Source organism: Zea mays, chromosome 1 (assembly GCF_902167145.1).
Source record: "Zea mays cultivar B73 chromosome 1, Zm-B73-REFERENCE-NAM-5.0, whole genome shotgun sequence".
NCBI lineage: Eukaryota > Viridiplantae > Streptophyta > Magnoliopsida > Poales > Poaceae > Zea > Zea mays.
Genome location: NC_050096.1, coordinates 22,665,804 through 22,737,282, shown reverse-complemented (window position 1 = coordinate 22,737,282; position 71,479 = coordinate 22,665,804). Strand labels below are relative to the sequence as shown.

Sequence of the window (71,479 nt, the reverse complement as noted above, 5' to 3'; positions counted from 1 at the left end):
GGACCTCGTCGGCCCCTTGCAGAAGGCGCCCAGGGGCCACACGCACCTGCTGGTCGCCATCGACAAATTCTCCAAGTGGATCGAGGTCCGACCTCTGAACAGCATCAGGTCCGAGCAGGCGGTGGCGTTCTTCACCAACATCATCCATCGCTTCGGGGTCCCGAACTCCATCATCACCGACAACGGCACCCAGTTCACCGGCAGAAAGTTCTTGGACTTCTGCGAGGATCACCACATCCGGGTGGACTGGGCCGCCGTGGCTCATCCCATGTCAAATGGGCAAGTAGAGCGTGCCAACGGCATGATTCTACAAGGGCTCAAGCCTCGGATCTACAACGACCTCAACAAGTTCGGCAAGCGATGGATGAAGGAACTCCCCTCGGTGGTCTGGAGCCTGAGTGTAACACCCCTGGTGTTACTATAACTAAAACTTGAGCATGGCATCATGAGCATTGACATTGCATATGTTTGACACACCTAGAGTGCATTCACTAGGCAAAAATTTCAAACAAGTTGTATTGTTTTAATGTTTTTGCAAATGGAACCCTGGTTAATGGACTTAACCCTAAATAGTGGTTAAAGGGGTAAAACTTAACCCAAGTTAAGAAAACCTAAAGCTTTAGGGTAAAAGTCATGAAATGACCTTAAGAATAAACTTGAATCACTTTTATACCCCTGGGATACCAGAAACCCTAATTGAAACCCTGGAAAACCCTGAAACCAAACCCTAGGGACCTAAGTGTAAAATTAGTCCACTTTTGGGCTAAAGTGCAAAAACCAAGTCAAATAAGTATTTTAAGTTATTTGGGTCACTTATATGAGAATTTGCAATCCAAAACTTGAGATTTGGACTTAAGTGCAAAAGTGCCCCACTTAACCTTTTTGGGGTTAAGTCTGGATTTTAGTGACATTGGCTCAACTTTGGGGCTTTGTAACTTACAAAGTATAGGGTTTTTACCCTAGGTCACCACATCAAAGTTGAAGACCCATTATAGGAGAACAACTTTGCTTAAGGTTGTGAGCTTAGTTGTTAAGAAGAATTTAGAGAAAACCAAGCCTAAAGTTGGGCTGTCAGGCTGTTATGTCTGAATTTTCAGACTAGCAGTGAACTGACCTCGACTTCAAGCTAGGTTTTGAGCATGATCCAGTGCTCAACTCAGCCTAATCCCTATAATCGAATTGTAGCTGGTTTGTAGCTTTAAAACTTTGCTACAGAGAGTGGAATGAGTTACTAGAGAAATTTTAGAGAGATTTGGTCCTAAACTATGGCTGTCAGGTGCATTGATGAGCGTATGGCCATGGTACAGTGACCGGTAAACTGAAGAAGATCGGGTTCGTGCTCATCGCCGATAGCCGTCGCCGTCGATCGTCGTTCGCCGAGATTCGTGCTCTGTGGTCCTTGGATAAGCGTAGCTTGGTAAAGATCTTTACCGCCGGTGAGCTGGCCACCACTCCGACGACCCCCCTGTCTTCCTTCTGCTTTGCGGCTGGCGATAAGTTCGCCGTCGACCGCTGCTGCCCGACCGTGCGCCGCGTGGCCTAGCCGGTTCACAGCACCGCCGTAACGCCCTATGACTGTCCCATCATCGCCGAGAGAGTTGCCACGGCGGTGGACACGTATTCACCGCGGCCAACACTTCTTCCTCACCTCCGACCGCCGCGCGTCCTCCTCAAATTCACCGGCCACCGCTCCCGGCGCCTATAAGTTGAGGGCGGGGATAGTTGCGCCATATAATCGTGAAGCTGTAGCACCCGCTCCCACACTCGATCGTCCACCAGCTCGCCTGAATTGCTCGTTGCCCCCAAACTGGTTTTCCGCCGCCGTGAATCAAGCTCACCGTCGCCAGCCCAACTCCGGTCAGTTCCCACCCTTTGCTTCCTCGTTTGAGCATTCTCATGCCTCAGTGATGCTCCCCGACCCCTTTAATTGAACTAGACCAACGCCCATCGCCGGGAACACGGCTGTCTTGCCGCTTTGCTTACGGCCACCGTGGCCGGAGCTCTATAGTTCATCAATCATGCGATTAAGTTAGGGGAAATGGTCAGGCTGACCCCAATTTCATGTCCACCGCTCGGAGAACCCAGCCGTTGCCCCGTTCGGCCGGTCTGCTGGCTCGCCGGAGCGCGGCCGTGCGTGAACGGCGTCGAGGACTTTTAGTCGTGAATTGATAGAAACCGGAGGGTCTGGTTGTAAAGTGTCAGCGACTTAGAGAAACAGTAAACGAACCTATCTCCAAATAAATACAACCCCGAGGCCCTTTCTGCAAAGCCGCCAGGGCGCGGCCGCGCGCGGGCGCTTTCCTCTCTGGCCTGGGCCGCCTGGGCTCAGAATCGGCCCAGTCCTGTTTATCCCTTTTCTTTTTCTTTTTCAGGAAAACTTTAGAAATGTGTAAAACAATGTAGAAAAATGCTAAAATTGTGAAACTAATTTTCCTAGGTTTGTTATTTTCCATAGTATTTAATAAAAATAAGTTGGTGATTTTTGGTGAAAATAAGAAATTTTAGGGTATTTAAAGTAGTTAAAAGTCTTGGTTATAGATTTTTAGAAAATAATTGATAAGTCCTAAAATGCCCAAAATTTTTATGTGAATGTTATACAATATTTAGAGACCTTGGGTAGAGTTTGGATTGATTTGAACCTTGTTTGATCACCAAACCCCAAAACACCCCCCCCTGCCCTATGAACTCCTTTACCGACTCCGGAAACCCTAAGTTCCCGGAACTCCGTGAAGGCAAGTTGTATTCAAGACGTAACTAATAAGTTTATGTTATCTTTGCATCCTCATGAGCATCCCATAGCATCCATTCTTATACCTATGCATGGTTATGATTAGAACGTGAAGAAGAGGTAGAAGTCCCCGAAGAGCAAGTGCAACCACCTTTGGACACTCAGGCCGGGAATAGTTTCTACTTCGACATTTGTGGATCCGAGCCTGAATCACCTGTTAACGAAGGCAAGCCCCGGTGCATTTGCCACCTCCCTTGATGTTTTTAAATCTTTCTCACTTGCTTGCTGCATTAAGTTATAGGAGTTGATTGTTAAACAATTCCTGCATTACCTTCCTTGATTTTGATTACCCTCCTTGAAATCCTGTTTTTACAAAAAGGTTTTACTATGCTTAGTATTGCTTTAGAAAAACAAAAGGATTTGTTTTACAAAAGATGTTTGGCAAAGTGGGAGGGATGTTTTCGAAAACAAAACTTGATGGTGGATCCATCATGGCCATGATGGGTCCAACATCGAAAAAGATGTACCTCTGTCAGGTACCAAACTTTGGGTTTGAAATGATTAAGCTGAGACCGGGCGGGTGACTTGCACGAGAAGAGAGTCTCGGTGTAGTGTCTCCGTCTGAGTCGATTAAGGACCTTGTCGATGTAGGCTTGATGATCGAGGACCCTTTAACTGGTCACATGCCTCGTCATGGGTAAGCCTTGCCTCGGGCAGACTAAGGCCGGAATAAGATAACACGAAATGGGAGTGGAGCGGTGGCGAGAGTAGCGTGTACCCTTCGTGGCAAGAGGCTGGACGGTGGTGTATCTGTGCTCCCGGTTGGCGTGAACCTGATCCGGTCTTAAGAACCCCAGTGGCGGGTTGACATATGCAAGGGTTAAGTGCTACATATGTCGTGTGATTGGAGATCCTCAGCTGAGTATAATCGATTCGGATCGCCGTACCTTCGCGGTTATGAAGACTTGGTCACTGACCTACACGTAGCATTCCACTAAAGATGATGGGTTTTTGTTAAAGAAATTGGCTAGTGCAGGACCAGTGATTGAACTAGGATAGAAAGAACTCTAGTGCAGGTAATTTTACTTAACTTGACAAATAAAACTGGATTTTTAAGGATCCACTTTAGTAAGCATTTCTGCAAAAACAGAGTCTTTGAATATTGAAAAGCCTTACCTTGACTCCCCTATAACCAGCATACCCTTGAGAGTCTTTTCCTTAGTCGGGTAAGACTTGCTGAGTATTCCATACTCAGGGTTTATCCCTTTGTTGTTTTTAGGTGAGGAAGTAGCAGACTTTTGCTGCTTCTGTGCCAAGGTGGTTCCAAAAGAAGAAAATCAAGACTGAAGTGCGGGAGGACTCGGTCCTCCATCTAGGATCTTTTGTTTATAGTCTTTCGGGAGAAGTTTGTGTCTCCCTGGTTTGTATAATTATTACTCTATGCACTCACTTTTAGGCTGGTCTGTAATAATATAACTCAAGCTTACTTTTGAAATAAATGTAAGATTATGTAATTCGCTTCCGCATTTCTTTATCTCCGATGTTCTGTAATGTCTACAAAATGGGTGAGACGTTCCTGGTAAGGTAAGGAAAGATACCGAACTTGTCAAGTAGTTCAGGGGCACCTACAGGGTTGTCTGATGTCCGTTGGACAAGGACAACTGTAGGTGGGCCTAATTACTTGGGAGGTTCCGTCACAGCTGGTATCGGAGCGTAGCCCTTCTTGGCAGATATTATGAAGCATCTTCAAAAGAATTTTCAAAAGTCTTACCTAAAAATTCTTTTCTCTTCTTACCTAAGTACTCTGAAAAAGTCTATTTTAAAGACCAGATAGGAAGAGTGCAACGTATAGAAGGTTGAATCAACCAAGGTTGATTCTGTACTTACTCATGCATCATGCTAAGCACTATATTAATAAAATTTCCCCCTTAGAGAAATGTTGTCGCGCATCAGAAAGACCGCGCGCAAATCTACTAGACCCACTGGCGTACCCTGCCATTAACTTACTCCAAGACATGAAGAAAGTAGCAGTGGTAGCAATGATCCTATCGGGATCTGGAAGCACAAGTCGAACTGCTTCAATCAGAACTCCGTCACAGGAATGATCTATGGATCGCGGATGCAGCCATCCGCTACTTGCAAGACCAACTCGCGAAACGAGATTTAGCACTCGATTGGGTGGTTAACTCTCGTTTACCCGTCTGGGCTAAGAAAGCCAAAGCTCGAGCCCGTGTGGAGGAGCTTAGCTTAGCCATGGATAACTTGCAGGTCTGTTGTAATGCACTACATGAAGAAGTGCATGTGTTGTATTCACAACTGCACCCGAACGTCCCTGCGAATCTTGTCGGGACAGAAGCCGGACCTTCTCATGTAGCGGGAGAAGCACGTGATGGTGAACCGGACCTTTTCAGGCCCCTCCCTCTCTGAAGTTGGTTAACGAATGGTCTTCTACGCCCGACAGTAAAGCTACCAAAAGTGAAAAGAAGTGGCTTATCAGGTGCCCTTAACATTGGCCAGACAGGACTTTCCTACTAATATGATTGTTCTGAAAAGCCAAGACATGGATGTCATCTTGGGCATGAACTGGTTAGCCCAGCAAAAAGCAATTCTCGACCTTGATCCGAGAACCATCAGGTTGAGTTATGACCAATAGAGAGTTGATGACTTGGTTGCCTAAACCCAAGAATTAGGCTTTAGTGAACCATGACCCGACCCAAAGTCGAATTTTCCGTTATCATTTCATGACCACACCCGTACAAGTAAATGCCTAGATAGTTTCTTTGTCGGACCTAGAGTATACCTAGACTTCAAACAAGGATCTCAAGTCGTGCCTCCTTTTAGAGCCATTCTCTTGATCAGCTGATGCAGGTTGAAGTCTCTAGTATAGTTGGCCTCTCCTTGTGGATTGTCAGGTTACTTTATTAACCCAACCTAGGAAAGACATGTCCGACCATTTCCTTGAATTTGATGCCTTTGGTTTCTTCATATCTATCGAAGGCATACCAACTTAAGCCTTGACCTTGTGATCTCTGCGATGGGCATAGAAATATGATTGGGCTGAATTAACAGTCTCCCATCGTACTCCTTCTATCAAGTTTAGATTATGGCCATGTCTTGGGCCATGAACTGTTTGGCTCCTTACTTGTGACCATCTTTATTAGTGGAGTATTTCGTTCTGTATAATCACCCTTGCTCAATCTTTTGGTGACATGGTTAAGAACTTATGGTACCGCGGCGAAGCTGAGAGCCTCCTATGAATGTGCACCCAGGATTTTGCTGCTTGGCGCATGTCGGTATCGAGGTCTCTAGTCATGATCCATTATGGAATTACACTGATGTGTTGTCTTCCATTGACCTTTCCTTGAAACACTCTCTATGTTGTCTTGAAGAGATCAAGCAACATCTGTCATTTCCATTGGATCAAAAGGGCATACCACTTTCATGTGTGGTCTTATTTCTTTTGATCTTGGTAGTGACTACTCACACAAGTTCCCTTTGCATCCTTTGTGTAAAAGGGAAGCCTTGGAGCTTTTTAGTGTAAGAAAACAACTAATTAGCTCTCAAATTGGAAATTGACTTTCCCCTGCTGCTGAAATGCAGGAGTTTGTTCATTCGCTTTCCTAATTAATCTATGTATTCCCTAACCAAGTGGATAATTCATCTCGCTTGAAGAAACGGATGAACAACCTGACCAAGTGGATTTCTATCCAAATGCATGATCTTTGGCTTGCAAATGTGAACTCTCAACCCTTGGCTTACCGATGGTACTGAGAGGACTTGCTCAATGTCAAAAGTAGTTCAACAAGTTGGTTTCACTAACGTGCAACTGCCTGGTGAACGAAGGTTGAGTTTAGAGATCGTTTTATCGAGTTGTCTAAGCTCATTTTTGTACAACCCCTCTTAAGGAAGAATTTTCAAGAATCGAGATTAAGTCAGTCAATAACCACCTAACCATCGCTCTAGTCGTGCCTCGATTGCCTCATGTATGCTTTTCCAGCATAAGTGATTGGGTCGAGCCTTGTCTAGTGCCCGATAAAATGGACTAGTTGCAAAGTCCGCATTTTTAGATCCCTCCACTGGTGATTTTTCTTGAATCAATATCACCTTTCGTGAATTTGGATTCCCTGGCTAACACAAGTTGACCGTGATATTACTCGACATTCACACTCGTCTCGTGTGCTATGAACTCACTGTAACCACTTGTTGGTAAACCTCTTCTGGTGTGTTTTACCCAAGATGGTGCATCTGATTCTATTTGGGTAAAGTTGCGTAATTGCCACTCGCTCAACAGACTTAGATAGTACAGTGTCATCAGAAAAAGCAAGTTGCACACATGGAACCTTATGTGTTCTTCTGGTGGGCAAAGATGCAAATTGAAATTGCACACTATAGGGCTAGATGTGACACTTGTAAACGTGTCAAGGCCATATACATGAAGACTGTTGGTCCATTACAATCCTTACCTATCCCTACACGGAAAGGAGAAGATATTGTATGGACTTTATCGTGGGATTACCCAGGACTATAAAAGGGTATGACTCTATCGGGGTTATTGTTGATCGGCTTATGAAAATTTCTCATTTCCTGCCAGTCAAGACCGATCCCCAGTTACTGTCTATACCCAATTGAACATTGCTCATATTCTTAGTCTGCATGGTGTTCCGAAGACCATAGTGTCGGATCGTGGATCGCAATTTGTATCCAAATTTTGGGAAGAACTTCATAAATCCCTGGGAACTAAGTTACTCCACAGTTCGGCCTATCATCCTCAAACCAGTGGACAGACTGAGAGAGTGAATCAGATACTCGAGGATATGTTGCGGGCATGTGTCCTGGATTTCTCGCAGAAATGGGATGAATGTTTACCTTTGGCGGAGTTTTCATACAATAACAGTTATCAGGAAAGTATCAAGATGGCACCTTTTGAAGCTTTATATGGGCGACGGTGTCGAGCTCCGCTAAATCGGTCTGAACCTGGTGAAAGGTATTTCTTTAGGCCTGATATGGTAAAAGAAACCGAAGAAAAGGTTCAGAATATAGTTCATAATATGAAGAAGGCACAGGCTCGTCAGAAAAGTTATGCAGACAAACGGCGAATGCCCTTATACTTCTTAGAAGGAGACTACGTCTACTTAAAGGTTTCACCAATGAAAGGCGTATCGCGTTTTGGGATTAAAGGAAAACTTGCACCCAGGTACATTGGTCCATTCCTGGTACTTCAGCAATGTGGACCAGTGGCATACCGACTTCAGCTCCCCGAAACATTGTCTGTTGTGCATAATGTGTTCCACGTGTCGCAATTGAAGAAGTGTCTTCGGATTCCCGATCGAACCATTGAAGTGACTGATGTTGTCCTGGAACCAGATTTAACGTACTCGGAACATCCTATTCGAGTTCTGGATCAAAAGGACAGGGTTACCCGGAGAAAGACTCTTAAGTTTTATAAGATACAGTGGAACCAGCATTCGGAAGATGAGGCTACATGGGAAACCCAAGACTTCTTAGATAAGAATTTCCCATGCTTTCTAGCCTCTTGTAAGTTGTAAAGTTTGTATAGCTGTGTAATAAAGGAATAAACCCCCACACCACCCCTGCCTTGTACCAAAAAATAAGGAAATAAAAATGTGACACATTTCCTTTTCCATTACTCACCCTAGGATTTTAAATCTCGGGACGAGATTCTTTTATGGGGGAAAGGATGTAACACCCCTGGTGTTACTATAACTAAAACTTGAGCATGGCATCATGAGCATTGACATTGCATATGTTTGACACACCTAGAGTGCATTCACTAGGCAAAAATTTCAAACAAGTTGTATTGTTTTAATGTTTTTGCAAATGGAACCCTGGTTAATGGACTTAACCCTAAATAGTGGTTAAAGGGGTAAAACTTAACCCAAGTTAAGAAAACCTAAAGCTTTAGGGTAAAAGTCATGAAATGACCTTAAGAATAAACTTGAATCACTTTTATACCCCTGGGATACCAGAAACCCTAATTGAAACCCTGGAAAACCCTGAAACCAAACCCTAGGGACCTAAGTGTAAAATTAGTCCACTTTTGGGCTAAAGTGCAAAAACCAAGTCAAATAAGTATTTTAAGTTATTTGGGTCACTTATATGAGAATTTGCAATCCAAAACTTGAGATTTGGACTTAAGTGCAAAAGTGCCCCACTTAACCTTTTTGGGGTTAAGTCTGGATTTTAGTGACATTGGCTCAACTTTGGGGCTTTGTAACTTACAAAGTATAGGGTTTTTACCCTAGGTCACCACATCAAAGTTGAAGACCCATTATAGGAGAACAACTTTGCTTAAGGTTGTGAGCTTAGTTGTTAAGAAGAATTTAGAGAAAACCAAGCCTAAAGTTGGGCTGTCAGGCTGTTATGTCTGAATTTTCAGACTAGCAGTGAACTGACCTCGACTTCAAGCTAGGTTTTGAGCATGATCCAGTGCTCAACTCAGCCTAATCCCTATAATCGAATTGTAGCTGGTTTGTAGCTTTAAAACTTTGCTACAGAGAGTGGAATGAGTTACTAGAGAAATTTTAGAGAGATTTGGTCCTAAACTATGGATGTCAGGTGCATTGATGAGCGTATGGCCATGGTACAGTGACCGGTAAACTGAAGAAGATCGGGTTCGTGCTCATCGCCGATAGCCGTCGCCGTCGATCGTCGTTCGCCGAGATTCGTGCTCTATGGTCCTTGGATAAGCGTAGCTTGGTAAAGATCTTTACCGCCGGTGAGCTGGCCACCACTCCGACGACCCCCCTGTCTTCCTTCTGCTTTGCGGCTGGCGATAAGTTCGCCGTCGACCGCTGCTGCCCGACCGTGCGCCGCGTGGCCTAGCCGGTTCACAGCACCGCCGTAACGCCCTATGACTGTCCCATCATCGCCGAGAGAGTTGCCACGGCGGTGGACACGTATTCACCGCGGCCAACACTTCTTCCTCACCTCCGACCGCCGCGCGTCCTCCTCAAATTCACCGGCCACCGCTCCCGGCGCCTATAAGTTGAGGGCGGGGATAGTTGCGCCATATAATCGTGAAGCTGTAGCACCCGCTCCCACACTCGATCGTCCACCAGCTCGCCTGAATTGCTCGTTGCCCCCAAACTGGTTTTCCGCCGCCGTGAATCAAGCTCACCGTCGCCAGCCCAACTCCGGTCAGTTCCCACCCTTTGCTTCCTCGTTTGAGCATTCTCATGCCTCAGTGATGCTCCCCGACCCCTTTAATTGAACTAGACCAACGCCCATCGCCGGGAACACGGCTGTCTTGCCGCTTTGCTTACGGCCACCGTGGCCGGAGCTCTATAGTTCATCAATCATGCGATTAAGTTAGGGGAAATGGTCAGGCTGACCCCAATTTCATGTCCACCGCTCGGAGAACCCAGCCGTTGCCCCGTTCGGCCGGTCTGCTGGCTCGCCGGAGCGCGGCCGTGCGTGAACGGCGTCGAGGACTTTTAGTCGTGAATTGATAGAAACCGGAGGGTCTGGTTGTAAAGTGTCAGCGACTTAGAGAAACAGTAAACGAACCTATCTCCAAATAAATACAACCCCGAGGCCCTTTCTGCAAAGCCGCCAGGGCGCGGCCGCGCGCGGGCGCTTTCCTCTCTGGCCTGGGCCGCCTGGGCTCAGAATCGGCCCAGTCCTGTTTATCCCTTTTCTTTTTCTTTTTCAGGAAAACTTTAGAAATGTGTAAAACAATGTAGAAAAATGCTAAAATTGTGAAACTAATTTTCCTAGGTTTGTTATTTTCCATAGTATTTAATAAAAATAAGTTGGTGATTTTTGGTGAAAATAAGAAATTTTAGGGTATTTAAAGTAGTTAAAAGTCTTGGTTATAGATTTTTAGAAAATAATTGATAAGTCCTAAAATGCCCAAAATTTTTATGTGAATGTTATACAATATTTAGAGACCTTGGGTAGAGTTTGGATTGATTTGAACCTTGTTTGATCACCAAACCCCAAAACACCCCCCCTGCCCTATGAACTCCTTTACCGACTCCGGAAACCCTAAGTTCCCGGAACTCCGTGAAGGCAAGTTGTATTCAAGACGTAACTAATAAGTTTATGTTATCTTTGCATCCTCATGAGCATCCCATAGCATCCATTCTTATACCTATGCATGGTTATGATTAGAACGTGAAGAAGAGGTAGAAGTCCCCGAAGAGCAAGTGCAACCACCTTTGGACACTCAGGCCGGGAATAGTTTCTACTTCGACATTTGTGGATCCGAGCCTGAATCACCTGTTAACGAAGGCAAGCCCCGGTGCATTTGCCACCTCCCTTGATGTTTTTAAATCTTTCTCACTTGCTTGCTGCATTAAGTTATAGGAGTTGATTGTTAAACAATTCCTGCATTACCTTCCTTGATTTTGATTACCCTCCTTGAAATCCTGTTTTTACAAAAAGGTTTTACTATGCTTAGTATTGCTTTAGAAAAACAAAAGGATTTGTTTTACAAAAGATGTTTGGCAAAGTGGGAGGGATGTTTTCGAAAACAAAACTTGATGGTGGATCCATCATGGCCATGATGGGTCCAACATCGAAAAAGATGTACCTCTGTCAGGTACCAAACTTTGGGTTTGAAATGATTAAGCTGAGACCGGGCGGGTGACTTGCACGAGAAGAGAGTCTCGGTGTAGTGTCTCCGTCTGAGTCGATTAAGGACCTTGTCGATGTAGGCTTGATGATCGAGGACCCTTTAACTGGTCACATGCCTCGTCATGGGTAAGCCTTGCCTCGGGCAGACTAAGGCCGGAATAAGATAACACGAAATGGGAGTGGAGCGGTGGCGAGAGTAGCGTGTACCCTCCGTGGCAAGAGGCTGGACGGTGGTGTATCTGTGCTCTCGGTTGGCGTGAACCTGATCCGGTCTTAAGAACCCCAGTGGCGGGTTGACATATGCAAGGGTTAAGTGCTACATATGTCGTGTGATTGGAGATCCTCAGCTGAGTATAATCGATTCGGATTGCCGTACCTTCGCGGTTATGAAGACTTGGTCACTGACCTACACGTAGCATTCCACTAAAGATGATGGGTTTTTGTTAAAGAAATTGGCTAGTGCAGGACCAGTGATTGAACTAGGATAGAAAGAACTCTAGTGCAGGTAATTTTACTTAACTTGACAAATAAAACTGGATTTTTAAGGATCCACTTTAGTAAGCATTTCTGCAAAAACAGAGTCTTTGAATATTGAAAAGCCTTACCTTGACTCCCCTATAACCAGCATACCCTTGAGTGTCTTTTCCTTAGTCGGGTAAGACTTGCTGAGTATTCCATACTCAGGGTTTATCCCTTTGTTGTTTTTAGGTGAGGAAGTAGCAGACTTTTGCTGCTTCTGTGCCAAGGTGGTTCCAAAAGAAGAAAATCAAGACTGAAGTGCGGGAGGACTCGGTCCTCCATCTAGGATCTTTTGTTTATAGTCTTTCGGGAGAAGTTTGTGTCTCCCTGGTTTGTATAATTATTACTCTATGCACTCACTTTTAGGCTGGTCTGTAATAATATAACTCAAGCTTACTTTTGAAATAAATGTAAGATTATGTAATTCGCTTCCGCATTTCTTTATCTCCGATGTTCTGTAATGTCTACAAAATGGGTGAGACGTTCCTGGTAAGGTAAGGAAAGATACCGAACTTGTCAAGTAGTTCAGGGGCACCTACAGGGTTGTCTGATGTCCGTTGGACAAGGACAACTGTAGGTGGGCCTAATTACTTGGGAGGTTCCGTCACACTGAGGACAACGCCGATCCGAGCCACGGGCTTCACGCCGTTCTTCCTAGTCTACGGGGCCAAGGCCGTCTTGCCCACAGACCTGGAATACGGCTCCCCGAGGACGAGGGCCTACAGCGATCAAAGCAACCAAGCTAGCCGAGAAGACTCGCTGGACCAGCTGGAAGAGGCTCGGGACAAGGCCTTACTACACTCGGCGCGGTACCAGCAGTCCCTGCGACGCTACCACGCCCGAGGGGTCCGGTCCCAAGACCTCCAGGTGGGCGACCTGGTGCTTCGGCTGCGACAAGACGCCCGAGGGAGGCACAAGCTCACGCCCCCCTAGGAGGGACCGTTCGTCATCGCCAAGGTTCTGAAGCCCGGAACGTACAAGCTGGCCAACAGTCAAGGCGAGGTCTACGGCAACGCTTGGAACATCCAACAGCTACGTCGCTTCTACCCTTAAGATGTTTTCAAGTTGTTCATATACCTCGCACCCACGCAAAGTTTAGTCATCAAGGAAGGGTCGGCCTCGCCCCGCCAAAGCCCGACCCTCCCTCGGGGGCTAAAAGGGGGGGGGGGAACCCCTCTGCGTCGAAATTTTCCTCGAAGAAAGATCTTTTCTGCCAGAATATCTTTCGTGCTTTTTGACTACTTCGAAAAGTGGATCCTGAAAACGACGGAGTACACGTAAGCAGCCAAGGCTGACCGAGCCGAGGGACTCCTACGCCTCCGGGATACGGATACCTCACTCATCACCTTCTGCGATAAGTAACTCACGTTCGGATAAGTGATTCCGCGGACCGAACAAGTCTTCACGTTCAGAAGTTCTTTTGCCGAAGCGATCCTTCGAGCCTTCTCGACTGAGTCGGTGACAGAGCCCCATGGACGGGTAAGAGTGCGCGTAAGCGGCAAGGCCGACCGAGCCGAGGGACTCCTACGCCTCCGGGATACAGATACCTCACTCATCACCTCCCGCGAGAAGCAACTCCCGCTCGCACAAACATCCCTGTTACCGACAAAAAGTCCAGATACTCGAAACAAGAGGAAAAGAGACGCAGCTTTACAACACAGCGAGGGTGTGTTCTGGCCTCGGCGACCGCAGGAGGCACACGCTACAAGATAATCTGATCCTGCAGGCTCGGGTCTTGACGCTGGAAGGGGGCAGCAGCACCCTCGGCATCGACGACACCTTCGGCGAGGTCCGACCTAGCCTCGGACGGCGACACGGTCCAAGGATCTCCGTTCTAAAGGACGACGTCATCACCACGCCCGGGCAATCGCTGCCAGGGTCTTCTCCGGGAATCCGGCCCGAGCAGGCGGCTCGGCCGGTCGCCCCGGGGCCTCGGTCAGCCGTCCTCCGAGGGCGCCAGCCCGACCCGAGGCGCCCCGAGGCTTCAGCTTGTCAACTCAGGCGTCGGTCCCGCTAACGGACGACCCGGTTAGGCTCCGGCCAACCAGGTCTCCTTTTCGAGCCAACTCTGCCCCTGTTCATGCTGATATCGCTACCCCTGGCCTCGGCTCATCCAAGAGCGGCCAAGGGGTCCCTTTAACTAAGCTAGAGGAGCCTCGGACAACAAGGCCGACCGAGCCGAGGGACTCCTACACCTCCGGGATACGGATACCTCACTCGTCACCTTGACACGGGGCGACTCACGCTTGGTGAAGCGGTTCAGACAACCAACAGGCGAGTATTAGTGCTCGAAAATGAGGAAAAAACACGGCTCCGTGCCAAAATTACATACATGTTCAGGCCTCGACAGCCACAATGAACAAAAACACTGGCATTCAGAGTGCCATTACAAACGGAACTCCGGTTCCACCTCCGCAGGTACGAACAACCCCACTTGATGGGGGAGGGCCTGCGGAGCAACAGAAGACCGACGAACGGCACGCCGTCGCCCGCTCCAGCAGCAGCGACGACGACGACTTCCGCTCCGGGGGGCCGAACAGCGGCAGCACTGACCTCAGGGCGGATGCTGCTGCCAAGAGGCCCCCGCCCATGCCCAAACTCGTGAGGCAAGGACGGGCAGAAGGCCGTAGAGTTGGAGGTTGATCCGTGGGCGGCCCTGGCTATCTCGTCGGCGGAAGAACCTCTTCCAGCTGCCGTGGCAGACGCCGGCGCCGCGAGCGGCTCCGAAGCCACTCGCGTCCGAGAGCCAGTCACGGTGCAGCTGCCGGTGCCACGGACGACGACCGCCCTTCCCTCCGATCACTGAGTGAAGGAGCGGGCCACCGCCCACGCAGGGGCCGACCCCAACTCGGCACACTCCCCTCCCCAGCCCTGGTGATGAAAATCCTTGAGGCTGAGGGAGGGGCAGAGGCCGCAGCCCGGCTCGCTTTCCCCCACCATCAAGCTGGAGGTCACCATCTTGGGTGACCGCCGGCGGAGGGGTGCAGCCGGGCTGCATGATGAAAATCCTTGAAGCCGAATGATGGCTGAAAGGTACCAACTCTCGCGGAGTTGCGTTCCTCCAACGATGAGGCAGAAAGACGGCGGGTATCCCCCATCCGGGGGCTTGGAAGGTGGAAAGACACGATGCATAAGGGAGCGCGAAGACATGGTCGCCTTCCAAGGGAGTCACCCTCCTTTTAAAGGCGACTATCCCTACTTGCGTCCCCAGCCGTCACGGGCTGAGTCTTCTCCAACACGCTCCAAGGCCCTCCCCTGCGGCGCGGGGGCTGGGTCCCACATGTCATGCAAGCCGGCTCAGAGCAGAAGAAGCCAAACCGCCGTGCGCGGTGCGCACAACCGCCCAGCGGTTACAAGTGACCCTCCACTTTTGCCCAGACCAACGGGCGAAAGGGGCGGGCAGCCATGCAGGCGGCATGCAACCGTGCCAAGTGGGCGCGCTTCTCTGACTCCCAACACGCCCAGCATGGAGGCCCAAGCCCACGTGTCATGCAACCGGCGCGCCGAATGCTTCGTGCATGCAACTGCACCGCCACTTGCGCCACCACCACGCCTCCTCGATTGCGAAACCAATATCGTGACTCGAGGCGACCCAGCGCACGACCCAGCAGCGCCAGCCTGGCGCGACGGTCAGTGCGGCCAAAAATGGGCCGGCAGTAATGACGGTGGCAGGCGGGCGGGAGCAGCGGTCACGTCGTCAGCCAAGCTCACGTCCCATCCGGGGGCAGCGAGAGAACCCTCTCTCACGGTGTGAAGACAACGCGCCCGTGTTCCGTTCCTCGAATGGCTCGCGCACGTGCAACGGCCGCCCCGCCAACCACACGCCCCGTCGCATTAACTCCGCGGCGGGACAGGCGGCGCCTCTGGCAGGAGAAGCAGGCGACGCTTCGCCTTCGCCGTAATAACCGCGCCAAAAAAGGTACGGCGCGTCGTTCGATTTCGTATCCTTTTCCTTTTTTCCTCTTTCTCTCTCTTGCAACAGGGACCGGGAAAGGGGATACCCTGAAAAGGATCCTTCCCTGTGAAGGAACCAGGCTCCGAGCCACCCTACTAATAAGAGGTTCGAAGGCTGGCCCCCCGGAAGGGTTCGACAGCCGCCTCAGATCGCGTGGGCCCTACACCCACTACTGGTCAGAGGTTCGAAGGTCGGCCCCTCAGAAGGGTTCCACGGCCGCCTCAGGCTACTCGGGCTCCGCGCCCATTACTGATCAGGAGTTTGAAGGCTGGCCCCCGAAGGGTTCACAGCCGCCTCAGACGCCGAGCGAGGGATGACCATGGGTACGTTCGATACATAACCAAGGCTCGGGCTGCGCTCCCGAGGTACCCTAGGACATTTCCGAGACCAGCGGGAACGATCTTGTAACGGAATCCCATCAGAGGGAGGCATCGAGCCCTCGGACCCCGTCGTTAGGGGACCGGGTCCGGCAGATCACCCGCAGGTACTTTTGGGCGTGCCTCTGGGCCCCTAGCCGACCCCTAACGAACGGGGCACGGACATCCACTCGGATTACCCGCTTGCAGCTCACCGGAGACACCATGTTCGGTGCCCATCGAGGGCAACATGGCGCTTTCCCCCCTCCTCCTTGCGGAAAGGCGACGCAGGGGCGTATGTAAAAAAGCCGAGCCTGTCCCTGATCGCCCTCTCGCCCTGTGCAGAGGCTCGGGGGTTGCTCTCGCAAACCCGGCTCCGGCTGAACCGTTGACAGTGTCAACATACCAGCCCGAGAACTTGGGACCCGACCGTACACCCGGGCTACGACCAGCTCGCATGAGGGAACAACCAGACCAACCGAAGCATTACGCAAGGCATTAAGACCTCGAAGGAGTAAAACCACTCCTCCGAGGCCTCGGGGGCTACACCCGGCGGGTGCGCTCGCGCGCACCCACCGGAACAAAACGCAACCGAGAAAGGCTGGTCCCCTTGCAAAAAAGTGCGACGAAAGCCTGCAAGCGAGTGCTAACACTCCCTTCGAGGCTCGAGGGCTACTGTCGGGGACCATAATTAGGGGTACCCTCAAGACTCCTAATTCTCAGCTGGTAACCCCCATCAGCATAAAGCTGCAAAGGCCTGATGGGTGCAACTAAGTCAGGGATCAGTCCATTCGAGCGACTCGATCACGCCTCGCCCGAGCCTAGCCTCGGACAAGGGCAGCCGACCCCAGAGGATTTCCATCTCGCCCGAGGCCCCCCTCCAACGGCGAACATATTTCCGGCTCGCCCGAGGCCCTGCCTTCGCTAAGAAGCAACCCTGACCAAATCGCCGCACCAACCGACCAAATCGCAGGAGCATTTAATGCAAAGGTGGCCTGACACCTTTATCCTGACGCGCGTCCCCCAGCCGGCAGAGCCGAAGTGACCGCCGTCACTTCACCGCTCCACTGACCGGCCTGACAGAAGGACAGCGCCGCCTGCGCCACTCCGACTGCGGCGCCACTTGACAGAGTGAGACTGACAGGCAGTCAGGCCCGGCCGAAGGCACCATAGGAAGCTCCGCTTCGCCCGACCCAGGGCTCGAACTCGCTCTCCCCCCTTCGCGCTCGCCCTCGCGCTCGACCCATCTGGGCTGGGGCACGCGGCGACATTCACTCATCGGCCCAGGGACCCCCCGGTCTCGAAACACCGACACCACTGGTCAATAAAACTTAGCAACACGGTAATAGCTTGCGTCACCACAATGTTTAGTTCAAATAGGTAATACCTTGCTTAATTTTTTTTGTTTCGTTATTGCTACCTCAGCCAGGTCTTTGTTGGATGCCAACATCACAATGTTTAGCTCTTTGTTAAGTAACTGTACTCTATTTGCGAGGTGGAGGTATAGTATGACCATAACAAAAATGTCTTCTAATTCTGGTCTGTCCCACCAACATTTGCAACGCATGTACGAGAACGAACAACTGCTACATATGCTCCATGTTTCTCTGGTTGCCGAAGAGGATGATGAGACACATGTCCATAAAGGCTTTGTCGTCTGGCGACGAGTAATCAACAGGGATAGGGGAGGGGATCAGGTTATGTCAGACTCATGCAAGATTATTTATCAAATAATCCCGTGTACAACGACGATATTTTCATATGACGGAAATGCCTAATTGAAGAATGTAATATTGTTTAACAATGATATGCATGTGTGCCCTCAAATAGGATTGCAAATGCACCGTCGTTTGTGTAGTTTCAATATGATGAAGACGATGTCCAGACACATTTCTTAAGCTCATCAAGGGTCCAACCCATATTTTACGCAATCGTATAATGCACCCCACAAACCAGGATTTTACCCCATTCAAAAGCTAACTGTTGTCATTCGTATGTTAGCGTAAGGTGGGCCAGTTGATAGCCTCGACAAGTACTTATGCACGGCGCGAGAGTACGGTTCTAGAAACAGTTGGCCAATTCACACGCTCAATAGTTCACGTGTTTGTATCTGAGTTCCTTGGCCAACCAAACAACCATGGTATCACATCTCTGCTATAGGTTGCTTAGCGAAGAGGGTTCTCATGCATGTTAGGGAGCATAAATTGCATGCACTAGGAGTGGGAACGATGCCCAACAGCTTGGCGCATGAGTTATCGTGGATATTTCAAAAAAACACACTAATCCTAGAAGCAATGACATCTCACAACCTTTGGATCTAGCATGCATTTTTGGTTTGTCTGGTTCATGTGATGCATCCATCACCCGTGCTTGATAGCTTAGCAACAGGTGATGTACCTAACGACACATAATACAATATGGGTTACTACATGTGTCATGGTATTTACCCACTGTATGCAACTTTAATCAGTGGAGTTTCCGTGTCAGTTAACAACAAGCAACGACTTTTCACTATAAAGCAAGCGGAGTATCGAAAAGACATTGAATGTTGCTTTGGTGTTCTTCAAGGACAATATGCAATAATTCAAGGACATGTAGAATGTGTAATCAATAGGACTTGAAATACATAGTTGATTGTGTTGCCATGTTACATAACATGGTCGTGAAGTACGAAACACACCTGCCATGGTTGGATGGGTGGACTACGAATCAGCTTCGAGGATTAACATTTCTACATCTAGATACGTTCTCAAAATTGATCGACTAATCTGAGAGCACCTAGAGGGGGGGTGAATAGGTGATCCTGTAAAACTTAAAACTTAACACCACAAACTTGATTAAGAGTTAGAACAATGAAATCAAGTGAGTAGTAAGGAGAACTCTTGTGAAGCACAATAGACACAATAAGGACAAGCACAAGAGACACGAGGATTTATTCCGTGGTTCGGCCAAGTACGAAAACTTGCCTACTCCACGTTGTGGCGTCCCAACGGACGAGAGTTGCACTCAACTCCTCTCAAGTGATCCAATGATCAACTTGAATACCACAGTGTTCTTCTTTTCTTTACTCTTTTCCCAACTTGGAGTCTCTCGCCCTTACAATAAGAATCAATATGAAGCACAAGAGTAAGGGAGGGAAGCAACACACTCAAATCCATAGCAAATACGCACACACAAGAGCAAGACTTGAGCTCAAGACAATATCTCGAGGTTCTCACTAGAACAGAGCTCAAATCACTAAGAGTGTCGAACAAGTGCGCAAGAATGAAGTGTGAGTGATCAACAATGCTCAAGGAATGCTTGGTGTGCTTCTCCATGCGTCAAGGGGTCCCTTTTATAGCCCCAAGGCAGCTAGGAGCCATTGAGAGCATTTCAAGAAGGCAATTCTTGCCTTCTGTCGCCTGGCGCACCGGACACTGTCCGGTGCGGATCTCTTTCCTTATTTGGCGAAGCCGACCGCTGTAGATTCCTAGCCGTTGGCGCACAGGACACTGTCCGGTGCACACCGGACAGTCCAGTGCACACCGGACAGTCCAGTGCCCCCTTCTGACCGTTGGCTCTGCCACGCGTCGCGCGCGGATTCCACGGCCGACCGTTGGCCCGGTCGACTGTTGGCTCACCGGACAGTTCGGTGCATCACCGGACAGTCCGGTGGTTTATAGCCGTACGCCGCCGTTGAAGTCCCGAGAACAGCTAGTTCGCAGATGCTAGCCTGGCGCACTGGACACTGTCCGGTGCACCACCGGACAGTCCGGTGCACCCAGACTGAGCAGACTTTGGCTGAACAAAGCCATCTCTTTTCCAACTTGATTTCTCCTGTTTCCAGTACTTAGACACAATACATTAGTCTCCAAAATAATGTACTAAGTCTTAGAAACATACCTTTTTACTTGATTTGCACTTTGTCCACTACTTTGCCTAGATTAACATAAGTCCACTTATGTTGGCACTCATTCACCAAAATAATTAGAAATGGCCCAAGGGCACATTTTCCTTTCATAATCAAAGTCCACAACAAGAATTGGTGCAAAACAATGAATGAACAATTGAAGAACAATTTAATTAAGCACGTGTGGAACCTTCATGGGGACATGTGAGCAAAGGTAGTGGTTCCATGTTTTATCAGCTGCAAAAAATACCTGTGTTCGACGACTAATCCTTCTTTTTATGTTTTGCAGACACCCTTCTGGTCCTCCACTCAGTAATGCAGCTAAACCTTGTGTCGGGGACCATAATTAGGGGTACCCTCAAGACGCCTAATTCTCAGCTGGTAAACCCCATCAGCATAAAGCTGCAGAGGCCTGATGGGTGCGATTAAGTCAAGGATCAGTCCATACGAGCGACTCGATCACGCCTCGCCCGAGCCTAGCCTCGGGCAAGGGCAGCCGACCCCGAGGGGTTTCCGTCTCGCCCGAGGCCCCCCTTTAATGGCGGATACATCTCCGGCTCGCCCGAGGCCTTGCCTTCGCTAAGAAGCAACCCTGATCAAATCGCCGCGCCGACCGACCGAGTCGCAGGAGCATTTAACGCAAAGGTAGCCTGACACCTTTATCCTGACACGCGCCCCCCGGCAGAGCCGAAGTGACCGCCGTCACTTCGCCGCTCCACTGACCGGTCTGACAGAAGGACAGCGCCGCCTGCGCCACTCCGACTGCAGTGCCGCTTGACAGAGTGAGACTGATAGGCAGTCAGGCCTTGCCAAAGGCGCCATAGGAAACTCCGCTCCGCCCGACCCAGGGCTCGGACTCGGGCTAGGCCCCGGAAGACGGCGAACTCCGCTCCGCCCGACCCAGGGCTCGGACTCGGGCTAGGCCCCGGAAGACGGCGAACTCCGCTCCGCCCGACCCAGGGCTCGGACTCGGGCTAGGCCCCGGAAGACGGCGAACTCCGCTCCGCCCGACCCAGGGCTCGGACTCGGGCTCAGCCCCAGAAGACGACGAACTCCGCTTCGCCCGACCCCAGGGCTCGGACTCCGCCCTGGCCTCTGCCGAACGACCTCCGCCTCGCCCGACCCAGGAGCTCGGGCTCGGCCTCGGCCATGGAAGACAGACTCGACCTCGGCTTCGGAGGAGCCTCCACGTCACCCGACCTAGGGCACAGGCCCGCCACGTCAACAGGAAGCACCATCATCACCCTACCCCGAGCCGACTCGGGCCGCAGAGAACAAGACCGGTGTCCCATCTGGCTAGCTCCGCCAGATAGGCAATGATGGCGCCCCGCTAGCCCTGTGACGACGGCGGCTCTCAGCTCCCTTACGGAAGAAGGGGGACGTCAGCAAGGACTCAACCGCTCCGACAGCTGTCCCTCCGCCAGGCTCCGTTGCTCCTCCGACAGCCACGACATCACACCAGCAGGGTGCCAAGATCTCTCCGGCTGCCACATTGGCATGTACTTAGGGCGCTAGCTCTCCCCCCGCTAGACACGTAGCACTCTGCTACATCCCCATTGTACACCTGGATCCTCTCCTTACGCCTATAAAAGGAAGGACCAGGGCCTTCTTGGAGAAGGTTGGCCGCGCGGGGACGAGGACGGGACAGACGCTCTCTTGGGGCCGCTCGCTTCCCTCACCCGCGTGGACGCTTGTAACCCCCTACTGCAAGCGCACCCGACCTGGGCGCGGGACGAACACGAAGGCCGCAGGATTTCCACCTCTCTCACGCCCGTCTCCGGCCGCCTCGCTTCCCCCCTTCGCGCTCGCCCACGCGCTCGACCCATCTGGGCTGGGGCACGCGGCACACTCACTCGTCGGCTTAGGGACCCCCGGTCTCGAGACGCCGACAGTTGGCGCACCAGGGTAGGGGCCTGCTGCGTGCTGACGAACAGCTTCCCGTCAAGCTCTAGATGGGCAGTCTCCAGCAACCTCTCCGGCTCGGGACGGTGCTCCGTTTCGGGAGTCTTGAGTTCATGTCCTTCGACGGCAGCTACGACATGATACTCCTTCCACCGTCACGCGACAACGACAATGGCGGCCGACAACCCGCCCGCCGGCGGCGGAATCGACGACATCTTCCCCGCATGGTGGAAGAACAACATTCGAGCTCGCCCCGTCCTCTCCCCCACCAACGGAGGAGGAGGCGGGGCAACCAAGGCCAAGCGGGAGGCCGCGCTTCGTCGGCTGTCGAGCGAATCGACGTCCTCAGCGCCCCAACAGGGGGCGCGTCGGGCGTCGACCTCGCGTTTGAGACGAAGGCGAGTGCCGTCCCCCCGCGACACACCAATCCCGAGCAAGTGGACGACGCCAGCGCGCTCGCGGAGGGCTTGCAGGACGTCGCCCTCGTACCTAAGACGACGGCGCAATCAGTCCCCGACGTGACTATGTCGCTCCTCGTCGACCAAAAGGTACTGACTGATTCCCATCCTACGTCATTTCGACTCGGCCTCAACCCGCCTAGCGACCTCACTTTGGCGGGCGCTCTCGTTGAGGCGAGTGCAACCCCTCTGGGGTTTCGTATGCGGTCGCCTTGGGACCGATTGACGGACGTCTCGACCTACGGGCCCTCTGGGTCCGAGGAAGATGACGATCCCAGCATCTGTTGGGATTTCTCTGGATTTGGCAACCCCAGTGCCATGCGGGACTTTATGACCGCATGTGACTACTGCCTCTCCGACTGTTCCGACGGTAGCCGCAGCCTTGACGACGAGGACTGCGGCCCAAGCCGCGAATGTTTCCACGTCGAGCTAGGGGATCCCTCCGAAGGCAACCATCTCGGCATGCCGGAGGACGGTGATCTCCCTAGGCCGGTGCCTCGCGCTGACATCCCGCGGGAGCTAGCTGTGGTCCCCGTTCCGGCGGGGGGTCACGACCCACAGCTCGAGCAAGTCCGCGGGGCGCAGGCCAGGCTCGACGAGGGAGCAGGAGCGCTCGAGTCGATCCGCCGGGACGTCGGGCAGGTATGGGCGGGCCAACCCCCGGCCGGAGAAATACGTCACCTGCCCCAGGGTTTCCAGCACCGCGTCGCCAACGACGTCAGGGTCAGGCCACCACCCGCATCCAGTGGGGTCGGTCAGAACCTGGCAGCCGCAGCGATGCTCCTCCGCGCGATGCCGGAGCCATCAACCACCGAGGGTTGGCGAATCCAGGGAGAGCTCAAGAATCTCCTGGAAGGCGCTGCGGCCCGACGGGCCGAGAGCTCTGCATCCCGAAGGCAGGGATACCCCTCGGAACCTCATGCCGCGACTTCCCGATTCATGCGGGAAGCCTCGGTCTACACCGGGCGCACGCGCAACACCGCGCCTGCGGCCCCGGGCCACCTCGGCAACGAGCACCATCGTCGCGACCGTCGGGCCCACCTCGACGAAAGGGTGCGCCGAGGCTACCACCCCAGGCGTAGGGGACGCTACGATAGCGGGGAGGATCGGAGTCCCTCGCCCGAACCACCCGGTCCGCAGGCCTTCAGTCGGGCCATCCGACGGGCGTCGTTCCCGGCCCGGTTCCGACCCCCGACTACTATCACAAAGTACTCGGGGGAAACGAGACCGGAACTGTGGCTCGCAGACTACCGCCTGGCCTGCCAACTGGGTGGAACGGACGACGACAACCTCATCATCCGCAACCTCCCCCTGTTCCTCTCCGACACTGCTCGCGCCTGGTTGGAGCACCTGCCTCCGGGGCAGATCTCCAACTGGGATGATTTGGTCCAAGCCTTCGCCGGCAATTTCCAGGGCACGTACGTGCGCCCCGGGAATTCCTGGGACTAGGGCTGGAAACGAGCCGGCTCGGTGCGGCTCGGTGACTGAACGAGCTCGGCTCGGCTCGGCTCGTCCATTTCACGAGCTGGCGAAAGAGGCTCGGCTCGGCTCGACCTTGGCTCGCGAGCCGGCTCGGCTCGGCTCGCGAGCCATTTTCTGGTACTTATCGTTGCATTATTTGGTGAATTAACATTATATATTCATCATCAAAGACTAAAAAATGATCTATTATCCATAAAATTATCTAATATTCATTATTATTCCATAAATTGATCATTTTTGCAAGGCTCGCGAGCTGGCTTGGCTCGGCTCGGTGCAAAAACGAGCTCGAAGAAGAGGCTCGGCTCGGCTCGTTCGAGGCTCGCGAGCCGCTCCGAGCCGAGCCGAGCCGCACCGAGCTCGAGCCGGCTCACGAGCCTCGAGCTAATTTTCCAGCCCTACCTGGGACCTCCGAAGCTGCCGGCAACAGCCGGGAGAGTCTCTTCGGGACTACATCCGGCGATTCTCGAAGCAGCGCACCGAGCTGCCCAACATCACCGACTCGGATGTCATCGACGCGTTCCTTGCCGGCACCACCTGCCGCGACCTGGTGAGTAAGTTGGGTCGCAAGACCCCCACCAGGGCGAGCGAGCTGATGGACATCGCCACCAAGTTCGCCTCTGGCCAGGAGGCGGTCGAGGCTATCTTCCGAAAGGACAAGCAGCCCCAAGGCCACCCATCGGAAGAGGCTCTCGAGGCGTCTACTCCGCGCGGCGCCAAGAAGAAAGGCAAGAAGAAGTCGCAAGCGAAACGCGACGCCGCCGACGCGGACCTTGTCGCCGCCGCCGAGTACAAGAACCCTCGGAAGCCCCCCGGAGGTGCTAACCTCTTCGACAAGATGCTCAAGGAACTGTGCCCCTACCATCAGGGGCCCGTCAAGCACACCCTCGAGGAGTGCGTCATGCTTCGGCGCCACTTCCACAGGGCCGGGCCACCCGCAGAGGGTGGCAGGGCCCGCGACGACGACAAAAAGGAAGATCACCAAGCAGGAGAGTTCCCTGAGGTCCGCGACTGCTTCATGATCTATGGTGGGCATGCGGCGAATGCCTCGGCTCGGCATCGCAAGCAAGAGCGCTGGGAGGTCTGCTCGGTGAAGGTGGCGACGCCAGTCTACCTAGACTGGTCCGACAAGCCCATCACCTTCGACCAAGCTGACCACCCCGACCACATGCCGAGCCCGGGGAAATACCCGCTCGTCGTTGACCCCATCGTCGGCGACGTCAGGCTCACCAAGGTCCTGATGGACGGGGGCAGCTGACTCAACATCACCTACGCCGAGACCCTCGGGCTCCTGCGCGTCGATCTGTCCTCCGTTCGGGCAGGCGCTGCGCCCTTCCACGGGATCATTCCAGGGAAGCGCGTCCAGCCCCTCGGACGGCTCGACCTTCCCGTCTGCTTCGGAACGCCCTCCAACTTCCGAAGGGAGACTTTGACGTTCGAGGTGGTCGGGTTCCGAGGAACCTACCACGCGGTATTGGGGAGGCCATGCTACGCGAAGTTCATGGCCGTCCCCAACTACACCTACCTGAAGCTCAAGATGCCGGGCCCCAACGGGGTCATCACCGTCGACCCCACGTACAAACACGCGTTCGAATGCGACGTGGAGTGCGTGGAGTACACCGAGGCCCTCGCCGAGTCCGAGGCCCTCATCGCCGACCTGGAGAACCTCTCCAAAGAGGTGCCAGACGTGAAGCGACATGCCGACAACTTCGAGCCAGCGGAGACGGTTAAGGCCGTCCCTCTCGACCCCAGTGGCGACACCTCCAAGCAGATCCGGATCGGTTCCGGGCTCGACCCCAAATAGGAAGCAGTGCTCGTCGACTTTCTCCGTGCAAACGCCGACGTCTTTGCGTGGAGTCCCTCGGACATGCCCGACATACCGAGGGATGTCGCCGAGCACTCGCTGGATATTCGGGCCGGAGCCCGACCCGTCAGGCAGCCTCTGCGCCGATTCGACGAGGAGAAGCGCAGAGTGATAGGCGAGGAGATCCACAAGCTAATGGCGGCAGGGTTCATCAAAGAGGTATTCCATCCCGAATGGCTTGCCAACCCTGTGCTTGTGAGAAAGAAAGGGGGGGGGAAATGGCAGATGTGTGTAGACTACACTGGTCTCAACAAAGCATGTCCGAAGGTTCCCTACCCTCTACCTCGCATCGATCAAATCGTGGATTCCACTGCTGGGTGCGAAACCCTGTCCTTCCTCGATGCCTACTCAGGGTATCACCAAATCCGGATGAAAGAGTCAGACCAGCTCGCGACTTCTTTCATCACGCCCTTCGGCATGTACTGCTATGTCACCATGCCGTTCGGTTTGAGGAATGCGGGCGCGACGTACCAGCGGTGCATGAACCATGTGTTTGGCGAACACATCGGTCGCACAGTCGAGGCCTACGTCGATGACATCGTAGTCAAGACAAGGAAGGCTTCCGACCTCCTCTCCGACCTTGAAGTGACATTCCGATGTCTCAAAGCGAAAGGCGTCAAGCTCAATCCCGAGAAGTGTGTCTTCGGGGTGCCCCGGGGCATGCTCTTGGGGTTCATCGTCTCCGAGCGAGGCATCAAAGCCAACCCGGAGAAGATCGCAGCTATCACCAGCATGGGGCCCATCAAGGACTTAAAAGGCGTACAGAGGGTCATGGGATGTCTCGCGGCCCTGAGCCGCTTCATCTCGCGCCTCGGCGAAAGAGGTCTGCCTCTGTACCGCCTGTTAAGGAAGGCCAAGTGTTTCGCTTGGACCCCTGAGGCCGAGGAAGCTCTTGGGAACCTGAAGGCGCTCCTTACAAAGGCGCCTATCTTGGTACCCCCAGCTGATGGAGAAGCCCTCTTGGTCTACGTCGCCGCGACCACTCAGGTGGTTAGCGCCGTGATTGTGGTCGAGAGGCAAGAAGAGGGGCATGCATTGCCCGTTCAGAGGCCAGTTTACTTCGTTAGCGAGGTACTGTCCGAAACCAAGATCCGCTACCCACAAGTTCAGAAGCTGCTGTATGCAGTGATCCTGACGAGGCGAAAGTTGCGACATTACTTCAAGTCTCATCCGGTAACTGTGGTGTCATCCTTCCCCCTGGGGGAGATCATCCAGTGCCGAGAGGCCTCGGGCAGTATCGCAAAGTGGGTGGTGGAAATCATGGGCGAGACAATCTCGTTCGCCCCTCGGAAGGCCATCAAGTCCCAGGTATTGGCGGACTTCGTAGCCGAATGGGTCGACACCCAGCTGCCGACGGCTCCGATCCAACCGGAGCTCTGGACCATGTTTTTCGACGGGTCGCTGATGAAGACGGGAGCCGGCGCGGGCCTGCTCTTCATCTCGCCCCTCGGGAAGCACCTACGCTACGTGCTACGCCTCCATTTCCCGGCGTCCAACAATGTGGCTGAGTACGAGGCTCTGGTCAACGGGTTGCGGATCGCCATCAAGCTAGGGGTCAGACGCCTCGACGCCCGCGGTGACTCGCAGCTCGTCATCGACCAAGTCATGAAGAACTCCCACTGCCGCGACCCGAAGATGGAGGCCTACTGCGATGAGGTTCGGCGCCTGGAAGACAAGTTCTACGGGCTCGAGCTTAACCACATCGCTCAGCGCTACAATGAGACTGCGGACGAGCTGGCAAAAATAGCCTCGGGGCGAACGACGGTTCCCCCGGACGTCTTCTCCCAGGATCCGCATCAACCCTCCGTCAAGATCAACGACACGCCCGAGCCCGAGGCACCCTCGGTCCAGCCCGAGGTACCCTCGGCCCAGCCTGAGGTACCCTCGGCCCAGCCCGAGGCGTCCTCGGTTCAGCCCGAGGTACCCTCGGCCCCCGAGGGCGAGGCGCTGCGCATCGAGGAGGAGCGGAGCGGGGCCACGCCTGATCGAGATTGGCAGACCCAGTACCTGCAATATCTCCGCCAAGGAGAGCTACCCCTCGACCAAGCCGAGGCTCGGCGGGTAGCGCGACGCGCCAAGTCGTTCGTCTTGCTGGGCGATGAGAAGGAGCTCTACCACCGCAGCCCCTCGGGCATCCTCCAGCGGTGCATCTCCATCGCCGAAGGTCAGGAACTCCTGCAAGAAATACACTTGGGGGCTTGCGGCCATCATGCAGCGCCTCGAGCCCTCGTCGGGAATGCTTTCCGGCAAGGCTTCTACTGGCCGACGACGGTGGCTGACGCCACTAGAATTGTCCGCACCTGCGAAGGGTGCCAATTCTATGCGAAGCAGACCCACCTGCCCGCTCAGGCTCTGCAGACGATACCCATCACCTGGCCCTTTGCTGTGTGGGGTCTGGACCTCGTCGGTCCCTTGCAGAAGGTGCCCGGGGGCTACACGCACCTGCTGGTCACCATCGACAAATTCTCCAAGTGGATCGAGGTCCGACCCCTGAACAGCATCAGGTCCGAGCAGGCGGTGGCGTTCTTCACCAACATCATCCATCACTTCGGGGTCCCAAACTCCATCATCACCGACAACGGCACCCAGTTCACCGGCAGAAAATTCTTGGATTTTTGCGAGGATCACCACATCCGGGTGGACTGGGCCGCCGTGGCTCATCCCATGTCGAATGGGCAAGTAGAGCGTGCCAATGGCATGATTCTACAAGGGCTCAAGCCTCGGATTTACAACGACCTCAACAAGTTCGGCAAGCGATGGATGAAGGAACTCCCCTCGGTGGTCTGGAGCCTGAGGACAACGCCGAGCCGAGCCACGGGTTTCACGCTGTTCTTCCTGGTCTACGGGGCCGAGGCCGTCTTGCCCACTGACCTGGAATACGGCTCCCCGAGGACGAGGGCCTACGACGATCAAAGCAACCAAGCTAGCCGAGAAGACTCGCTGGACCAGTTGGAAGAGGCTTGGGACAGGGCCTTACTACACTCGGCGCGGTATCAGCAATCCCTGCGACGCTACCACGCCCGAGGGGTCCGACCCCGGGACCTCCAGGTGGGCAACCTGGTACTTCGGCTGCGGCAAGACACCCGAGGGAGGCACAAGCTCACGCCCCCCTGGGAGGGGCCATTCGTCATCGCCAAAGTTCTGAAGCCCGGAACGTACAAGCTGGCAAACAGTCAAGGCGAGGTCTACGACAACGCTTGGAACATCCAACAGCTATGTCGCTTCTACCCTTAAGATGTTTTCAAGTTGTTCATATACCTCGCACCCACGCAAAGTTTAGTCAACAAGGAAGGGTCGGCCTCGCCTCGGCAAAGCCCGACCCTCCCTCGGGGGCTAAAAGGGGGGAAACCCCCTCTGCGTCAAAATTTTCCTCGAAAAAAGATCTCTTTTACCAGAATATCTTCCGTGCTTTTTGGCTACTTCGAAAAGTGGGTCCTGGAAACGACGGAGTACACGTAAGCAGCCAAGGCTGACCGAGCCGAGGGACTCCTACGCCTCCGGGATACGGATACCTCACTCATCACCTTCTGCGATAAGTAACTCGCGTTCGGATAAAGTGACTCCGCGGATCGAACAAGTCTTTACGTTCGGAAGCCCTTATGCCAAAGCGATCCTTCGAGCCTTCTCGACCGAGTCGGTGACAGGGCCTCATGGACGGGTGAAAGTACGCGTAAGCGGCAAGGCCGACCGAGCCGAGGGACTCCCACGCCTCCGGGATACGGATACCTCACTCATCACCTCCCGCGAGAAGCAACTCCCGCTCACACAAACATCCATGTTACCGACAAAAAGTCCAGATACTCGAAACAAGAGGAAAGGAGACGCAGCTTTACAACACAGCGAGGGCGTGTATTCTGGCCTCGGCGGCTGCAGAAGGCACACGCTACAAGACAATCTGATCCTGCAGGCTCGGGTCTTCACGCTGGAAGGGAGCTGTAGCACCCTCGGCATCGACGATACCTTCAGCGAGGTCCGACCCAGCCTCGAACGGCGACGCGGTCCGAGGATCTCCGCTCCGAAGGACGACGTCATCACCACGCCCGGGCAATCGCTGCCAGGGACTTCTCCGGGAATCCGGCCCGAGCAGGCGGCTCGGCCGGTTGCCCCTGAGGCCTCGGCTGATCAACTCCGGCATCGGTCCCGCTGACGGACAACCCGGCTAGGCTCCGGCCAACCAGGTCTTCATTTTTCAAGCCAACTCCGCCTCTGTTCGTGTTGATATCGCTACCCCTGGCCTCGGCTCGTCGAAGAGCAGCCAAGGGGTCTCTTTAACTAAGCTAGAGGAGCCTCAGACAACAAGGACGATCGAGCCGAGGGACTCCTACGCCTCCGGGATACGGATACCTCACTCGTCACCTTGACATGGGGCGACTCATGCTTGGTGAAGCGATTCAGATAATCGACAGGCGAGTCTTAGTGCTCAAAAATGAGGAAAAAACACGGCTCTGTGCCAAAATTACATACATGTTCAGGCCTCGACGGCCACAATGAACAAAAATACCGACACAAAGTGCCATTACAAATGGAACTCCGGTTCCCCCTCCGCAGGTACGAACAACCCCACTCCATGGGGGAAGGCCTGCGGAGCAACAGAAGACTGACGAGCGGCTCGCCGCCGCCCGCTCTGACTACGACGACAACGACCCCCACTTTTGCCCAGACCAACGGGCGGAAGGGGCGGGCAGTCATGCAGGCGGCATGCAACCGCGCCAGGTGGACGCGCTTCTCCGACTCCCAACGCGCCGGCATGGAGGCCCAGGCCCACGCGTCACGCAACCGGCGTGCCAGATGCTGCATGCAAGCAACTGCACCGCCACTTGCGCCACCACCGCGCCTCTTCGGTTGCGGAACCAATACCGCGACTCGAGGCGGCCCAGCGCACGACCCAGCAACGCCAGCCTGGCGCGACGGTCAATACGACCGAAAGTGGGCCGGCAGTAATGACGGTGGCAGGCGGGCGGGAGCAGTGGTCACGTCGTCGGCCAGACTCACGTCCCGTCCGGGGGCAGCAAGAGAACCCACTCTCACAGCGTGAAGACAGGGCGCCCGTGATCCGTTCCTCCAACGGCTCGCGCACGCGCAACGGCCGCCCTGCCAACAACTCACCCCGTCGCATTAACTCCGCGGCGGGACAGGCGACGCTTCTGGCAGGAGAAGCGGGCGACGCTTCGCCTTCGCCGTAATAACCGCGTCAAAAAAGGTACGCCACGTCGTTCGATTTCGTATCCTTTTCCTTTTTTCCTCTTTCTCTATCTCTTGCAACAGGGACCGGGAAAGGGGAATACCCCGAAAAGGATCCTTCCCTGTGAAGGAACCGGGCTCCGAGCCCCCCTACTGATCAGAGGTTCGAAGGCTGGCCCTCCGAGGGGTTCAACAGTCGCCTCAGATCGCGTGGGCCCTACACCCACTACTGGTCAAAGGTTCGAAGGCCGGCCCCCCGAAGGGCTCCACGGCCGCCTCAAGCTACTCGGGCTCCGCGCCCATTACTGATCAGGGGTTCGAAGGCTGGCCCCCGAAGGGTTCACAGTCGCCTCAGACGCCGAGCGAGGGATGACCAGGGGTACGTTCGATACATAACCAAGGCTCGGGCTGCGCTCCCGAGGTACCCTAGGACATTTCCGAGACCAGCGGGAGCGATCTTGTAACGGAATCCCAACGGAGGGAGGCATCGAGCCCTCGGACCCCGTCGCCAGGGGACCGGGTCCGGCAGATCACCCGCAGGTACTTTTGGGCGTGCCTCTGGGCCCCTAGCCGACCCCCAACGAACGGGGCACGGACGTCCACTCGGATTACCCGCTTGCAGCTCACCGGAGACACCATGTTCGGTGCCCATCGAGGGTAACATGGCGCTCTCCCCCCTCCTCCTTGCGGAAAGGCGACGTAGGGGCATATGTAAAAAAGCCGAGTCTGTCCCTGATCGCCCTCTCGCCCTGTGCGGAGGCTCGGGGGCTGCTCTCGCAAACCCGGCTCCGCCCAAACCGTTGACAGCATCAACATACCAGCCCGAGAACTTGGGCCCCGACCGTGCACCCGGGCTACGGCCAGTTCGCATGAGGGAACAACCAGACCAGCCGAGGCATTACGCAAGGCATTAAGACCTCGGGGGAGTGAAACCACTCCTCCGAGGCCTCGGGGGCTACACCCGGCGGGTGCGCTCGCGCGCACCCACCGGAACAAAATGCAACCGAGAAAGGCTGGTCCCCTTGCAAAAAAGTGCGACGAAAGCCTCCAAGCAAGTGCTAACACTCCCTTCGAGGCTCGGGGGCTACTGTCGGGGACCATAATTAGGGGTACCCTCAATACGCCTAATTCTCAGCTGGTAACCCCCATCAGCATAAAGCTGCAGAGGCCTGATGGGTGCGATTAAGTCAGGGATCAGTCCATACGAGCGACTCGATCACGCCTCGCCCGAGCCTAGCCTCGGGCAAGGGCAGCCGACCCCGAGGGGTTTCCGTCTCGCCCGAGGCCCCCCTTTAACGGCGGATACATCTCCGGCTCGCCCGAGGCCTTGCCTTCGCTAAGAAGCAACCCTGATCAAATCGCCGCGCCGACCGACCGAGTCGCAGGAGCATTTAACGCAAAGGTAGCCTGACACCTTTATCCTGACGCGCGCCCCCCGGCAGAGCCGAAGTGACCGCCGTCACTTCGCCGCTCCACTGACCGGTCTGACAGAAGGACAGCGCCGCCTGCGCCACTCCGACTGCAGTGCCGCTTGACAGAGTGAGACTGACAGGCAGTCAGGCCTTGCCAAAGGCGCCATAGGAAACTCCGCTCCGCCCGACCCAGGGCTCGGACTCGGGCTAGGCCCCGGAAGACGGCGAACTCCGCTCCGCCCGACCCAGGGCTCGGACTCGGGCTAGGCCCCGGAAGACGGCGAACTCCGCTCCGCCCGACCCAGGGCTCGGACTCGGGCTAGGCCCCGGAAGACGGCGAACTCCGCTCCGCCCGACCCAGGGCTCAGACTCGGGCTAGGCCCCGGAAGACGGCGAACTCCGCTCCGCCCGACCCAGGGCTCGGACTCGGGCTCAGCCCCAGAAGACGACGAACTCCGCTTCGCCCGACCCCAGGGCTCGGACTCCGCCCTGGCCTCTACCGAACGACCTCCGCCTCGCCCGACCCAGGAGCTCGGGCTCGGCCTCGGCCATGGAAGACAGACTCGACCTCGGCTTCGGAGGAGCCTCCACGTCGCCCGACCTAGGACACAGGCCCGCCACGTCAACAGGAAGCGCCATCATCACCCTACCCCGAGCCGACTCGGGCCGCAGAGAACAAGACCGGTGTCCCATCTGGCTAGCTCCGCCAGATAGGAAATGATGGCGCCCCGCTAGCCCTGTGACGACGGTGGCTCTCAGCTCCCTTACGGAAGCAGGGGGACGTCAGCAAGGACTCAACCGCTCCGACAGCTGTCCCTCCGCCAGGCTCCGTTGCTCCTCCGACAGCCACGACATCACACCAGCAGGGTGCCAAGATCTCTCCGGCTGCCACATTGGCATGTACTTAGGGCGCTAGCTCTCCCCCCGCTAGACACGTAGCACTCTGCTACACCCCCATTGTACACCTGGATCCTCTCCTTACGCCTATAAAAGGAAGGACCAGGGCCTTCTTGGAGAAGGTTGGCCGCGCGGGGACGAGGACGGGACAGGCGCTCTCTTGGGGCCGCTCGCTTCCCTCACCCGCGTGGACGCTTGTAACCCCCTACTGCAAGCGCACCCGACCTGGGCGCGGGACGAACACGAAGGCCGCGGGATTTCCACCTCTCTCACGCCCGTCTCCGGCCGCCTCGCTTCCCCCCTTCGCGCTCGCCCACGCGCTCGACCCATCTGGGCTGGGGCACGCGGCACACTCACTCGTCGGCTTAGGGACCCCCCGGTCTCGAGACGCCGACACCTTGGAAAAGTGTATACCGGTTTGTTCAAGTTTGACACACACTTCTAATGGGCCTACAAGTAGGAGTACAACAGTTAGCTTTAGGTTGTCGAATAGGAGTGTATACAGTACCAGTTTATTGTGTTGAATGTGGTACCTACCAAGTAGTTACCAAGTATTAACCAAGTCTAGTTCAATTTGATATGCAGTTATGTGTGGTGTACATGAGTAGCCAGTGCCATGTGAACATGTTGTGGAGTTTGTACCTCCTAAAAATTATTTATGTGATAACTTGAAGCTATGGCAAAGTGTGTGAATTATGTTTGCAGGTTGTATGTGATATTTGTTGTCACTTGAAGTATCTACTTTTGTTGCGTAGTGTGTGATATGTGTTGGCAAGTATTTACCAAGATTGTATGTGGTATTTGTTGGCACTTCTAGTTGTTGCTTCTATTGCATAGTATGTGATATATGCTACAAGTTAAGTAAGACTTTTGCAAAACAAATTATCCATGCTAGGCCTAGGTGCTGCATGACAGCAAGGTCGACCTTCATCAGTTCACAAAAATTCATTTCACAAACAACAATAGTTCAGTGCTCCATTAGAACATACAACAAATAGTTCACACAAACCACTAACATGTTGTCTTATTACATCCAAATTGAAACAAAGGCTAAATTAAAGTACACATTATCTTATTGTACAACTAGTTGTTGAATTAAATAGACCGGATAGAAGCAAACATGCTCCACTAGCATAGCAAATAAGAGCTCATTTGTCCAAAGGAGGAGGTCGAGGAAGAGGGAGAGGAGTGGTTTCTCTCTTCCTATATCATGGGTGCGCGGGAGAGAGGAGTGGGAGGCGGTTGGGCGCGCAGGGGGAAAGGGGGCAGCTGGGCCGAGGCGCGCTGAGGCCAGGGACGGGGTCGCTTCTCCTCTTCTTTTTCTAATCGATCTTGTTTCTTTCTAATTAAATTCACTCACCGAATAGGACATGTGCATTCAAATATTTGATGTGACATGTGCTAAACTTTAGTCCTAGAACCAAGCACCAGGTTAAAAGGAGTCGAGAAAGATGTTTGGTTTCAAAGTCGATTCGGATAGAGCAGCTTCATGTTTAGAAAGTGGCTTCGTCTGGAAGATTTTGGAGAGCCGATGGTTCAATATTTAGGGTCTATTTGGTTAGGCCGTGACTGTGAAAAAAGATGCTGTGGACTGTGAGCTGTGAAAAAAGTCGCTGTGGGCTGTGGAAAAAATCGCTGTGGGCTGTGAGCTGTTAAAATGCTAAAAACCGTTTAGTGCAAACCACAAAAAGCCGTCAAAAGGTTTTCGATATATATTTTTAAAGTTTCATTCAAAAGCCACTAAAAGCAGATTAAGAAGTGCTTTCAATTTTACAAAGTCAGCTTTTAGAAAAAGTTACTTCCTGATTCCAATCCTTTGGTTTGGCTTTTGACTTTTAGAGGACAAAAGCCAAATCAAACACACCATTAAGCATAATTTTCCTTTTTAGAGCCCCTATATACTATATGAAACATATACAAACAACAGATCGGGAAGAACCAAACACTACCTAAAGAAGCAATTTAGCTCTAAACGCACCCGAGGAGCAAATTGTTTACCTACCAAACTCATGATTGTCTTGTACTTCGCTTGATGGTTCTACATTATGAAACTCATGATTATCTAGTACAATATTATCAGTCCAAATGGAATAGCTTCATAAGGTGGTTTAATCCACAATTCCACATAGATATGCAGAATATATAGAATAAAAAAGACAGTATTCAACACATCTGAAACCAAGTACATGATAATCTATCACAAAAAACAACTCCAGACATAAATAAGACAGCTACAGTGCCAACAGCGCTTCAACTTTGGCAATCTGCTCTTCCTCAGTCTTTGGAGGCGGGCTCCTGTTTGTCTGATCATAGAGGTCATGCTTCCATTTTTCTTCTTGATCACCAGAAGCCTGCTCTGCGTTGCTTCTCCCACCATATGAATTGTTAAACCTGTCTCTGTCCATTCCTCCCCTAACAGAAAATCTTCCCCTTATATCATGCCCATTCCTCTGGCCATCACTCCTGTGGTCAGGAAACCCCCTTCTAAAGCCTCGATCATCTGGCCTTAGGAAGGGTCGATGATTTCCATATCCCCGTGCCTGATAATTCCTTGATCTAGAATCTGGTTCTGTTACAGTGTCAGCAGATTCTTGTATCTTCATCTCCTGAAATGGTGGCCTCTTCTTGGCAAGGGGTGCTGCTTCCTCCAACTGGAAAAATCCATCATGCTTCCATGTTGAATCACCATCCTTCTTTTGCTGGTCCAGCTCAATCTTTCCCTGCAAACTGTGTCTCTCTGTCTTCTGTTTATCTCTATCAGAGAGATGCTCCCTTTGCCTTCCATAGTCTTAGAAACAATAAATAACTTAGCATGTATAGAGAATGGATAATTAAATAAATGCACAAAATACAAACTAAGAAGGCATCTCACCACTAGCCTGGCGGTCATAATGCCGACCACCTTGCCCAGCACTTCCACGCTCATTGTGCTGTACATAGAAGCACAGGTAGTCTAACATTGTTACAAACAGTGGGCATTTGAATCAATGTGTCATAAAAGAAGTCCCACTACATCAGGAGGAATGTGTTATGTATGTACGACAAGTGGAAGAATTTTTGTATGATTTAACAATGACCTAACATTCTTTATGCAGAGACCAACCTCCACACTTCAGATGATTCTACAAAAGATGCATATGAATGTTAGAGTTGTTACTTGCAACCATTAATTAAGACAAGTATATTCATGTTAACCAAAGCTGGCAAACCATATCCATGAATCTAACTAATCTGTACACTAAAACTACATTTCATGAACTTAAATAACAGAAATGCAACGACAGGTTCAGTGGTTCACACATAATCACAAACAGAGGATAGCTAATGAATATTTGAGCTAAACATGGGTGAAAACGAACCTATAGGTACTAATTTGAGCTGATTATCTCAAATATCGGTTTCTACATTCTACATAGGATAACACAAATCCTAAAAAAATCATATGCACTCCAGAGCCTCTTAACATACGACTCAGAAGTCCTTTAACCGTGAGTCTTAAAATAAATATATAGCATTTATTCAGAATAACACAAACATGGAATACTTATAATGTTTTGGGCACATTAAATGTCTCTACTATCAACACAATATTTGTTATTAGACAACACTCGGCACAATTGCATTAGTTACCAGAGCTGTCATAACCAGGATGTTTGCAATCCAGACCACAAGCAAATAATGACCTATGGATCCACCTAATAACACTAATCTGTTAGGTACATTTTCCAGTACCGGTGAAGTTACCGAATGTGGAATACTTGCTGTTCGGCTATCTAAAATAGCAACTCCATAAAATACTATATTACTATTAGCTATCCAAAATAGTGAGCTCTGTAACATCGTGAGCACATATGTATGTAACCGTGATAGTCAAAGCACACTATTTGTAGCTATGATGAAACAATTTGTAATAGAGAGCAGAAGCTATTGGTGGTATTCCCTTTTGATATAATACACTGAGAAAAGATAAGAACCTGAAAGAAAGACCGAGGCCGCCATGCCTCACTCGACTCAGAAAATCGTTTGGTTCCCCTAGGTGATCTCTCATGCCTGGTGGAGGGGCCATTCTTCATATCACTCGCTGACTTCGACTCAGCATTCGGAGGGTCAGCGCTCTGCGCAGCATCTCTATTCCGCTTCTGATCATGGTCCACCACCTCCAAAAATTCTCCATCTCGACTTCTGTGGTGCGCCCTGTCCGATTCACGCCTCCTGTCATCTCTTCTCCTTGGGCTACCAAAAGAGATTCGAAAAATTGTATCTTGTAAGAAACTGCAGGTTCAAGAAAGAACCACCGATGCCCGCTAAAACCAGCATTCTAATCCATACTAAAACGCAGTCAGATCGGAAATCCGACGGGGGATGCAGCGGATTGGTACCTGGGATCGTCCCTCCGCGACCTGAACGAGGAGTGGGGGCGCCTCCCGTGCGAGTCGCGCCCATCGCGCCGGGACGCCTCGCGCGGCTCCCTCGTCGTCATCGCCTTCTCCCCTTTCCGTTTCAGCCTCCAAAATTTCCGGTGCTCCCGGATGGGTTAGGGTTTGTAGCTTGTGCCTGGGGAACCCGGCACCTGAGCTGAGGAAATCGGGACCAAGAATGCTCTGGGTTGGGCTGGGGCCGCGGTGACCGTGACGGTGACTCGGTCGGTCAGTCTGGTTAGCACATCTTTAAGATTCGTGCTTTATTAATATTGGTCGGACGCGGAAGAAGGTTTCACGGCGCGTCTTCGGGCACGGAGAAATCAAACGGGCGAGGCAGCACGTGCCTCCAAACCCAGAACCCTAGCCTCCACTTCCGCTCATGACAGACGCCATTGCCATGGAGACGGCTGCCGCGACCGCGAGGCCCGGCGCAGCGAGGAAGCGGCGGTGGAACCAATCGCAGCCTTGCCAAGGGGAGGGTCCGAGCGATCTCAAGTTCGCTAGACTTCGCTTCGACGGCGACGGCGGCGCCAAGGGCGCGTGGGAACACCTCGACCTCGTCCTCTCCCTCCAGAGCAAGGAGCTGTCGCTCGAAAGGTCACCCTTCTGCTTCTGTTTCGGTGAACGTTAGCTCATGTAACCCTGTGGCTAGGAATTCCGTTTATGTGATTATGCTTCCATCGTTTTAGTCGCCTCTTTTAATGGAGGATTGCGTATTACTTGTTTACTGCCATAAACAATGCACGAGATGATTTTGTTAATTCAGTGTGAATAGGATTTTATAAGAGATACAATTTTGTTGTTAGCATTTTTAGCTTGGCTTTATATTTGTTGATTTTGCACAATAATCGCATTGATGTATGCCAAATAGTACTTTCTCTTTTTACTTTCTAGGATGATAGAAGCAGTAAGATGGACAAATTTGACATATTATGTTCATGATTAGTACCTTATGTAATTTTTCTGATTCATACAGAAGCACTGAAGCTGGAGTATTTTGTGGAATCCTGTTTAGATCAACCTTATTCTAATCTTCTCACTTGTAATCTACATCTTCACAACGGCATGTTTATTTGTGCAGAAAGATTGAGCTAGCGGTCGAATTTCTAACCACACTGCCAAATAACTCAAGCTGCAGCATTCAGCTATTGCGGCTGGTGTCATTTATTGGAAACTGGTTGCAGTCTATCTTAAATTTTCCTGAGAATAGTAAAAAGATTCTACATATTTTTGATCCAGCATTGGATAGTAGATGCTGGGCAATTTTGAGAGTGTGTGTTGAAAAGAAACCATCCATTTCAATATCTCTGAACTTACTTAAATCCCTTAGTCGAGTTGCAAGTCATGGTTTGGGCAGAGTTGATAGCAACACATCATGTCCTGACAATGAATCTATTGAGCTCTTTGAACAAGTGTTTGACTGCATGTCATTGCTTTTCTCTTCCAATACAAGAGCTTTCTTCAACGCTGGTGTGGATTTATGGGCCTCTTGTGCCATTGAGGTTGTCAATCTTGCTCAGAAGGTGTCAGCTAAAAAGGACAATTTTTGCCCTGTTCTTCAGAAGCTTGCAAATTGCCTCCTCGGGCAATTCGCATGCTTCCTGAGATTTTATGCAAATCCGAAGAATATTTTCCATGCTTTTGTTGATAAGGTTCTTGGGCCATTGTTGGAATTGTTAGTTTTACTTAATTCACAAGCACATTCCAGTGAACACAAGCAGACAGGAACAATGTTGAAAATTGTTGAAGATGTTTTTTCAAATGGACTGTTTCATCCCCAACATCTTAGTGGATATTTCGGTCTCAGGAGTTTGAATAAATCTTCTGCTGCTAAGGATATCAAAGGAAGCTACCATAGACATCTATTTCAGCGATTCAAAGGAATAAAAACAGAAAACAAGGCTGTATTGCTGGCTGGGTTTGGCTACTTGTTTCAATTGTTTGTTAGGAGGGCTAGAAATCAAAGAACAACTGTAGCACCAAGTAGAACGACTTTGGGTACGCTGCACAAAAGCAATGATGGTTCTGAAGAACCACAACATAGGGAATCACTTTTTGAAGTGTTTATTATGTTCATGGAACCCATCGTATTAGAGTGTAAATCGTATTCCCAAAAGGACTTCTCTAAGTTAGGGGTGACAAGGCTAGTAGAGGTCCATTGCATGCTGAAATCCATTAATGTGATGCTGATAACCCTTATTGAAGAGAAGATCTATGTTCCTACAGAGGACACATTGGAAGGATCTCACTTCAATTTTTTGCAAGATATTTACTCTGTCTTGATCTTAATATCTGAAAAGATGTACAAATTCTGGATGTCTGCTGTGCATCTAGAAGATGTAAACATTAAGAAGATAGTACCTTTAATGTTTGCAGAGATTATTTCTGCAGTTGGCAATTTTCTAGAAATCGAGTACAAAGTTCTAGGAGACGACCTTGTGAAATTGTGGTTAATGATTTTTGCTTTGTCTGCTATTAATACATCTTCCAAGGACATCGAACCCTGTTTTCTGCTTGCTTCAAAGATTTCAAGCCTCTCAGCCCAAGTGATTTGCACATTCAGTGAACTTCGTCAGGTTGGTTATGTACTTTCAGCTGTTACTTTCAGTACTTCCTCACTCAATTATCTGATAAGATTGCAAACAAGTGATGCTCTTTGTTTGAGTGGACCCTTTTCCCCTCGAACATGCTAAAGAGCTATGTATCATTATATTAAGAAGATATGAGTCTAAGAAGATCCATTGAAGCCCAATGTTTGGGTGGACTTTGTGTGTCTTTCTACATTCTGCTTGCACGCTCTTCTTTTCCCCTACCCTGATCTGATGTTTTCCCCCCTCTTTTGTTCATAATATAGGTTTCCCGCTCAATTTTCAGTCTGTGTGATGCTGTGAGGGCATTCAGAGTTGAGGGCCCTGATGGAGTACATGGCTCATTTTCTGTGGCCTCTTTATCGTCCCAGGAGTGTTTGGGATCATTGACAACACTGTTGAGTTCCGAAACATTGATGGGTGCTATTCGCACTTCAATTAAGTCGATGCCTCAAGGCCAGTCTAGCCGATGTATAGAGGAGCTTACATCGGATCTCACAGAAACATTGAATTGGATGGCAGATTGCAGTTTTGAAGATGATGTAAGCAAACTCAGAGAGCCATCCATTGCCAGGAAGTCTATTTTTTGTCAGAAAGCCGAACTTCTTGGCAGACACTTATCTGAAGTATATGCTAGCATTCTTGATTCAATAACTGTCACTGTTTCAAATAGTACACTGGTAGGAAAATCTGTTGAAAGGTTGGTCAATGCAGTCCGGCGAAATTTCAGTCACTTGGTCAGAAACAAATCAAAAAATATAAATGGATTTATTTCTTCAATTATGGGAAAAAATGTATCTAAAAAACTACATGCCAACCGGCAGAAGATCCCAAGTTTTTCCTGGATTTTTTGCCTATTCTGTCGCCTATATATATCATGTAGAAGCTTGTATCAGCAATCTATTGGCCTCATGCCTCCAGATGTAGCCATAGATGCAACAAAGTTAGTGGGGAATCCATTCATTGTATGTTCAGGAAAGGAATGGACCAATCCGACGAATATTCTTGGGAAGGGTTATTTTGCATTGATCGATGAAAATTCAAACTCCCTTTTGGATGTTATTGAGAGTTTATCAGAGTCTCTCTCAACAAACTGTGCTTCTTTTGCTCCACTTGTTTACATCTTCCATGTCATGGTTCTGCAGAGACTCAATGACCTTAACAGGCAGATTAAGGCATTTCAATTTTTGCTTGAAGATGATGCTTGGCAAATAGATAATAAGGATATAGGAAACACTCGACTGTTAAAGGAATCTTGCAGTCTGGAGGCTGCTAAATTGATGAGTTTTGTGATGAATTATGTGAAGCTATTATCTTCAGGAGAAACTGGTCCTTTTGGGTCTTATGATGTTAGTAGTTCCTGGGATTTGAGTCTATGTTCCTTAGATGAAGGCTCTTTTCCTATAGCCACGTGGCAGCTTCTGTGTGAAAACATTGACGTTTGGAGCTCTCATGTTTCTAAGAAGGATTTAAAGAACTTTTTCTCTAATTTGATAAGGTTTTCTTTTACTCAAAAGAGATCTTCCCTGGACAAGGAGAATAATGGCACTCAATCTTCGGGCAGAGAAATGACTTTGCATAGTGTCTCTATTGGAGTCCTTTGTGATACAATTATTTATGAAAAAAAGGTATATATCATTGTAATACTTCTATCCCAAGAAATTTTTTTCGAAGTATGTTCGTAATATTGAATCTAATATTTGATTATCTTTGTTTATTTTATATTTGATAGCTGGGTGCTTTCTTTCACATGCTTTTCTTAATGACTTGATCAAATTTGAAATGCATATTTCTAGGTAATTTTGAAGAATCTGGCATCAAGTTTTTGTCATGCTTTGAAGAAATCGTTTTCTTTTGTTACCAACTCTGATGGAGATAATGTCTTTTTGGACACTTCACCTGATTTGATGGAGACAATAAGTAACCTGGAAAATGAGAAGTTGATTGGTACAGGTTCTGGTGCTACGCATGCGCACTGCTTAGACAAACACTGGATCTGTGAGGATTTCCTTAATTTTTTTAGTGCTGTTCCTGGATTTCATGCAAATTCCAAGGCATTCATACGGCTTATAAACTATATTCTCCATCTTGAAAGGCAAGTATGGAGTTTACGATTTTGCTCACATGTGCTAGTTTTGTTCCCTATGCTTTGGTCTACCTTGGGTCACAAAAAATGTTTACGTAAGATTATGTCAAACCTTAAAAACCACAAATATCAATGACTTACATTATTTAGTTTGGAGGCGTGTAAGTTAAATGGTTGATTTATATGCAAAATATTTGCAAAATCTCTTATATATGAAGGATTTTAAGAATATATTCTAGAAGAAATTAATTGTCAAAGCCATTCATGAAGACCATGCAAAGTCAAATGTGTCAAGTATTTGTGAGCTGAGAGAGTTATACAATACCACTGTTGGGGCGATAAAACAATATTCTGTTTTTCCTTGAACACGATGAAGACGTGTGTGATGCTGTATTAATAGGTAGAAAAAATGTTCACAAATACATACCGGTTCCATGCTGAGGTTAGTTTTTTTATAACATTTATGTACCCGAGAAACAAAGATACTTCATGCATTCTCAAATGCTAGGCTCTTTCAACTGAAAGATTTCTTTACTGGTATTCGTCAATCCTCAATCGTCACTTCCTCAGCTATGTACAGCTCATTAACTAAATTGTTGATTTTGACTCGCTTTTGGTCTTGTGATGGAACTGGAGTCAACACGTATTTTCTAATTTGGTCAAAATGAGAAATATTGTGACAACTAGTTCACTTTTCTCTTTTGCCTGTTCATCACCATGTTTATTAATGATGGCAACAAAAACACATGGTTAATGCTTTATCCATGCTTATCAAGGTGTCCATTAAGCGTCGCCTTAGCGAGCGCGCTCACAGGGCAAGGTGTCTAGCTCGCCTTGCGCTGTGGAGTAAGGCGTCCGCCACGGCGTAAGGCGCTGGCGAAGCGCCGGCAGGGTGTCCTCGGGGCGCCGGCGGGGCGATGCCTTAGGGGATAGGTAGGGTTTTGAGGGGCGGCGTCTGGAAACAGAGAAGAGGGCTTGACCTGTGTGGCGGCGGCGGTGTGCAGCTGCTGCCTCCTTCCTCGGCTGCACGTAGTGCTCCGGCCATTGGAGGGAGAGCTGCAGTGGAAGTACCGAGGGAGAGAGAGGAGAGAGGAGACTGGGGAGAGCTGCGGTGTGAGGGAGAGAAAGGCTGACGGCTGCTAGGTTGCTGGTGGCTGTGACCTAAAACTGTGTTTTGGGTTGAGTTGGGCTGGACTCACTCATTGTGAGTTTTTATCTTTTTCTCTGTTTCTACAAAGCTGAAATTGGACCTACTAGACCTTATGAAAGTGCTAGCTTGCTCATTAACTTTAAATTAATGATATATAAACAATGTTTGATCTATTTTTTTATGTTTATCTATATAACTAAGGTGTCACCTCGCCTTATGCTTTATCGCCTAAAAACTGAAAAGGGGGTCGGTCGCCTTATGTCGCCTTACCGCCTTAATAACTATGGCTTTATCTCTATTACTAGTTAAAAAGGGTTAGCTGAAGTCAAATAGGAAGGTGATTTAATGGCTATCAGTGGGAATATAAAAAATAAAGAAGGTGTTCTTGTTGTTCCAATGGAAAGAGGTCTTTCTGTGCTTATTCTGAAAGTCTGAACACGAATTGCTACAAATTTCTTGAATTCCTTAATTGATAGGTGTTGTGGGAAAGTGGTAATAGGATTCTGATCCAGTGTCTTAGGAATTAGGATCAACAAAGCATCATTCCTCTGTTCTGTCTCACTTTTCTATCAAGGAAAGAATAAAAGTGAGAATTTGTCTATCCCCTTGTGCATGGGGCTCTTGTGGCACAGAACCGCCACTCCTTTTTCTCTTTCTTTTGAGTGTCTACTGCTTTCATGGCATACCAAAATTCTTGTTAGCATAAACATTTAGTTTCGTGTTTTATTTTATTGATGATTTTCTACTCTTCTTCTGTTGTCAGTAAAGCGAGCTCAAGTTTTCATGTAATAAATGTTATTTTCCAAAGAATAATGGAAAAAAAGTGTCAATGTGTGCATTTATATTATCTGAATTATTAACCGTTTGGTTTATCTTTTGCTGCCCATTAATTGTTTCCGCTCCTTGCAGACTGCTGCTGCTTAAATTGCTAGGTCTTCGTTGTGAATCCTGCAATCCCATGAAGTTACTGCGTTTGTTTATATGTTGTCGTAGGGCTCTGATAAATCTCATCTTGAAATTCGGGAAAGAGTGCCCAGAGGCAAGGCAATACTTGTCCTTTTCAAATAAAAATGGTAACTCATATTCCCTGGTTTGGTTTTTGAGATCTGTTCAGGAAATTGTTGGTTCATCACATAAAATATTTGACGAGTGTACTGATGAGGTGAATAGGTTGATGTTCTCCTTGTTAGATAAGACATCAGAATTATTTTCTACACTAGCTAGTTTGAATTCATCAGTTTACTTGTTTGATTTAAAGAAACAAATTGAATCTTCCCTTGATGGTAGTCCTATTAAAAAGGAGACTTCAGAACATAATGACCAGGCATTTGATATAGTAGAAGTATCAGCCTTAGAGTGTGTCAGAAGTATGGCTGAATTGTTGCAGAAGACTGCAACTGGGATACCTGTTACCATAAAGGACAGCAAGTGTGTTATCAAAATAGAAGACTGCCGTAACACTGTATGTTGGAAAAGATTGTCATGCAGCATGTCTTGCATAGGAGGATTTTTGCAGGGACTTAATTCAGCATTAGAAAGCACATTCAATGATCACCCAATAGCAAGCCCAGAGGACAGGAAGATGTTGCTTCAGTATTGCTCAAGATTTAGCAGTTATGTCGCTAAGTTTGGGACCTTTGTAGATATTTGTGTTCATGTCTTGTTTATGGATAACAAAGATTCTGCCTCTATAGATTTAGTCTCTGTTCATCTTCCACAAGAGCTAGATTGTGCGAATGGTTTTCTGAATATTGAAGCAATCATGGATGAATTGACAAAGTGTGGAAGTCATGGAGTTGATCTGTCTAAGATACAGTACATGGAAAATGTTCTTCTGGAAAACCTGTTGAAAGGTGAATGCCCACTCATATCATTCACTTTGAGAGAGATATACAGTATATCTGCTGCTATCATTAAATTTCATGGTTACCTATCCTTTTCAAGTGATGTTTCTAGGCAGACTTGCAGCCCTGTCGAACAGCTTTCATTGGGTACCATGCTTGGGATAGCTTTCATCACTCTACAGAAAGTTGCAGACATGTCTAGCTGGCCACACATGTTTTGTCTTGTATGGATTGATGGGGTATTAAGATATCTTGAAGTCTTAGGAAGTGCATTTACATTGTCTGAGCTCAATATTTCAATAGAACTGTATACTCAGATTATAAATGCTTTATTGAGGGCTGTTGGTAAATGCATCTTACTTCAACAGAAGAATGCTACTCTCCCTACTCATGAGATTGGCTCAAGCACGAAAACACTGCAATTACAGAATGCATCTGGTTATGCTTTTCCTAAAGATTTCATTGATACACAGAATAGATTAAATTCATTGAAATCGAGGCTTCGACTAGTACTTGGAAAATTTGTCAGTATTGCATCAAACACACATCTAAATGCAGCTCTACAAGTAATTGAAAGGGCATTGGTTGGAGTGAATCATTGCAGTCATTCAATATACCAAATTTACACTGGAAATCCTGATGGTGGGACAGTTTCTTCTGATGTTGCTGCTGGGATCGACTGCCTCTATATGATTCTTGATTTTGTGCCAGGTCAGCAGCGAGACATTTCCATTAGTTATATTTCTACATACAATTTTTGTTTCTGTTACCAAAGGTTGTTTTAATCCATTGCTTCTGAGTGAGATTGATGTTAAATCAGCTTCCTAGGAGGATTCAGTAATGTATCAAGTTTATCATGTATGAGAACTAGATTAGTCGCCCAACAATACTAAGATTATATCTGACAGGACAGTAATTCTTAGCAGTTGATTCTTGCTTCACAGATATATGTTCCTTTGCCAATGTAAGACAAATCAATGGTAAGTGCGCTAGAACAGAAGTGGTCTTTTTTTTTTCCTGGTGCGTGAGGTTGCTCCACCTCAGATGTATTCCTCCCTTTCATATAAGGGGAAAGACAATTACCCGGCCCTTAATGGCCATAAACAACTTTATCCAACCCTTAATGGCTGAAATTACTGTGCCATGCACCCACTAACTCATGACTTGATCCTACATTAACACTCAGAACAAAAATTGACGCCCTGACCTATCCCCAGTACGAAAAAACAGGACTGAACACACCTACATACAAGAATTGTTCAACAGCCAAGCTGTTGAGTGCTCCCCTTGCAAATACAAGTTAGCCTGAAATTTGTGTCAATCAAACTTTAGGTTTAAGCAATGATATTTAAAATGAATTTAGATTGTATGGACGAAATCGATATCGATTTATTTAGAGAGATCTGTTTTTAATACATAAATTTAGTTATTTCTGACAATAAATTATCCTTGGAGCATGGGCCATCTGCAATCACCACAATCGTTGCATGTTTGATGGATCTTGCCTAGTTGAATGGGGTTCTAGAGTTCATAAGGGAGGAGTTACTTTTTTGGTGTTTAGATGGGGCTTGAGGGGTTTCACATCTCTTCGCCCTTGGGTTTTTGTGTGTGTGATCTGTTTGTGTGGTGTTGTATAGGTTCTAAACCCCTTTTCTTCTAAATATATTGATACACAGCTCTCCTGCGTATCCGAGAAAAAAATGACAAAAAATTATCATACAAAGCTATACTTTGGAAATAGTAGCAATATCCGAAACATTTACATCTGCACGTTCAGTTAGTACTGTATACTAATCAACATCAAGTTATCATATACATGAATATGCCAAGTGCTTTTGAGAATTTTTTCTTCCATTATATTTTGGTACTTGCTTGATATTCTAGTACCTTAGTGCCTGTCAATAATCAGTACCAGATGATCCACGTTTTTGGCATATCACTACATGAACTAGTTGAGCTGTTAGGAATCTTGATCTAAACTTCTAAAATTCTTATAGGATGATGGGTTATGGGTAGTGTGTGAAGGAGCAAACATTTATTGTCTGTTGCTTCTATCCGTATGGGCCTATGGGGTTTACATGATTAAATCTGTGCCATGAAAAGTATCCATATGGAAATCCTGGTTTGAAAAAGGTGATCTTTAACTATTCTTCAACCCATATTGCAGGAAACAAGCGCGTTTTTAAGAGGACTGTCCCTGGCCTAGTTGGTGCTTTATTCAACATTATACTACACCTTCAGAGTCCACATATTTTCTATAGTCAGAACCTGCCACCTCAAGGTAGTGTGTTCCATCCAGATGCTGGAGCCACTGTTCTAATGTGTGTTGAGGTTATCACTTCATTTGTGGGAAGACATTCTTTTCAAATTGATGCATCCCATGTTTCCCAGTGTCTGCTTGTTCCTGTGACACTCTTCAAAGAGTTTAAACATCTTCTAGCAAAGTACTGCAACCAAAGTGTACAACACCATGGAGATCATGCTGAATATATTCTTGACAGACAATTTTCAGTTGATATCTATGCTGCATGTTGCAAATTGTTATGCACTACTCTTCGGCACCAACAACGGTAGAGATTTGACTCCCTTCTTGTTCTCTGTGATTTTATATTATTCCGTTTGGTTCATATATTACTGTTTCCCTTTTTTGCCCTCTAGTGAGATTGGGTGGTGTGTGGCCCTCCTGGAGGATTCAGTAAGCATACTGCTCGGTTGTTTGGAGTCCACAGATTCGAAGATGATTAACGTAGCTGGATATTTTGCTTGGAATATGGAAGAGGCACTAAAATGTGCTTCCTTTTTCAGAAGGATCTATGAAGAGGTTATTGATGATTATGCCTTTTTTATTTAAAATTATACAAATATCACTTTGATTGTGGGACGTGTCTGGGCTGTGTGTTTCCATATGGTCTGCTGTATCCTTTTTTTTCTGTTGTATTATGGGTTTACAAATTGCTGAAGTATTTTGCAAGCTTTCTTCTCAAAAGAGCTCATGCTAACAGTAGGCTTTGTACTAAATACTGAGCTATTTGCTGTGACAAGAGTTTGGCTAAGTCAAAAATTTTAAAAATAATGACACAACAAAGGATTGTGAATGCAAGTCATGCATATTTATTTTTCATGTATCTACAAAAACTAATGTACTTTCTCCTATTGTGTGGGCAATGCAGATGCGCCAGCAGAGAGAAACCCTAGGAAAACATGCCATGCACTTTCTTGCTGGTTATATTTCCATGTTTTCTGGACAGGGTCCTTTTCAGACAGGGATAACACGGTATGTTGTCTTTTATACTCAAGTCTAGCTGTTCATTATATGCTTTTGTCTCAGCAGACTTGGTCTTCTGACATGGCAGAGAAATTGATGAGGTCCTGAGACCTGGTGTGTATTCCCTGATTGATATATGCGAGGAAAGTGATTTTCAACAGCTCCACACATACCTGGGTGGTTTGTATCCCTTAATAACCTGTTCGAAAGTTTTACTTCTGATTTTCTGAACACACAGATAACCTATTAGATAACTCTTCCTTTTGCTTCTTTTTTCCCCTTTGTATTTGCAGAGGGTCCATGCCGAACCACTCTTGCTGATCTGGTGCGTGATTATAAATTACACTTCCAGTATCAGGGCAAGATCTAAGCCAGCCTGTTCTTTATTTTTGAACAACTGGCGTTTATCCTGTCACGTCTGGTTAGAAAATCTATGAAGTACCATCTTCTGGATGATCTTGTGTTTTGGGTGGACTAATTTTGGCCTAATGGCTGCTTACCGACTTATCAAGGAGACATGGTGGCTAATAAAGGTTTCCGATCAAACTTTGTAGATTAGAATTCGAATCGAAGCCACACAAACTAATTGATTCTGTTTTCTCTACTCACAGATTTAAGGCTTGTGAAATCAACTTCATAGGATCTACAGCTGCCTCGTGCTGTTCTGCAAGTTGACCTGGACACCTGGTAATATCAAGTAGATATCGACATTTAATTCCAGGGTAATGTAGAACATGCATGCTTACCCTTGAATAAGTGATATTTGAAGCCTTATCACTTGAATATAATTCCTTTTCCAGGTTTTCCTGGTACTTAACAACAGCAAAAATAGGACGGTTAGTATCAAGTGGTGTTTGGCTACCTTGTAAGAGATTTACTGATTAAAACATTGTAATGCTAAAGCTTGAATAGATCATAATTGAGGAAAGAGAATTATCTAGTGTCCTGGTGAAGTTCTGCCGGTGTTGGTCTCGATCGACCTGCTTCTAGTGCAATCCAGATCCAGGCATATTTATCACTCAGAATCGAGCCCCCCTACTTCTGTTTTGCCCGTTTTCTTTTTGCAGTTTCCTTTCACAGTTTGACACAACCACAAAAGTCTTTTACTCTCCCTGTTCCCAAAAGAATATAAATCTCACTTACTTTTTGAGTTTGTGGAGTCAAACAGTCTTAGAGTTTGATTAATTATTATATACAGAAGTATTAATATTTATAATGGGTAGTAATTATCAATCTATGCTTATGCTATCTCCAGCAGATGCTATATCTCATTTCTTATTACACCCTCTATTTCAAACTCGACTTTGCAAACAGTCATTTACAGTTTCACGTCTCTTATTTTACACTAAGTCACTAACTGCTCGAAACAGTCTTAGATTAATTGTGGAATACATTTCAGTAATAAATCTATTTAGAGATACAAATGTTGATATTATATTTATAAACCTAGTCAAATTTGAGAATGTTTCACTTATCAAAAGTAAGATTTATATTCTTTGTTTTTTTGGACGGAAGTAGAATAAAATGTGACATTCATGCGTTTGGAACAAGCTCTAGTTAGATTTTTGTTGCCGTGGCTAGGCCATTTGCATTTGCTGGCTCTTGCTGCAGCAGTGACCAGCGGCTGCGGGCTCAGCTAGTCTGCATTTTCTTCTAATAGATGATCCATTATCAGGGATTTATTTGGTGTAGCCGTGTAGGTCATGAACTTGTAGACGTAGTAAGGATGGCTCTGTGTAATTAGTTCCAATCACAGCTGCAGACTTGAGTCGGGCTTAATGATTGGTTCCTCTTACTAAAGTCTAGTTTGTGTCACATCAATTATTTGGATATCAATAATGAGTATTAAATACAGGCTCAATTAGATTTGTCTCGTCTTTTAGTCTTCATTTGTGTAATTAGTTTTATAATTAGACTATATTTAATATGTATAATTATCATTCAAATATTTGATGTCATGGACTAAATTTTAGTTGGGTGGAATTGATGTGGCCGGTGTCAATTCATGGTCTCAAGAGCCAAGAGAATATCTGAAGTGATAGGAAGCAGGGATAAGGGAACCACGGAAGGTGTGATGTACTAGTAACACATGGTGGGGGCCTGCGGAGGAATTAGGTGGATGCGGCAACAAGATAGCCGCGAGAGAGCGACCAAAAGCTGGCGCACACACAGTAGCCAGTAGCCACTATCATTGGATAAAAAAAAAAAGGCTTGCTAGGCCACCGGGATGAATCAGATTCCCACCATGACTGGACACTTGGACCTGATCCACATGCATGGGTGTAGTGTAGTATGCGCCCCACTGTTCTCTGCATCTGTTATGGTTTTCTCTCTTTTGCTAAGGTTATCTGATTGCACAGACCCGTGCATTTTATCCTCGTATTGTTCTGCCATCAACTGTGGTCCTGCCCGTTCATGATTTGCTGCGGGGTGCATGCACTTTGGTTCGCGTTTCAAAGGTTCCGATTGCTTTCTCTTTGGTGGTCGCATTTGAAACCTCTTTTTTTTACCTGGGTTCAAGAGTCATTCTGTATGTACTTGAAATCTGTGGCCTGTAATATCAGTTTCATGTTTGCTGCGGTGTGGGCGTAGGGTTAAAAAAAAAACGGGGCGCTTCAAGTTTCTTATTTATTATATATACTGAACAGCAATGGTTCCAGGCAAGTCGCATCAGCCTGTGTGTAACATGATTTCCCACTAAAAAAAAGAGCAGGTCTGTAGGTCAAACATTTTCTTCCCCCAATCGTGCGCCCAGGCTCATTCTTCCTTGGCGCTATCAAGATCTGCTGCGTGATTTGTTGGTTCCAGGCTTCGTCTTGCAGCTATCATGAGGTTCAGCTCCAATCACCATCTCCTCACACTCACACAGGCTCCATCTTTCTTTCTTTCTTTTTTTTCATTTCATGGCTCGCTGCTGACTTTGTGCTCCTCCAACCGGCACTAGTACGTGCAAGGCTCGGCCTCCAGTTAGCATTGGGCCACGTGTGCGGACGCACTGTCACTCCTAGTCAGCACTCCCTTCTCGCACTAACCAGAGAGCTCCGGCGCGAAAGGTAAAAGCTGACCATGGCCCTGTTTGTTTCGGTTTTTCGCAGCTTCTGGCCACCAAAAGCTGCTGCGGATTGACAAACACTCAGCTTTTCAGCCAGCTTCTATAAAATTCATTTGGGTAAAACCATTCAAAATCAACATAAACATATAATCGATTGAGTCGTCGCAGTAGTAGTAATCCGTCACTTTATAGATCTTGAGTCCTATGGACAACTTTATCTTTCTCCGCACGTAATCATAATGATACTCAGATTTTCTACACAGCCAGATTCTCCCTGCAGCTAGATTCTCGAAAAAGCTGGTCAGAAAAAAGCTGAACCAAACATGCCCCATATCCCGTGTTCCACGCACCATGCAAATCACCAGAGGCGCAACGCTCCGGAATGGATTATACGCATCCCTTGCGTTTAATTGGGGTCCCTCAGCCAACACTCGAGTCACACGGAAAGATTGGGAACTAAAGGTCCGTTTGTTTCAGCTTATAGATTATATAATCTATATTATAATCTAAATTATATAAACCAGATTATAATCTAAATATATTATAATTTACATGTACTTGTTTGATAGTTTAGATTATACAAATGTAGATTATTCACAAAGACAACAATGTTGTCGGGGATCATAATTATGGGTACCCTCAAGACTTCTAATCTCAGCTGGTAACCCCCATCAGCACAAAGCTGTAAAGGCCTGATGGGTACAATTAAGTCAAGGCTCGGCCCACTCAAGGGACACGATCTCGCCTCGTCCGAGTCCAGCCTCGGGCAAGGGCAGCCGACCCCGGAGGATTCACGTCTCGCCCGAGGACCCCCTCAAGCAACGGACGCACCTTCGGCTCGCCCGAGGCCCAGTCTTCGCCAAGAAACAACCTTGGCCAAGTCGTCACGCCGACCGACCGTATCGCAGGAGCATTTAACGCAAACATTTAATGCAAAGGTGGCCTGACACTTTATCCTGACGCGCGCCCTTCAGTCGACAGAGCCGAAGTGACCGCAGTCACTTCGCCGCTCCACTGACCGGCCTGACAAGAGGACAGCGCCGCCTGCGCCGCTCCGACTGCCGCGCCTCTCGACAGAACGAGGTTGACAGCAGCCAAGTTCGGTCTCAGGCGCCATAGGAAACTCCGCCTCGCCCGACCCCAGGGCTCGGACTCGGGCTCAGCCTCGGAAGACGACGAACTCCGCTTCGCCTGACCCCAGGGCTCGGACTCGGGCTCAGCCCCGGAAGACGACGAACTCCGCTTCGCCCGACCCCAGGGCTCGGACTCGAGCTCAGCCCCGGAAGACGACGAACTCCGCTTCGCCCGACCCCAGGGCTCGGACTCGGGCTCAGCCCCGGAAGGCGACGAACTCCGCTTCGCCCGACCCTAGGGCTCGGACTCGGCCCTGGCCTCGGCCGACGGTCTCCGCCTCGCCCGACCCAGGGGCTCGGACTCGACCTCGGCCTTGGAAGACAGACTCGACCTCGACCTCGGAGGAGCCTCCACCTCGCCCAACCCAGGGCTCGGACCGACCACGTCACAGGAGGCGCCATCATTACCCTACCCCAAGCTAGCTCAGGCTACGGGGAACAAGACCGGCGTCCCATCTTGCTCGCCCCGGTAAACAAGTAATGATGGCGCCTCGCATGCTCTATGACGACGGCGGCTCTCAGCCCCCTTACGGAAGCAGGGGGACATCAGCAAGGACTCGACAGCCCCGACAGCTGTCCTTCCGCCAGGCTCCAGCGCTCCTCCGACGGCCACGACACCACACGAACCGGGCGCCAAAACCTCTCCGGCTGCCACGATGGCATGCACTTAGGGCACTAGCTCTCCTCCGCTAGACACGTTAGCACACTGCTACACCCCCATTGTACACCTGGATCCTTTCCTTACGCCTATAAAAGGAAGGTCCAGGGCCCTCTTACAGAGGGTTGGCCGCGCGGGGAAGGACGGGGCGGCGCTCGCGCAAGGCCGCTCGCTCCCTCCCGCGTGGACGCTTGTAACCCCCTACTGCAAGCGCACCCGACCTGGGCGCGGGACAAACACGAAGGCCGCGGGTTTCACCTCTTACTCCTGTCTCCCTCCGGCTTCTTCCCCCCTTCGCGCTCCGTCTCGCGCCGACCCATCTTTGCTGGGGCACGCGGCGATAATTTACTCGTCGGCCCAGGGACCCCCCCGGGTTCGAAACGCCGACAAATGCCCTTGTTTGTTTATTTAAGGTGAGAAAAGAAGGATGTCATATATTGTAATTTCTATTTACATAACCATGTGTAGTGGGTCTTTTGCCAAAATAATCTCAAATAAGCTACTCTTGAGGATATTATGAGATTGTCATAATCTGGACTTTAAATTATATAATCTAAACCTATAATCTAAGTGTTTGTTTACCTACTAGATTATTTGCGCTGGATTATATAATCTGGAGAGATTATAATATGAAACAAATATGCCCTAACTTGATTATTCTAAAAAAGGGGTATTTGAGGCCTACGTGACCTTTTTTTTTTGAACTGCTCTTTGATCCCAGCTACGCCATGTCAATCCCATTCTCCTAAATTTAAAACAAGATACAACTGTGGTAGCTAGTAGAAAAAAAGGGAAAAATCGTCTTCACATTATTCAACCCTTGGAGCGAGTAGTCGCGCATTTAGATCCACCGCGGCCCATCGTTTTTGTATGTGTCCTCGCCACATCGCCGCCCGACGTCACTTGGGCAAAATCCTAGGTGCATCGTGTGACAGTTGGGTCCACGCGACCGGGCCCCTGGAACGCGTCATCACGCATTCAGATCTATCGTCGCCCGTCGTTTCCATCTCTCTTCACCGCATCGTCTCCCAACGTTTCCTAGATGCACCACGAGACGTAGTTGGATCCGCGTGATCCGACCTCTAGAGCGCATCGTCGTCGCATGTTCATATCCACGTGTACTATATAAAGCCATCGGTTTGTACTATTTCCATAGTCATTGTGCTCCCCCACATATAAAGGTAAAAAGTTAAAGTTATATATAAATGGGGATTCGAACTATGATTGTTTAGCTCTAAACTCACATTCACATCCACCTAAACAATAGAACACACATATTTATACTGTTTTATACTCTATATTTAAATATAAATAGAAACCGTAACGTGTGTATACTTTGCTAGTGCATTAGTAAGTATAGAGAAAGATATACATGTTTTAAAAGTTAAGCTATAACAGCCATAACGGGTCATCCGTCACTAGCTATAGAGAAGTTTTCCTGCAGCTTCCTTTCGATCGATACAATGGCCATCTATGATCTATCAATGATCATGCGGTTTGCTGGCTTCAGCTCTTTTTCCTCCTCTATTTCGACCGTGCTAGTAGGGAGATAAAAACAACCAGCTAATAAATGGACACATGTCGCGAGTCCGGAAGAAGGTACAGGAAAACTTCTCCACAACCTGCTAGAGATTTTTTGCCCACTACATGCTATCCATATCCAAAAGGATAAGGAAATACTGAGAACAAAAAAAGAAAAACTTGCTCTAACTAATCACCGGCAAGGAATGGATCGTGTGGCGAAGCAACAAATGGTGCCACGCCATCACACGCCATTCAGCCGACCGACCATCTCCCGGTGCAGTGTACTGGCCCTCGCCCGCCATCCGCGTCCCATCAATTCCAGTTCCAATCGAACGGCCTGACGGGATGGGCGATTGGCAATGACTCCGAGAGATGCCGCGATTGGGGCTCGCGAGGTAGCCTCGTCACCTCGCTTGGTGGAGGTCCCTGGAGGACGAGGGCACGGCGTGGACGGAGCGCTGCCCGTATTCCCCCCCCCCCCCCAACGATTTGGCGACGGAGACGGTCTCAAAACGGTTTGGAGGCTTCACGACTCTGTGTGAATGGGAGAAAAAAGCAAACTGAACTACTGCACCTTAACTTCCCGATGCGGTAAATTGTGCCCTGCAGATTTATTACCTTACCCACTACTAGACAGAAATTAAATTATTTCTGGTTGACCATTGATATATATTCCCTCCTGACCATTGACATATACTCTCTCTATTTCTTTTTAATTATCGCTGGATAGTTTAATTTTACACTATCCAGCGACAACTAAAACAAAATAGAGAGAGTGTAAGAACCTAAGGAAATCAATCATATTTTGATGGTGATGCTATACACCTTTTTTTTCTCTTGGCGATCAACATATGTAAGCATGGGAGCAAAAAAAAGCAATTTATACACACAGCTTATACTTTTTTCAAAATAATTCTTATGAGAAAGTTACACATAATATAATTAGTCAGATCCATAGTTTTTTTTTTTTGCTAAACAGGATCATCAGCCAAGCTTTATATACATACAGTTAGCCAAAATTGCTTCGCAACGTAAAGTGCCAGGAAGACGGAGCTTGTTGGAACCACCTTTGGTTATAGCATGATATATAAAAAAAGTTTTTTAAGTCCTGAGCTATAGTGCTGTGCATACTTTTATAAGGACCGGAGCAAACTGGGCCCTTGAAGCAGTAGCTGGTAACATCAGCTAAGAAAAGGATCAAGCTAGGTGACTCGGACAGAAGTGACTATCTTATCCTTAGCACGCACATCTTCCTGTGTTTTTTTCTTCTTTGTTGGCGTACCTTCCGGTAGAAGTTGTGTTCCATGAGAGAGATGGGATGGCGGCAGTTTTGCGGATGCAAGATTTTTATTCTGAAATTGTTAGTTCTCTATCCTGATTTACATATGTGGTGACAGTGCGTTACTAAATACTTCATCTGTTCATAAATATATGACATCGCTGATTTTTTTCAAAAAAACTTTGACTATTCGTCTTATTTAAAAAATAATAAATTAGCATTTATTTTTTTTATGATTTATTTTATCACTGAAGATAGTTTGTGCTTGACTTAAGATTTTACATTTTTGAATAAATATTTTGAATAAGACGAGTGTTCACAGTTTTCGAAAAAAGACAATGATGTCATATATTTGTGAATGGAAGTAGTACTTAAACAATATAATTTGTTATATTGTTTTGCAGATGCAAGATTTTTGAATAAGACGAGTGGTCAAAGTTTTGCGGATGCAATATTTTTATTCTGGAATTGTTCTCTATCCTGATTTACATATGTGGTGACAGTCCATTACTAAATACTAAAACAATATAATCTGCCGATTGTTAAAGAAATCAACATGTTGCCGTCCCGGACAATACTGATGTTTAGATGAGGCCCAAAAGTCATTTGGAATAAATCCCGTTCACAAAAAAAATTGAATTGGAAGTGATTTGGGAGAGTTTGGTGGCATCTCACACCGTGAAATAGGATTGTCGAACCAATGTGTATAGTCCAACGCATACACGTGTAATGTCACATAAGGCATGATCGTTAGGCTGCCTCCAACAAGGTCCTGTAAAGGGTCCTGTCCGGTAAATGTAGGGGACGGTCAGGTCCTCTACGCCTCCAACAAGGTACTCTAAAGCGTCCTCTAAATTATAGAGGATGTGGCAGAGACTCTAAATGTGGAGGCCTCTGAGAGTGCGCTATCCGCGCGACTCCTCCACCAGCCGCCGCGAGGAAAACTTCCGCCGCCCGTCGCAATCAAGGCTGCTCTCCTTCATCTCCGTGTTCGCCGCTCGGTTCGCCACCCGCCGCCGCCGAGACCTCCTCCTCGCCGGCTACTCCTGACCCCACAGAGGCAGCGCTCGGAGGTGGCCCTCTGTCGGGTGGACTGGTGGACACATCCGCGCCCATGGCCAACCGCGGTGCCGCGGCCGGCAAGCTCACTGTCGCGGAGACCTTCTCCAACCTCAGGGAGCAAGGCAAGGTGCGTGCGTTTGACACCTCACGTCCGTGCTTCGCTTCGTCGTTACCCTTGGGGGCCAATTCACGCGAGCACCCACATTTCTCTTGGTGTTCCTGATTGAGTGGCAGGGTTGGATTGCTGGCGCCATGGTGGCCGATACCCAATGTTGGTCCCGGTTGGTTGCAGGGAATACCTAATTTTGGTCCCATTTAGTTGCAGGGAAATGGATTAGGTCTTTGGAACAATATGTGTATTCCTTGCATGAATTGTCCAAATCTAGTGGTTTTATGTCGAGTACACATCGTCCTGGTTTAATTTCCGTAAAAATCTAGCCTGATCTTGCACAATAGCGGCTGCTGTCTTGATGTGCACATTGATTCGTCTTTGTCCGTAAAAGCAGTGTTTATATTTTAGCATTTTTAGGTTCCACAGTGTTCATTCTCAACAAAGGTAACTGCATTAAGAAATTTGTATCCAGAGCAGCGATAACATGCTAAGCAGAGACCAATCTTTAGTTGCAGGGATCTTGCGTTGTACTCCATTCCAAATTCTGTGTTATTTTGTCTTTTCTAGATGCTAATCAATATGTACAATCTGTCAATTCCAGTGTGCCCTTCAGTTATACCTTTTAGTTATAGTGATTTATAAGATCATGTCTGCTTTCAACTTAAAAAAATTAGTGAGAAACTAAGAACTAAAGTATTTTTCTAATTGCTTATTCTCATTTTTATATCATGTTTAAACCTTTATGAGCGAACTATTAGGAGACAATTAGGGGATACAGGCCTCAAGGACTTCTTGCCCAATTATGTTTTCGATAGAGGCATTTTAATACTTCTTGAAGATTAATGCGTGTCAGCTATAGAATTGTCAATTGTGTTTCACAGACAGGACCACTTGAAGATTAATGCGTGTCAGCTATAGAATTGTCAATTGTGTTTTCGATAGAGGCATTTTAATACCACTTGAAGATTAATTGCGACGTTCTATCGAGAACAATTACACACAAAATAACAGGCAATGATAATTAATTTAGACAATTCGAAATTATTAATTCGAAAATTAATAAATACATTTTTTGCGCATCATTTGTATAGCGTGAATTGGGAAGAAAATAAAGAAAACTGAAAAAGAAATAGAAAAAAGGAATCTGTTAACACTGTAGCTTTAGGGAACCGAATTTAGGGGACGTTGCTGGAGACTGAGAATATATAGAGGACAGAATCTTTTAGAGTGTGCTGTAAAGGACAGAGAATATTCCTTTAAGGGATGAAATTTAGGGGACGCTGCTGGAGACAGCCTTAGACCCTAGTAATAGGATCATCACACCATTGCGCCCAAGTTTGATGGTGTGCAAAGACTGGCTAGAGATGGTCTAGCTGCATTAGACTGGTCCAACTAATGTTATCGAACAAGACAGTACAACTTTAGTGGCTAGGGTTCTTTCTATAAATTTCTGAAAATTGGGTTCTTTCTATAAAGGTGCTAGACCCTATGAACTGGGTGACCTTCGGAATATTGAAACCTGGTTTGACACCCTCCAGAATGTAACACGAGAGGTTTCATGGGCGTTGGACTGGTCCGACAAGTGGTAATCGAGAGTTCAGTGATCTTCCTGGAAAATCGTGGATGAACCAATTCAAGGTGTATATTGTCGGGGACCATAATTAGGGGTACCCTCAAGGCTCCTAAATCTTAGCTGGTAACCCCCATCAGCACAAAGCTGCAAAGGCCTGATGGGTGCGATTAAGTCAAGGATCGGTCCGTTCGAGGGACGCGATCACGCCTTGCCCGAGCCCAGCAGGGCAGCCGACCCCGGAGGATCTACGTCTCGCCCGAGGCCCCCTCCGGCAACGGACACACCTTCGGCTCGCCCGAGGCCCAGTCTTCACCAAGAAGCAACCTTGGCCATATCGCCACGCCGACCGACCAAATCGCAGGGGCATTTAATGCAAAGGTGGCCTAACACCTTTATCCTGACGCAGGCCCTCCAGTCGACAGAGCCGAAGTGACCGCAGTCACTTCGCCGCTCCACTGACCGGTCTGACAAGAGGACAGCGCCGCCTGCGCCGCTCCGACTGCTGAGCCACTCGACAGAGTGAGGCTGACAGCAGCCAAGTCCGGCCTCAGGCGTCATAGGAAACTCCGCTTCGCTCGACCCCAGGGCTCGGACTCGGGCTCAGCCCCGGAAGACGACGAACTCCGCTTCGCCCGACCCCAGGGCTCGGACTCGGGCTCAGCCCCGGAAGACGACGAACTCCGCTTCGCCTAGGGCTCGGACTCGGGCTCAGCCCCGGAAGACGACGAACTCCGCTTCGCCCGACCCCAGGGCTCGGACTCGGGCTCGGCCCTGGAAGACGACGAACTCCGCTTCGCCCGACCCCAGGGCTCGGACTCAACCCTGGCCTCAGCCGACGGTCTCCGCCTCGTCCGACCCGGGGGCTCGGACTCGACCTCGACCTTGGAAGACAGACTCGACCTCGACCTCGGAGGAGCCTCCACCTCGCCCAACCTAGGGCACGGACCGACCACGTCGACAGGAGGCGCCATCATTACCCTACCCCGATGTAACACCCACTTTGTAATTTGTTAGAAATAATATCAATAGAGAAATAATTTCTCCTTATGTGAGTTTAACCTTTGTGCATCATCACATGTGTACACCCTAGGTAAAAACAAATAATTAATAACATAAAAGCCACTAAATTATGTATCATGCTGGTTCTTATTTTTGTGTGCATTTTGTGTCCATAAAAAATGTGACAATAAAAATATTAAAGCCCAAAAAGGGGAATTTAGAATCTAAAAGAAATTCTTGAATAAAGAAAAGAAGGAGAAAGTACTAAATAGAATACAATAAATACAGGAATTAATTAAATCAGGTTCATATTAGTATTTTAAAATGGTACAGTTGAACTAAGTTCGAACTTTACACAAATAAATTCAAATTTGAATCTTAATTAGAATAAGAAGGGAAGAGAAAATCAAAAGAAAAAGGAAAAAAAGAGAGAAGAAAACCCTACGCCTGGGCCGGCTCTGCTCCAATTCGGCCCACCTGGAGTGCAACCCGCGCACGAGCCCGCTCCACCGGATTCGCGGATGGCCGACTGACCCCTGGGTCCCGCGCGCAGCCTCACCACGTCGCACTCGCGCACTGACAGATGGGGCCGGATGGCTAGCTCCTTTCCCCTGGGCGCCGCGGTAGATTTCTGTCACCGCCACGCGGGGCCGCCTGGTCAGCCAAGTACCCAACGCAATGAAATCTCGCCCAACCGCCGTCTCAACCATGCGCGCGACTTCCCCGGCGCCATGCGCGGCAAATCCGTCGTCGCCCAACGTACAACCGAGGAGTCCGCATGACCTCGCGACCGAGCCTGGAGTACTTAAGCGACGCGGTGACCTCTCCTTCGCACTCAAGTCGCCGTACGCGCTGCCCTTGCAACCCTCGCCATTACCACGCAGTGAAACCATGAGGAGTCGTGTGCCTTGTGCCGCCGCGAGTAATCCTCGCAAAAACGTCGATCCGGTCCCCGGGGAGGTGTTCGGGGCAATACCTCTCGGAATTCGTCGCTGGCATCGCCGGATTGCCTCACCGTACCTCGGCTTCCGCCGCGTGCCGTGGACAGGGCTGCCCGCTGCCTTCTGAAAGCACCTAGAGGGGGGGGGTGAATAGGTGATCCTGTAAAACTTAAAAACTTAAGCCACAAAACTTTGATTAAGCGTTAGCACAGTTAATGCCAAGTGGCTAGAGAGAAGATCTTGCACAATACGATAACCACAAAGAGTTCAGCACAGAGAAGACACAGTGGTTTATCCCGTGGTTCGGCCAAGTACAACACTTGCCTACTCCACGTTGTGGCGTCCCAACGGACGAGAGTTGCACTCAACTCCTCTCAAGTGATCCAATGATCAACTTGAATACCACAGTGTTATGCTTTTCTTTTCTTATCGCGTTCGCGAGGAATCTCCACAACTTGGAGTCTCTCGCCCTTACACTTGAAGTTCACAAAGAAGCACGGAGTAAGGGAGAGAAGCAACACACACAAATCCACAGCAAAATGCGCACACACACGGCCAAGAATCGAGCTCAAAAGACTATCTCAAAGTTCTCACTAGAACGGAGCTCAAATCACTGAGAATGACAAACGAATGCGCAAAGACTGAGTGTGGATGATCAAGAATGCTCTAAGGTTGCTTGTTCTTCTCCTCCATGCGCCTAGGGGTCCCTTTTATAGCCCCAAGGCAGCTAGGAGCCGTTGAGAACAAATCTGGAAGGCCATCCTTGCCTTCTGTCGTCGGGCGCACCGGACAGTCCGGTGCACACCGGACAGTGTCCGGTGCCCGATTTCCTTCCTTAATTGGCGAAGCCGACCGTTGGCAGACTTGGAGCCGTTGGTGCACCGGACATGTCCGGTGCACACCGGACAGTCCGGTGCCCCCTTCTAGCCGTTGGCTCGGCCACGTGTCCCGCGCAGATTGCGCGGCCGACCGTTGGCCCGGCCGACCGTTGGCTCACCGGACAGTCCGGTGCACACCGGACAGTCCGGTGAATTATAGCCGTACGTCGCCGGTAAACTCCCGAGAGCGGCCACTTCACGCCGAGTCAGCCTGGCGCACCGGACACTGTCCGGTGCACCACCGGACAGTCCGGTGCTCCAGACCGAACAGCCTTTTGGCTGTACACAGCCAACTTTTCTCTGACTCGATTTCTCCCGTTTCAAGCACTTAGACACAATACATTAGTCCTCAAAACAATGTACTAAGGCTTAGAAACATACCTTTACTGTTGATTTGCACTTTGTCCATCCATGGGTATAGATTCATATTTAAGCACTTGTGTTGGCACTCAATCACCAAAATACTTAGAAATGACCGAAGGGCACATTTCTCTTTCAATCTCCCCCTTTTTGGTGATTTATGCCAACACAACATAAAGCAACTAGAACAAGTGCAATATCACTTCAAATAAAACTCAAATTTATTTTGATTTAATTTTGGCATATATGGATCATCCTTTGCCACCACTTGGTTTGTTTTTGCAAATCAAACTGAAATCTCTGTCTCTAAGTCAAACACACATGTTGAAGCATAAAGAGAGTCATTCCAAAAGAGATTGATCAAGGATTTCAAAAACTCCCCCTATTTCCCATAATCAACACTTCTCCCCACAAGAAGCCAACTTTTGACAAAAGAGACAATGCAAGAGTTTTGACAAACCAAAAGCTCTATTCTACTATTTTCAAAGTTTCTCAAGTGGTAGCTGATCCATCTATTGCTTTGGCCTTTATTTTCTCCCCCTTTGGCATCAAGCACCAAAACGGGATCAATCTTGGCCCTTTAACCCCATTGCCTCACCAAAATTTTCAATTAAGAGCAAATAGGCAATAAGAGTTTAAAGATGAACTTGGAATAGTTACTCTTTTCATCGGAGTGCAGTGGAAGTCTTGTATGGTCCAAGTCCACCTTTTCCTTTCAATCCTCCTTTGAGGCTAAAACAACCAAACTCAAGCACATGGTTAGTCTCAAAGGGTCAAGTTGTAGCAGAACTCCCCCTAAATATGTGCATCACTTACACAAGGACTTGTGAGGTCCGAGGAATGTTTGTACAACTTGAGCACCACAATAAGCAACAAAATGCAGAATGAACATGATCAAAGGCATAAACACATGTATGCTACAATTCAATCCAAGTTCCGCGAATCTAAGACATTTAGCTCACTACGCAACCTGCAAAAGGTCTTCTCATCTAGAGGCTTGGTAAAGATATCGGCTAGCTGGTTCTCGGTGCTAACATGAAACACTTCGATATCTCCCTTTTGCTGGTGGTCTCTCAAAAAGTGATGCCGGATGTCAATGTGCTTTGTGCGGCTGTGTTCAACAGGATTTTCCGCCATGCGGATAGCACTCTCATTATCACATAGGAGTGGGACTTTGCTCAGATTGTAGCCAAAGTCCCGGAGGGTTTGCCTCATCCAAAGTAGTTGCGCGCAACACTGTCCTGTGGCAACATACTCGGCCTCAGCGGTGGATAGGGCAACGGAAGTTTGTTTCTTAGAGTTCCACGACACCAGGGACCTTCCTAAGAATTGGCACGTCCCCGATGTACTCTTCCTATCGACCTTACATCCAGCATAGTCGGAATCTGAGTATCCAATTAAGTCAAAGTTAGACCCCTTAGGATACCAGATCCCGAAGCAAGGCGTAGCGACTAAATATCTAAGAATTCGCTTCACCGCCACTAAGTGACACTCCTTAGGATCGGATTGAAATCTAGCACACATGCATACGCTAAGCATAATATCCGGTCTACTAGCACATAAATAAAGTAAAGACCCTATCATTGACCGGTATGCTTTTTGATCAACGGACTTACCTCCTTTGTTGAGGTCGGTGTGTCCGTCGGTCCCCATCGGAGTCTTTGCGGGCTTGGCTTCCTTCATCCCAAACCGCTTCAGCAAGTCTTGCGTGTACTTCGTTTGGGAGATGAAGGTGCCGTCCTTGAGTTGCTTCACTTGGAACCCAAGGAAGTAGTTCAATTCGCCCATCATCGACATCTCGAATTTTTGCGTCATCACCCTGCTAAACTCTTCACAAGACTTTTGGTTAGTAGAACCAAATATTATGTCATCGACATAAATTTGGCACACAAAGAGATCACCATCGCAAGTCTTAGTGAAAAGAGTTGGATCGGCTTTTCCAACCTTGAAAGTATTAGCAATTAAAAAGTCTCTAAGGCATTCATACCATGCTCTTGGGGCTTGCTTAAGTCCATAGAGCGCCTTAGAGAGCTTACACACGTGGTCGGGGTACCGTTCATCCTCGAAGCCAGGGGGTTGCTCCACGTACACCTCCTCCTTGATCGGCCCATTGAGGAAAGCGCTCTTCACATCCATTTGGTACAACCTGAAAGAATGGTGAGCGGCATATGCTAGCAAGATACGAATGGACTCTAGCCTAGCCACAGGAGCAAAAGTCTCCTCAAAGTCCAAACCTGCGACTTGGGCATAACCTTTTGCCACAAGTCGAGCCTTGTTCCTTGTCACCACTCCGTGCTTGTCTTGTTTGTTGCGAAACACCCACTTGGTTCCCACAACATTTTGCTTAGGACGAGGCACCAGTGTCCAAACTTCATTGCGCTTGAAGTTGTTGAGTTCCTCCTGCATGGCAAACACCCAGTCTGGATCTAGCAAGGCCTCTTCTACCCTAAAAGGCTCAATAGAAGAGACAAAGGAGTAATGCTCACAAAAATTAACTAATCGAGATCGAGTAGTTACTCCCTTGCTAATATCACCCAGAATTTGGTCGACGAGATGATCCCTTTGAATCATCGCTCGAACTTGGGTCGGAGGTGCCGGTTGCGCTTCTTCCTCCATCACTTGATCATCTTGTGCTCCCCCTTGATCAAGCGCCTCCACTTGAGGTACCTGTTCGTCATCTTCGGTTGGAGGATGCACCATAGTTGAGGAAGAAGGTTGATCTCGTTCATCTTGTTCCTGTGGCCGCACTTCTCCAATCGCCATGGTTCGTATAGCGGCTGTCGGAACATCTTCTTCATCTACATCATCACAATCAACAACTTGCTCTCTTGGAGAGCCATTAGTCTCATCAAATACAACGTTGCTAGAGACTTCAACCAAACCCGATGATTTGTTGAAGACTCTATACGCCTTTGTATTTGAGTCATAATCTAACAAAAACCCTTCTACAGCTTTGGGAGCAAATTTAGAATTTCTACCCTTCTTCACTAGAATGTAGCACTTGCTCCCAAATACACGAAAGTAAGATACATTGGGTTTGTTACTGGTTAGTAGCTCATACGAAGTCTTCTTGAGGAGGCGATGAAGGTAGACCCTGTTGATGGCGTGGCAAGCCGTGTTCACGGCTTCCGACCAAAAACGCTCGGGGGTCTTGAATTCTCCAAGCATCGTCCTCGCCATGTCGATTAGCGTCCTGTTCTTCCTCTCTACCACACCATTTTGCTGTGGTGTGTAGGGAGCGGAGAACTCATGCTTGATCCCTTCCTCCTCAAGGAACTCTTCCACTTGAAAGTTCTTGAACTCGGACCCGTTATCGCTCCTTATCTTCTTCACCTTGAGCTCAACCTCATTTTGAGCTCTCCTGAGGAAGCGCTTGAGGGTCCCTTGGGTTTCAGACTTATCCTGCAAAAAGAACACCCAAGTGAAGCGGGAAAAGTCATCAACAATAACTAAACCATACTTACTTCCTCCTATGCTCAGATAGGCGACGGGTCCAAAGAGGTCCATATGTAGCAGCTCCAGGGGTCTTGATGTGGTCATCACATTCTTGCTGTGATGCGCTCCTCCCACCTGTTTACCTGCCTGACAAGCTGCACAAGGTCTATCCTTTTCGAATTGTACGTTAGTCAAACCTATCACGTGTTCTCCCTTTAGAATCTTGTGAAGGTTCTTCATCCCCACATGTGCTAAGCGGCGATGCCATAGCCAGCCCATGCTAGTCTTAGCAATTAAGCATGCATCTAGACCGGCCTCTTCTTTTGCAAAATCAACTAAGTAAAGCTTGCCGTCTAATACACCCTTAAAGGCTAGTGAACCATCACTTCTTCTAAAGACAGACACATCTACATTTGTAAATAGACAGTTATATCCCATATTGCATAATTGACTAACCGATAGCAAATTATATCCAAGAGACTCTACTAAAAACACATTAGAGATAGAGTGCTCATTAGAGATTGCAATTTTACCTAACCCTTTTACCTTGCCTTGATTCCCATCACCGAATATTATTGAACCTTGGGAATATATCCTTATTCTTGACGTAGGAGGTGAACATCTTCTTCTCTCCCGTCATATGGTTTGTGCATCCGCTGTCGATAATCCAGCTTGAACCCCCGGATGCATAAACCTGCAAGGCAAATTTAGGCTTGGGACTTAGGTACCCAACTCTTGTTGGGTCCTATAAGGTTAGTCACAATTTCCTTAGGGATCCAAATGCAAGTTTTATCACCCTTGCATTTTGCCCCTAACTTCCTAGCAATCACCTTTCTATCCTTTCTACAAATTGCAAAGGAAGCATTCAAAGCATGATATATTGTAGAAGGTTCATTAACTTTCCTAGGAACATTAAAAACATTTCTCCTAGGCATATTATGAACAACATTTCTCCTACCAACATTCCTATCATGCACATAGAAAGAACTAGAAGCAAACATGTCATGAGAATCATAAACATATGAATCAAAAACATTATAACTTCTATTTGCATTTCTAGTATGTCTCCTATCATGGTACATAAAAGCATGGTTCTTTTTAGCACTACTAGCCATAGGAGCCTTCCCTTTCTCCTTGGCGGAGATAGGAGCCTTATGGCTTGTCAAGTCCTTGGCTTCCCTCTTGTAGCCAAGTCCATCCTTAATTGAGGGGTGTCTACCAATTGTGTAGGCATCCCTTGCAAATTTTAGCTTATCAAAATTACTCTTGCTAGTCTTAAGTTGAGCATTAAGACTAGCCAATTCATCATTAAGTTTGGAAATTGAAACTAGGTGTTCACTACAAGCATCAATGTCAAAATCTTTACACCTATTACAAGTTTCAATAATTTCTACACAAGAATTAGATTTACTAGCTACTTCTAGTCTAGCATTTAAATCATCATTAAAACTATTTAACTTAGCAATAGTTTCATGACAAGAAGATAGTTCACTAGAGAGCATTTCATTTCTCTTAATTTCTAGAGCAAGAGATTTCTGAGCTTCTACAAATTTATCATGTTCTTCATACAACAAATCCTCTTGCTTTTCTAAAAGTATATTCCTATCATTCAAGGCATCAATCAATTCATTAATTTTGTCTACCTTGGTTCTATCTAATCCCTTGAATAAGCATGAGTAATCTATCTCATCATCATCACTGGACTCATCCTCACTTGAAGAAGCATAAGTACTAGTATTATGAGTGCTTACTTTCTTCTCCCTTGCCATGAGGCAAGTGTGTCGCTCGTTGGGGAAGAGGGATGACTTGTTGAAGGCAGTGGCGGCGAGTCCTTCATTGTCGGAGTCGGTCGAAGAGCAGTCCGAATCCCACTCCTTGCCAAGATGAGCCTCGCCCTTTGCCTTCTTATAGTTCTTCTTTTTCTCCCTCTTGTTCCCTTGATCCTGATCACTATCATTGTCGAGACAGTTAGCAATAAAATGACCAAGCTTACCGCATTTGAAGCATGAGCGCTTCCCCTTGGCTTTAGTCTTGCTTGGCTGTCCCTTGCGACCTTTAAGCACCGTCTTGAATCTTTTGATGATGAGAGCCATCTCTTCATCATTAAGTCCGGCCGCCTCAATCTGTGCCACCTTGCTAGGTAGCGCCTCCTTGCTTCGTGTTGCCTTGAGAGCAAGGGGTTGTGGCTCGTTGATCGGACCATTCAAGGCGTCGTCCACGTACCTTGCCTCCTTGATCATCATTCGCCCACTAACGAATTTCCCAAGAACTTCTTCGGGCGACATCTTGGTGTACCTGGGATTTTCACGTATATTGTTCACCAAATGAGGATCAAGAACGGTAAATGACCTTAGCATTAGGCGGACGACGTCGTGGTCCGTCCATCGCGTGCTCCCGTAGCTCCTTATTTTGTTGATAAGGGTCTTGAGCCGGTTGTATGTTTGCGTCGGCTCCTCCCCCCTTATCATCGCGAACCGTCCAAGTTCGCCTTCCACCAACTCCATTTTGGTGAGCAAGGTGACATCGTTTCCCTCATGAGAGATCTTGAGGGTGTCCCAGATCTGCTTGGCATTGTCCAAGCCGCTCACCTTGTGATACTCGTCCCTGCACAAAGAGGCTAGCAATACAGTAGTAGCTTGTGCATTTCTATGAATCTGTTCATTAATAAACATAGGGCTATCCGAGCTATCAAATTTCATTCCACTTTCCACAATCTCCCAAATGCTTGGATGGAGAGAAAACAGGTGAGTACGCATTTTGTGGCTCCAAAATCCGTAATCCTCTCCATCAAAGTGAGGGGGCTTGCCAAGTGGAATGGGAAGCAATTGAGCATTTGAATTATGCGGGATGCGCGAATAATTGAAAGAAAAGTTTGAGTTAACCGTCTTTCGTCTATCGTAGTCGTCGTCGTCCTTTTGGGAGGAGGAAGATTCGTCGCTGTCGTAGTAGACAATTTCCTTGATGCGCCTTGCCTTCTTCTTTCTCCCGTCTTTTCTTTTGTGGCCCGAGCCTGAGTCGGTGGGCTTGTCATCATTGGGCTCGTTGACGAAGGACTCCTTTTCCTTGTCGTTGATCATCATCCCCTTGCCTTTAGGATCCATCTCTTCGGGCGGTTAGTCCCTTTCTTGAAGAGAATGGCTCTGATACCAATTGAAAGCACCTAGAGGGGGGGGGGTGAATAGGTGATCTGTAAAACTTAAAAACTTAAGCCACAAAACTTTGATTAAGCGTTAGCACAGTTAATGCCAAGTGGCTAGAGAGAAGATCTTGCACAATACGATAACCACAAAGAGTTCAACACAGAGAAGACATAGTGGTTTATCCCGTGGTTCGGCCAAGTACAACACTTGCCTACTCCACGTTGTGGCGTCCCAACGGACGAGAGTTGCACTCAACTCCTCTCAAGTGATCCAATGATCAACTTGAATACCACAGTGTTATGCTTTTCTTTTCTTATCGCGTTCGCGAGGAATCTCCACAACTTGGAGTCTCTCGCCCTTACACTTGAAGTTCACAAAGAAGCACGGAGTAAGGGAGAGAAGCAACACACACAAATCCACAGCAAAATGCGCACACACACGGCCAAGAATCGAGCTCAAAAGACTATCTCAAAGTTCTCACTAGAACGGAGCTCGAATCACCGAGAATGACAAACGAATGCGCAAAGACTGAGTGTGGATGATCAAGAATGCTCTAAGGTTGCTTGTTCTTCTCCTCCATGCGCCTAGGGGTCCCTTTTATAGCCCCAAGGCAGCTAGGAGCCGTTGAGAACAAATCTGGAAGGCCATCCTTGCCTTCTGTCGTCGGGCGCACCGGACAGTCCGGTGCACACCGGACAGTGTCCGGTGCCCGATTTCCTTCCTTAATTGGTGAAGCCGACCGTTGGCAGACTTGGAGCCGTTGGTGCACCGGACAGTCCGGTGCCCCCTTCTAGCCGTTGGCTCGGCCACGTGTCCCGCGCAGATCGCGCGGCCGACCGTTGGCCCGGCCGACCGTTGGCTCACCGGACAGTCCGGTGCACACCGGACAGTCCGGTGAATTATAGCCGTACGTCGCCGGTAAACTCCCGAGAGCGGCCACTTCACGCCGAGTCAGCCTGGCGCACCGGACACTGTCCGGTGCACCACCGGACAGTCCGGTGCTCCAGACCGAACAACCTTTTGGCTGTACACAGCCAACTTTTCTCTGACTCGATTTCTCCTGTTTCAAGCACTTAGACACAATACATTAGTCCTCAAAACAATGTACTAAGGCTTAGAAACATACCTTTACTGTTGATTTGCACTTTGTCCATCCATGGGTATAGATTCATATTTAAGCACTTGTGTTGGCACTCAATCACCAAAATACTTAGAAATGACCGAAGGGCACATTTCTCTTTCACCTTCGTGCTGGTACGAACCTTACCCAATCTCTTGCAATCACTTCATTGTCGTGTAGATCCCACCCGATTGGAGTTTGGACGCGTATTATCGAGGTTTGGTTGTGTGGCAATGGCGCCACCGCGCGCTGGCTGGATTCCGGCGACCACCGTGGGGAAATCGGGTCAGTGTGGTGACGTCGCCGCTAGACCGTTGATTTCCCCTTGAACGGCTACGATTAGATCCTACGCTTACCCCTTTGTGCTTTAAATCGTGACCACTGATCTGGAAATCGAAGGCTCCGGTAGTGGATTGGTGAGGGTCGCTGCGGTTCGTCGATCACCGATCCAATGGCCATCATCGAATACCGGGATAGTTAGTGGTTGATCTAATCTCAGCCACAGAACTCCGATCCTACGGTTCTGTGCGCGCGATACCATTTCGCCGTGGCGATTTTGTTAAAGAGCCCCTGCAGAAAATAGAAATAAACCCGTCGTCCTATGCGTTGTTCCCTGGGTCTTAGGAATTTTATCCCCGAGGCCCCGGCGCTTCACAGATATTGAGGCCCAATCCAGTGCAGTTTAAAACTGAATAAATAAAAGGGAAAATGAATTTTTAATATGAAAATAATTACTAGAACTTGATAAATTCATAGAAAATCCATTTTTAGTACAAATTAGTCCATTCCACTTTCTAAAATTTTGTAATTTTATTATCTAACACTTAAAGCCTCTGTTTTATCATGAAAACAGTAAGACATTTATTTCTCACTTAATCCTATTTTTAAACACATAAAACCTTTGTAAATTCATATCTTAAAAGCTATAACTCCAAAAATTATGATTCCTGTTCCTAGAATTTTATTTTAATATGTAGATTATTACTGTGTATTTTGTTTACAAGTTTGGTGTAATGTTAATTTCTCTATATGCACTGTGCTTGTTTGTATTGTGGCGAGTAGAAGAGCCCGTTGCTGAGGATCCTGGTGAGGAGCAGGTTGAAGTAGCTGAGCAGGAGCTCATAGAAGGCAAGTTGTGCCCTTGACCACTTTTTACCCAATAATGTTCTTTAATATCACTTGCTCATGCATAGGTTAATTTTGATGGGACCCGATAGGTCATTCTAGATTGTTTATCTCATTACCTTGTTTACCCCTGAATCACTTGGGTAGTTTGCTATTGCTTTACATGGTTTTGGGATAATCATTTATTATATCTATGTTCCAATTATTCTTGTTATTCTATTTATGTTCATGTCAAGTTCATTAATGTTAATTGGAACATAGATCTTAACTTGAGAACCACGTGCCACCACAAGGGTTTAATGGGACGCCCTTGGCTGACTAATTAGGAAAGCTAGTGGAAGACTACCTTACCCGAAAGGGGCAAGGGCAGTAGGGGAGTGGTCAGTGTAGGGAGGTCCTTGGTTGATTTTGCTGCGATGGCGGTCAGACAAGAACCCTGCATTGGAACTTCCTATAAACTGTAGCGGGTTTTCGGAAGCTAGTGGAACTTTGTAAA

The 71,479-nt window shown here is 48.7% G+C and overlaps 2 protein-coding genes across 5 annotated transcripts; one reads left to right on the top strand and one right to left on the bottom strand.

Annotated features, from left to right (window-relative positions):
- Positions 1–35,206: 35,206 nt before the first annotated feature.
- LOC100283482 (somatic embryogenesis related protein) lies at positions 35,207–37,867 on the bottom strand. The gene is made up of 4 exons (NM_001156382.2): positions 37,618–37,867; positions 37,213–37,471; positions 36,111–36,168; positions 35,207–36,026 (listed from the first exon to the last, which is right to left on the bottom strand). Exons 1-4 carry the CDS (start codon positions 37,716–37,718, stop codon positions 35,470–35,472), a joined length of 975 nt encoding a protein of 324 aa, NP_001149854.2. The 5' UTR covers positions 37,719–37,867; the 3' UTR covers positions 35,207–35,469.
- Positions 37,514–49,553, top strand: LOC100381737 (urb2). Of its 4 annotated transcripts, none has more exons than XM_008645309.3 (12): positions 37,514–38,256; positions 38,741–40,235; positions 40,514–41,875; positions 42,044–42,342; positions 44,393–46,038; positions 47,495–47,897; positions 47,986–48,148; positions 48,498–48,601; positions 48,681–48,772; positions 48,886–49,125; positions 49,204–49,314; positions 49,393–49,553. In XM_008645309.3, exons 1-10 carry the CDS (start codon positions 38,039–38,041, stop codon positions 48,960–48,962), a joined length of 5,859 nt encoding a protein of 1,952 aa, XP_008643531.1. In that variant the 5' UTR covers positions 37,514–38,038; the 3' UTR covers positions 48,963–49,125; positions 49,204–49,314; positions 49,393–49,553. The 4 variants fall into 4 exon arrangements, with proteins under 4 accessions (XP_008643531.1, XP_008643537.1, XP_035818876.1 ...); XM_008645315.3 differs by having other exon boundaries at positions 37,939–38,256; positions 49,204–49,279; XM_020537735.2 differs by having other exon boundaries at positions 38,039–38,256; positions 38,636–40,235.
- Positions 49,554–71,479: the final 21,926 nt, after the last annotated feature.

Coding starts and splice junctions, on each gene's coding strand:
- LOC100283482 (NM_001156382.2), bottom strand. CDS start 37,718: ATGACGACGAGGGAGCCGCGCGAGGCGTCCCGGCGCGATGGGCGCGAC. Junction 37,472..37,617: donor TCGCGGAGGGACGATCCCAG/GTACCAATCCGC, acceptor CTCTTTTGGTAG/CCCAAGGAGAAGAGATGACA. Junction 36,169..37,212: donor GGCCTCGGTCTTTCTTTCAG/GTTCTTATCTTT, acceptor TTCTATGTACAG/CACAATGAGCGTGGAAGTGC.
- LOC100381737 (XM_008645309.3), top strand. CDS start 38,039: ATGACAGACGCCATTGCCATGGAGACGGCTGCCGCGACCGCGAGGCCC. Junction 38,257..38,740: donor AAGGAGCTGTCGCTCGAAAG/GTCACCCTTCTG, acceptor TTATTTGTGCAG/AAAGATTGAGCTAGCGGTCG. Junction 48,149..48,497: donor TCAGAAGGATCTATGAAGAG/GTTATTGATGAT, acceptor TGGGCAATGCAG/ATGCGCCAGCAGAGAGAAAC.